The 72,089-nt window shown below is 45.9% G+C and overlaps 1 pseudogene; it reads left to right on the top strand.

The window, feature by feature from the left end:
• Positions 1 to 30,330: 30,330 nt before the first annotated feature.
• LOC123596784 lies at positions 30,331 to 70,872 on the top strand (annotated as a pseudogene).
• Positions 70,873 to 72,089: the final 1,217 nt, after the last annotated feature.

The following is a 72,089-nucleotide window of genomic DNA, read 5'->3' as shown; positions in this document are numbered from 1 at the left end:
AATGGGGAGGACAGGGAGGAGAATGTTCAGGCCATGGGGAGGGGGGACCTGGCACTGAAATCGGGTCTTGGGGGGCAGCCAAGGGCCTGCTGGGGCAGCAAGAGAAACTGAGAAGAGACACTGGGCTTCCGGAGACGGGTGCTGCCTGAGCCGGGCTGTTCTGGTACAAGGGGTGGGTGTGTGCCTCTGACCCTGACTTCTGCCGGCATTTCTGCCTTCCCTCCCCTGTGTCCAAGGCAGGCGTGGCAAGTTGTGTGTGTGTGTGTGAACACGCATGTGTGAACGAGCGTGTGTGTGTGTGTGTGCGTACACATGAGTGTGTTTGTGTGTATCTGTGCCCGTAGGGGTGAGAAGGATGTGTTGTGACTGTGCGCCCGTGTGAGTGTGTTTATGTGTCCACGTACGTGCATGTGTGAGAATAGCGTGCATTTGTATATGGGTATGGTTTCTGTGTCCGTGCACCTGTAGGTGTGAAAGCGTGGGTGTGTGTGTATCTGAGTGCGTGTGTGTAGGCACATGCACGAGCACGAGCGTGAGCAGATGTGTGTGCAAGTGGTGCATAGGAGCATGTGTGTGTGTGTGTGTGTGTGTGTGTGTGTGTGTGTATTTTTGGGTCGGCATGAGTGTGTACAGGTGAGGGTGTGTGAGTGAGTGTCGGGTGTTGGAAGGGAGGCCACGCGCGTTTGCCCGTGGAGAGTGGTTGAGAGGGTTCCGTCCCATGTGGGAGACCCTGTGGCGTGGTGCCAGGGTGAGGGGAGGGCTCGCGGTGTGGACAGATGGCGGCTGGAGCCAGGCGGAGGTGGGCCTTCGGGCAGCTGGCTTGAAGTGACGCAGGAGCCGGGAGGGTGTCCAGCCTGTGGCAGCCATATCAGAACGTTCTCCCTTCTTCCACTCCTCCCTCCTGCCAGCGGCCACCTGAATGGTATGGCTCTGGAGTCAGGCCGAGTGAGGTCCCACTACTGCCGGGTCTGGGGCCGGTCACCCACTTGTCTCAGTGTGAGCTCTCAGTGGTGAGGTGGGAACGACACCTGGCTGCAAAGTGGGGGTGATGAGGGTGAATGGGGGCAGTCGTGCCCGCTAGCGCTCGCTGGGAGCCGATGACGCGCCGGGCCCCGATCTGAGGCCTTCGCAAGTGCAAACACGTGGCTTCCTCCTACAAGCCTGGGCAGTAGGCAACTCCCTTTTAGAGAGAACACTGGGGCACAGAGAGCTTTGCTGACCTGCCTGAGAACCCACACCTTTAAAGTGGCAGAGCCCCCGTGCTGATGCCCTAAGCACTGTACGATCGGCCTCCGTGAGCCATAAGTGACTATGAGGCACCCCTCCCAGTGCTGGGCACATCGTAGACCCTCCACAGGTGTCCCCTCATCCCCTCCACTCTCTGTTCCTCCTAGGGCTTAAGGGATTAACTGAGGGAGAGAATGAGTCTTCTTCCCGTCCCCTGTGAACACTACTACACCACAGGAAGTTCCTGGATTCCTGGAATCCTGGTCACTCGGAGAATAGACTCAGATGTTGGCTCGTGTAACCACACCACTGACAACATCACAGCAACAACATATGGAGAGTGTAGAACATGGTTAGGCGTGATGCTTCGTTTGACCCACAAACGTTTACTAGGCACCTGGAAATGGAGAAGACAGTGTCGGTCTGCAAAGGGCCCATGGTCGATAAGGACAGATGAGGACGATGTCATGTGTTAGATGCAGGGAATGCAGAAGCTCAGGAGGTGCAGGAACCCCGAGAAGGCACCACCTTCCTCCAGTGAGGAAGCAGGGAGCTGTCAGGCTCCTTCGGCCCTTTGCTCACATCTCATGCCTGGAATGCCCTCTCCCACCCTACTGGAGCACCAGCCCAGACCATGGTCCCCATTCTCTCCTCTTCTGAGGAGTTCCTGCAGTCTTTGGGCCCCCCACAGTGGAACCGAGTGTCTGCTATCTTTATAATTCGGTTTTTGGTGCAAGAGACCCATCTGCACAGTTAGACTGTGTCCCCTCCAGGGTACAACCTCAATGTCACGTTCCTCAGGGACGCCCGTGCCTAGGTGGTCCCACACAAGACGGGGACACACTCATCTTTACTGATGCTTGAGTCTGGGGGTTCTTTGTTTGCAGCCCCCGGGGCTGAGCTGCTGAGGAAATCCTAAGTGCTGAGTCAGGGCCCAGCTTTGCCAAGCAGGATTGCGTTTCATTAAGTGGGGCTGAAACACAAATTCTCCGCAGCATTCATGGATCGATGTCCAAGGCGCAGCTGCCATTTATGTTTTAAAATTTGCAGTTGGGGATCATTGTGAAACTTGATTGCTCTGTCTTGGGGACGTCTTAAAGTCCAACTCCACAATAAAGCCAATCAGACTCAACCATCAAATGTCAAATAGGAGCTAATGAACCATTCACAGGCTTGGGAGAGAAATCAGGCAATCTCTTATTTCAGGATTATCCCTTCCAAATATTGAATCTGAACCGTAAGCAGAATTTGCTATAATTGCGTCCCCCTCCTTTCGGGCGTAGGGGATCATTGGCATTCACGTCATGTCTCGGCTTTCTGGAGAGAGGCTTGCCAAGCCGACCCACTGCTTTCCAGAGACACGTGCTCCTGGGGCATCATTCTGAGAGGGAGCAGGCAGGGGGTGCCGGGATTCCTCCTTGCCTTGTAGTGGAGCCTGTTGAGCTTGATGTTGGCTGGGTGTCCCGAGTATTTGCATGGCATCCTCTTCGTGGGAGAGGACATCTGCGTGGAGGGAGGGGGATCCCCTCACATAAGCCCCACTGGGAGCTTGGCTGAACTTCAGGAGGGTAGGTGGAGCCCAGGGACAATGTAACCTCTCTGGCCCCTCTGTATCTCTCTGTCAGTTGCATCAGGGTCTGCCAAGACTGGCATCATGGCCCACCGATGATGCCCCAGTACATACGCTGCTCCCTGCGACTCTCTGAACCATCTGGCTGGGTGATGTGGCTTTGCCATCACCTCTACCTGGGGCAGTGCCATGATGCAAGAGGTTATTACCCTCCTTCTCATCCTCTCAGGAATTTAGGGTAGCACAATGGTGAGTCACTCCCGATGTCAGAGATGGCTGGTCATCCATTGAAGTTCCCTTTCCCCTCCCGAACTATACAGTCATGGCTGGAAAGCAGCTGTCTAGCTGGGAACATGCCGCTAGGCTTGGTCATAAAGCTAGCTTTCATCACTGGAGTATGTTAGGAAGTGATGCGGGCCACTTGAAGTTCAAGGCTCTTGAGAGACAACATGCCGCCTCCATCCTTATTTCCCTCTTTTGCTGGTTAGTTTCAGATGATGATGGATGATGACAAAGTGGAAGGAGCCAGGGTCCTTAAATCGATACCTTCAGGATAGGGTCCATGGCAGATAGAGTACATAGAATGGTTCCACGTCTTGTCCCTGTGTGCATCTACGTCTTACTGTTATGTGAACTCATAGTTCCCCTCAAAAAGGTGAAGTATACTGGCCAAATCAGAGGAATGGGGAATCAGTAAAATGAGGCAAAAGTTCCAAGCTTAAGTCTCATGAAACCCCACATGCTTCTGTGTGTGGGCTTTCATTTCTGCCATCTGCACATGAACATTGCTGACTTGTCTGCTAGAGGAGACGAGATGAGCCTACGAAGCTTGTTGGAGATGTCACAGTCGGTAAGAAGTAGATCCAGGCCTTGGACCCAGGCAACAGAGCCCACCCACCCCATCGAATGGCCACTTGAGAGTTTGGCCCGCATGGAGTAAGCCTAGTCCCCCAGTTGTGCAGCCAAGGCCAGCCTAGACCAGCCTTCAACCAGCAATCCCTGACACCTGAATGAGCCCGGTGAGATGAGCAGAGCTATCTCGCTGAGCCCCATCTGACTCCAGATGTCTGCGCGATAGACACTGTTGTGTGCCGCTGAAGTATCGTGGTTGTTCGTTACGTGGCATTACGACGATAGGTAGCTGACACAGCAGTCTACCAACCAGGACTGAATCTGTGCTGGAACGTTCTGTCGTACATTTTGGGGTTGACTTGCAATAGCAGTTTGGCTTACCCTAATTAGAGTGCTCCACTGCTTCTGTGGCTCCCTCATTGCTTCAGGATGAAGGGTCCAGAAGAGCCTGGCCCCTGAATGCCTTCCCGGCTCCACCAAGCATGTTCCTCCCTCTTCTCCTACACACAAGTTGTATGGGCTTTCTCCCAGGTGCTCGGATGCTCCGGACAGTCTCCAACATTATGACCTTATCATACGTTTTCCCCTTGGCTTAGAACTTCTCTCCTCCTCACTTAGCATAAGTGACTCAGCTAAAATGTGCCTCCTTCTGGCAAGCTTGTCCTTATTCTCAGAGGAGGCCGGTCCCCATTAAGATGGTCCCAAATCTCTTTGTACCTCCTCATGGCACTCAGTACCTTTGCAACTCCTGCCCGGATGTGTCTTCTCCATCACGAGGCAGGAACCCTAGGTGGTGCGCTCATGGTGTGTGCCTCCCAGGGCCATGTACTGGAGAGTATGTCTTGAATAAACGGGTGACTCAAATGGCGTAGGTGACACCCTCAGACTAGGGTTACCAAGCTTTTGTAACAGACACCTCTAGCTTGCGAAACATATTAGGGACCCTCTTCTCCTCCACATATTGTCCCATTGTGTGTTTATTTCTCTCTCGCCCTTACTCCCCAGCTGAAGCTCCCCAGCGGCCGTTCAGTGGGGTGGATGGACCCTACTGTCAGCCTTCCTGGTCCCAAGGTCTGGCTCTACTCCTTACCAACTGTGACATCTCCAACAAGCTTCTTAATGCTTCCTTGCCTCAGTTTCCTCATCTATAAAACGGGGATGATGAGAGCACTCTTCTCATAGGATTGCTCTCGGGAATACATGAGCACACTTCGAAGCCTCACATTTGGTGCAAGTTATAAAAGCATTAGCTATGATTATTCAAAGCCAGGGACTGTATTTTATTCATTTTTGTATCTCTCATGCGCTGGCAGAATGCCTAACCCAGTGCTGGCAGAAATATCTCCATAAATGCCTTTTAAAAAACATCCTGGAGGTCTTAAAAAAAACGATGCTTTTTTTTTTTTTAAGAGCAGTTTTAGGTTCAAAACCCAGCTGAGAGGAAGGTGTAGAGATTCCCCACCTGCCCTCTGTGCCCACACGTGCACAGCCTCCCCTGCTATCAACACCGCTCACCACAATGGCGCAGTTTTTTAACCAAGGATGAACTCCTACTGACACATCGTAACCACCCAAAGTTCATAGTTAATCTTAGGGTTCACCCTTGGTGTTGAATATTCTATGGGTTTGGACAAACGTATAATGATATACATGCCTCATTATAACGTCACACGAAGTGCCTTCACTGCCCTCCTCCTCCTCCTTCATCGTCTTCTTCTTCCTCTCCCTCTCCTTTTTTCACACCTGTTAGGCCATGAATTCAGGCTCCTTTTCATTGCTTCTCACAAGCGTGTGTCTCTGGATGGAGAGGCTGGTGGCAGTTGAACCGTCTTATCCTGATCATTTTTCCTAGGCCTTTCGGGAATCTCACTCCATTCTTAGAGTGCTTAATACGCTCAAGATGTACTTTCGTTCTCTTGGCAAGAGTCTTGCCTTGAACTTGTCTGTTCGTAACAACGCCAGCAGCACACGCTGGGCAACGCAGACCCTTCCGGTTTTGCTGCCGTGGCCTTTACGGGCCATTCTTTTCCTTTCTGAAGAGTGTCCATTCCCTTGCTGTCTGGATATCACCTTCTTTACAGATTTGCATGGAACAAGTCCTTGTGTAGATCAAGTCCGTGTTTATCTTTTCTCTTCTTTTTTTAAAAAAAAATTTTTTAACTTTTTAAAAATTTATTTTTGAGAGAGAGTGAGTGGGGGAGGGGCAGAGAGAGGGAGACACGGAATGGGAAACGGGCTCCAGGCTCTGAGCTGTCAGCACAGAGCCTGACACGGGGCTCGAACTCACGGACCGTGAGATCATGACCTGAGCCGAAGTTGGAGGCTTAGCCGACTGAGCCACCCAGGTGCCCCAAGTCTGTGTTTTTCTAAAAGCCTACAGAACACAGAGGTGCCGTCTTTCCTCTTTTCCTTTGTGTTTGTCACTGTGGCAAATTACCAGAAGGTGGTTATTCCGACTGAGAGGTGGTAAATGCTTTTTGAGGGAGTGAATCAAAAAAAGTCATGGAAAGAGTATTGAGAGAAAAAAAAGACAAGAATGTGGACATTGAAAGAGCTATTCAACTCCGAGTCGGGCACCTGTTGCATATGTCCCATCATCCTGCCATTGCTCAAATCTGGGTTGGAAATGACAATCAGAGAAAACTGATTTCATGGTGTTTCTTTTGCACCTTATTTGGACACCAAATGGCACCTCAGCTTGGTCCCCAACTTCCTTCCCTTGTCACTTGCCACTCCTGGGGCTCCTGAAGAAATGGCACAGGAATTGGCAGTGACTGAAAGTTTTCAAGCGTCGTGGAATAGCCAAGGCGGTACATTTGAAGGGGCACCATTCATTGGCATACGTTCCCACCTGTTCATTTAAAAATCCATCATGTTGGGGGGAGCCTGGGTGGCTCAGTCAGTTAAGCCTCCGACTTCAGCTCAGGTCATGATCTCACGATTCGTGAGTTCGAGCCCCACGTCAGGCTCTGTGCTGACAGCTCGGAGCCTGGAGCCCGCTTTGGATTCTGTGTCTCCCTCTCTCTCTCTCCCCCTCCACTGCTCTCTCTGTCTCTCTCTCCCTCTCTCTAAAAAAAATAAACATTTAAAAAAATCCATCATGTTGGGGCACCTAGGTGGCTCAGTCAGTTAAGCATCCGACTCTTGATCTCAGCTCAGCTCTTCATCTCAGCGTTTTGAGTTCAAGCCCCGCATTGGGCTCCACACTGGGTTCGGAGACTACTTTAAAAAGAATCCATAGTGTTATCAGTACCTGTATCCCCCACTTGTCCCTCTTTTTCTTTATGTCACGATTCAGGAAACGACTTGGCAGCAAGTTGGGAGGTTGTGACCTTCCTGGAAACTGTCACCATCATATCAACTCTCAGAAGCCGCTGAGGGCTTAGTCTGTGCAAGAAGTTGTCTGGGGCGCCTGGGTGGCACAGTCGGTTAAGCGTCCGACTTCAGCCAGGTCACGATCTCGCGGTCCGGGAGTTCGAGCCCCGCATCGGGCTCTGGGCTGATGGCTCAGAGCCTGGAGCCTGTTTCCGATTCTGTGTCTCCCTCTCTCTCTGCCCCCCCCCCCCCCCGTTCATGCTCTGTCTCTCTCTGTCCCCAAAAAAATAAATAAATGTTGAAAAAAAAATTAAAAAAAAAAGAAGTTGTCAGTATTTTACAGTATTCAGTCATTCACTCCTCACAACATCTCTGGGACGTGGTCAGCACCACTGCAGCGATGAAGAAGCTGAGGCTCTGAGAGCCTGTGTCCCAGCTGGTACAGTTCGGAACTGGTAGAGCCAGGATCCCCGACTTGAGAACACACTATGGGACAGGTGTGGCATCTCCCGGTGGGCCACAGGTGTCATATTGAAAAGGCCTGGCGAACGCCACCCTGGAAGACCTGTGTCATGACAGCCCGTTATTTCAAAGCGTTTGTGGGGTGGCTTGTTGTGTCGGGAAGCTGCAAGGGAGGCAGGGAGGGTGTCTGATGGTTGGGGCTGGAGAAGTGGAAAGGCTGCCTGGCGAGACAGGGCTCTCTCTGCTCCCTCCCTCTCTGAGCACGGCCAAAGATGATGATGGGGAGTTTTGTGTGAGCAAAATGCTGAACTGGGTGGCCCTGAAATTTCATTTCCATTCTTTTTTTTTTTTTAATTTTTTTAAGGTTTATTCATTTTTCAGAGTCAGACAGAGCATGAGTGGGGGAGGGGCACACACACACACATACACACACACACACAGAATCTGAAACAGGCTCCAGGCTCCGAGCTGTCAGCACAGAGCCCAATGCGGGGCTTGAACTCATGAGCTGTGAGAGCATGACCTGAGCCAAAGTTGGACGCTCAACCCTCTGAGCCGCCCAGGTGCCCCTCACTTCCATTCTTAAGAGCCTGCGGGTCTATGTCTGACTTGTACCCGACTGGCCCTTGAAGCTGTGTCATTTCTGGCCCTAGGGGAGAGCCAGATCTAGAGAAGAGCCTCCTCACACGGCAGGTTCTCCCCCACTTGAAACAAGGTCCTGGGACAGGTCTGCAGTCTCCCACCAGGACAGGTGAACAAGCAAGGCCTGGGGCAGGAGAGCACGTGGTGTTAGAAATGGCCCACTCTACTCATTGGCAAGGCATCCTTTTTGGGAGGAAAGTCACTGTGGGCTGGTACCAGATCACAGTGCCAGACACTGTTGTAAGAGCTTGACAGGTATTAATAAGTTAGTTCCTACATCAACCTTATGACCCCAGTATTATTATCGTCTTTATTTTACAGATGAGAAAATGGAGGCACAGAGAAGTGTCTCCGGGCAATCTCTTAGGGAGCCCCGCACGGCTGCAGGCTCTCATCAAGGGTGTGCTTTGGTTTCAGACGAGAGAACATATTTCACGCGTTTCACAAAGCCATCCTGATGGGTCCCCTAACATCTGTGAAACCACTTCACCATAAGGTGAGTCTTTCTTTTTAATTAAAAACAAAGAGCTCTCGTCCTTCGCAAGACACCATGAAGCGAGTGAAAAGGCAAGCGACAGCCAGGGAGAAAATACTCGCAAATCCGGTATCAATAAAAGCTTTGAGTCCAGATGCCACGAGCAAGTGTCAAAGGACAACAGCAAACAAACAAATAGCCTCATTTTTATTTTTATTTAAAAAAAAAATTTTTTTTTTCAACATTTATTTATTTTTGGGACAGAGAGAGACAGAGCATGAACGGGGGAGGGGCAGAGAGAGAGGGAGACACAGAAGCGGAAACAGGCTCCAGGCTCTGAGCCATCAGCCCAGAGCTCGACGCGGGGCTCGAACTCACGGACCGCGAGATCGTGACCTGGTTGAAGTCGGACGCCCAACCGACTGCTCCACCCAGGCGCCCCTAGCCTCATTTTTAAAAAATGGGCAAAAGAGATTTCAACCCACACTTGAACCGAGAAGTCCAATGGATGTCACGTGAGCACATGACAGAATGCTCCACGTCAACTGTCATGGTTTTAATGCAAATACTACTTGACATCCACCAGAATAGCTAAAATTGTAAAGACTGACCGCACCGAGGGTTAGCAAGGATGTGGAGGCATCAGAACTCTCATACGCTGCTGGCTGGGACAGAAAGCAGTAAAACCATTTTTGGAAAACAGTGTGGCAGTTTCTTAAAAAGTTGAACGGACACCTGTCTTATGATCCCAGCCACTGCCAAGTAAACACTCCCGGGTATCCATCCAAGAGGAACGGGTGCACATATCCATGGGTCCACTTGCCCACGGACGTTCACAGAAGCCGGTGGTAACAGCCTGCCGAGGGAACGGATAAGCAACTTTTGGTAGATAAGCTATAGGAAATTACAGGAAATGCAGAGAAACCCGTATCGACGGAAAGCAGAGCAGTGGTTGTCTGGGGACCAGGGGCGAGGGGCGAAGGGGGCAGATTCCAAAGGGGCATGAGAAGATTTTAGGAGAGAAAGATATGTTCACTCTCTGGTGTGGCCGTGGTTTCACAGGTGTATACATTTAGCAAAACTTACCAAGCTGTAGGTGTTAGATAGCTTCCGTTTTTGCCTGTCAGTTATACCTCAACACAACCGTCGACAATGAGATGCTTATGTGAAGAGGGGGGTTGGAGAGCTGTTGGAGGCCCCGAGTGGTTCAACCCTGGCTCCCTCTAGCTTGTTGCTTATTAAAAAAAAAAAAAAAAAAAACCGGGGCGCCTGGGTGGCGCAGTCGGTTAAGCGTCCGACTTCAGCCAGGTCACGATCTCGCGGTTCGTGAGTTCGAGCCCCGTGTCAGGCTCTGAGCTCATGGCTCAGAGCCTGGAGCCTGTTTCCAATTCTGTGTCTCCCTCTCTCTCTGCCCCTCCCCCGTTCATGCTCTGTCTCTCTCTGTCCCAAAAATAAATAAACGTTGAAAAAAAAAATTAAAAAAAAAAACAAACCTCTTTTTAAAAATTAAATCTCCAGCACAGGCCAGGCCCTGTACTAGGCACCCCCCCTCCACTTTGTGTTCTCAGGACCTGGGAAGCAGGTGTGCAAGCAAATGCCCCCTTAAAGGGCAGGGGGTGGGGGAGAGCTTGGAGAAATCCCTTTACATCCCCCACTCGGCCCTCCACTTTACAGATATGTCGTCTTGGCCCTTCTAGAAAGCAAGTTCCGTGGAGCGGTTTCCCTAAACCTCCTTCTAGGCGATGGGGGAAGGTGAAGACCATTGTGTTTCAGCGATGCTGGCAGTCCCCGCGCCAGCCTCCCGGCTCAGAGCTAAGCCAGGGAAGGGGAGTCTCGGGGGGCCGGGCCCTGGGTGTTTTCTCCACGTGTTTGTCATCTTGCAGCGCCCCCGGGACGTGGGCGGTCTCATGCATATCACAGCCTGTCTCCTGAGCAGGCAAAACTCGACAGGCAGACAGGGCTCGGCTGAGACGATGCGTCTGTCCACGGTCTGGTGCTCTGCCCTCCCTGCACCAGCTCAAGTGAAGATTTTTAATGATGCTCAGAAATGGTTTGCAATGGAAATCACCACTGGATATCCCACCCCCAGCTTCTTGGTGTGTGTGTGTGTGTGTGTGTGTGTGTGTGATACAAACCCAGGGCAGATGCCAGAAGCCACTGGCCTCCCTCCCTCCCTCCCGGGGCAGCCGTGCAAGTCCCCTCTCCTGGCTTGCCGGTCCTTGGAAGGCCCTGCTGGACCAATGGATAAAGGCAGGCTCGGGCAGGAGGTGAGCTGTGAGAATGAGGGCAACACACAGCGAGTGCGTGCGTGAGCCCTAGAGTCCTTCCTCTGACCCTGAGCACCGCTGGCATCCCCATGGTGAGGGGCTGTGGCACTCGGGGTAGCGCTTTGAGCAACACCCTGGCCTCCACTCAATGACGCGCCAGCAGCATTTACCACCCCGCTGACCCCACCAAAGTCATGACCATCCAGACTGTCCCCGGACATTGCCAAATGTCCCCTAGGGGAGAGATCACCCTGCTTGAGAGCCACTGGACTAACCACTTGGGCCTTAGTTGCATCACCTGTGAAATGGCCACACTGGACCTCCTGGAGGGCGAGAGGTTGGACCAGACCTGTACCGTCCCGTAGGGCAGCCACGGGGCACAGGTGGCTATCGAACACTTGGGATGGGGCTAGTGGGACAGAGATGTCCTGTGTGTGTAAAACACAGGCTGCATTTGGAGGACTTAGTACGAGAAGAGTAGTTTAGAATGTCTCATTAGTTTTCATATTGCTTCCATGTTGAAAGAGTATTTTGGATATTTTGGGCTAACTAAAATATAGTATTAAAATTAGTTTTGCCGGTTCCTTTTTACTTTTTTTTAAATGTGGCTGCGAGGAAATCCAAAATGACCTGTGTGCCTCACACTCACTTCTGTCAGACAGTGTTGGTATAGAGAAGGGACGAATGTGAATCAAAGAGACGCCAGGGAGAGTACGGAGAGGACGAGCTGCTCACGAGGGAGACAAGAGCACGGGCCGGGGGTGCTCAAGGGCCAGAGGTCGGGGGTCAGGGGTCAGGGAACGCTCACCCGAGGAAGCGATGCTAGAGAGAAGCTCTGAGGGAGGAGAAGGAGGAAAAGCAGTTGGTGCAGAGGGGACAGCTCGTGCCAAAGCGCTGAGCCAGGCGGGCACCCGGCGCAGCTGAGACAGACAGCGGGCCGGCGTGGTGGAGAGTGTGGCCGACTGTGCAGGGTTTCGTGGGCCTGGGTGAGGAGCTGGTCCCCATCCCGCAAACAGTGGGAAGCTGTCAAAGGGATTTTAAACAGTGAGGTGACATGATCTGAGTTGCATTTTATTTTAGCTTTGGTTTTTATTTTTAAAAATTTTTAATGTTTCTTTTTGAGAGAGACGGAGGCAGAGTGCAAGAGGGGGAGGGGCAGAGAGAGAGGGAGACACAGAATCCGAAGCAGGCTCCAGGCTCTGAGCTGTCATCACAGAGCCCGACAGGGGGCTTGAATGCATGAACCGATAGATCATGGCCTGAGCTGAGGTTGGATGCTCAACCAACTGAGCCACCCAGGCGCCCCTATTTTATTTATTTTTTTAAGTTTGTTTACTTATTTTTGAGAGAGACAGAGACAGAGTGAGGGAGGGAGGGGCAGAGAGAGAGAGAGAGAGAGAGAGAGAGGGAGAGAGAATCCCAAGCAGGCTCCACGCTGTCAGCACAGAGCCCGATGCGGGGCTCGAACTCACAAAGCCGTGAGATCATGACTGGAGCCGAAATCAAGAGTCGGGCCTTTAACGACTGAGCCACCCAGGTGCCCCCTGGTTTGCATTTGTAAACGCACACTCTGTCCTTGCTGTTTTCTCTCCTCTCCTAAGACGTCACAGAGGGTTCTGAAATCAGACTTCTGGGTCCAAATCCAAACTCTGTTACCTGCTACCTCCATAGCCGTGAGCAAGTCACTTAAACTCCCAGGGCTTCAGATTCCACATCTGTAAAACGAGGATGATGATGATAACGCCATTTACTCCACGAGGATGTTGTGATGTTTAGATGAGTTATTACATGGGGAGCAAGTAGAACAGAGCTGGACGCGGTAACCACTTGGTGTTATTCGATACTAACTTTCTGATGGGAGAATCCTTGACTTGAGAAGTCTTGGTTTTCCTCATTCTGCGTGCAATACAAATGCGCGCTCTACGTTTCTCTTTTCTATTAAACTTCATCCTCTGCCAGAAGCAAGTCCCAGCCCAGTTAGGATTCTTGCCTTCTGTTCCACGGGGCCTGGAGAACATAAAGGAAGGAGTTGGGGGGCAGTCAAGGGACACAGGGACGAGAAGGCCACCAAACACCGGGACTCCAGGTTCTCTTCAACAGCGGGGTTCTTTATGGCTCCTCACAGCACCGCTTCCTTTTAAAGCCAGTCTGCATAAAGAGGTGCCGTCCCATCAGGAAGGAGAAGAAAAACGAATCTCCCTTGGCTCTTGCCCACAGGAGCGCCCCAAGCTGCTGGGCCAAGGCGGGGAGAAGGCACAGCTTTCACAACTAAATGCACATATTTGGAAGAGTCCTGGATGGTTAAGTGCTTTGACTGCAGTCCAAGAACTCAGCAGTTCCTCCTCAGAGGGTGACCCCTGGGAGCCAAGACCGGACTAGGATATGTTGCAAATTGCCCGAGGGTTTGCAGCAACTTTGGCAGTATGACATGTATACATAAGAACTCAAAATCTTGAAAGTCCATCTGGGTACTGAGCTGGGTAAATAAAACCAAGTACCTCTGCGTGTTAATTCAAGCAGAAGTTTCACAGCAGGGTTTAGCCACGAGCCCGACTTACCATAAGCGGACAGCTTTGGGCAACTCTCCATGGCGCATGGTCTCCTGGGAGGATAGAGTTCATGCCGTGTGCACCAGTGGCGAAAGAAGAGAGGCTCCTGTCAGCCTTGACCCAGGGAGACCTGGACGCGTCCATTCATCTTCTTGCTCCCTATACAACCGAGAGCTAAATTTGGTCCAGGCTTGCTCCGAAGTTCTGTTCGCCCTGGGGTACATCTTGGGAGCTCAATCTTTTGGGCTCCTAAGGGATTCTGGATCAACTTCCTTCTCTCTAGAGGATAGCCTGGGGTGGTATGATGTAGGATACTGGTGCGGCTCCAGGCATAGCCCTCCTGCAGGACGTTTTCCCAAGCGGAAAGGCAGGGGCTGTGAGCAAACCTCTTTGCATGCTGTGACAGAATAAGAAACAGCTTTATCTTTGTCTCTGTTCCTGTCACAGAGTTCCTAAAACCCTTGTAATTTCCCCGAGGGCTAGGGGTGGTAGGAGCATCCTTTATTCTAACATTTGGTCTTTGGCCCCGGTTCCTGACACAAGAGCTTCTAGTATCCTTGGAATCTCCTGAGTGATAAGTGTGTCTTTTTGTATGCTGATGAAATGACTGGTGGCTGGGGGGCGGGGGGCCCTAGAGAGCTCCGGAATGGGGGATGAGCACCAGAAATATCAAGCCATGGAACCTTCAGCCTCACCTCCTGACCTCCAGGGAAGGATGAGGGGCTGGAGATTGAGTTAATAATTGATTATGCCTACGTGATGAGGGCCCCATACAAATCCCTACACTATGGAGTTCAGAGAGCACCCGGGCTGGTGGACACGTGAGGTGCGGGGAAGGTGGCGTGCCTGGAGAGGGAACGGAAGCCCCGTGCCCCCTCCCTATACCTTGTCCTATGCACCTCTTCATCTGGCTGGTCATCTGTATCCACCGTAATATCCTTTATAATAAGTCAGTAAACATCAGTAACTGTTTCCCTGAATTCTGTGAGCCATGCTAGCAAATGATCAAACCTGAGGAGGGGTTCTAGAACTCTCGATTTATAGCCAGCCAATCAGAAGTACGGGTGACGGCCTGGGACTTGCAAGTGAGTCTCGAGTGGGGGACAGTCTTGTGGGACTGAGCTCCTAACCTGGCGGGGGGGGGGGGTCTGCCCTGCCCTAACTCTTGGCAGAAAAATGTCAGATTTGAGTTAAATTGTAGGATGCCCTATCTTCGTGTCCACGGAGAATGGGAGATTTGCTTAGTGTGGAGAGGCCCATGCATCTGATGTTGGAAGTGTATCTGAGGGCAGGGGAAAACAGCTTTCTTTTAATGTTCTCTCTTATCAGAGAAGAACTTTCCCCCGAGTGCCCAGCAGACTTCTCCTTGTGTCTATTGGTCAAAACTGTGTTGCCCGTGCACCCCAGACCGGTCCCTGGTGTTGGATTGCTGTGGCTGAGTTAGACCAGCCATGACCCATCCCCTGGAGCCAGCCAGGCTTTGGTGGCAAGGAAGAAGTGGAGAATAGATGTTGGTAGGAACTCTATTGTTCCATAGAGCCTTTATCCTAACAGCAGCGGGGGGCCACTGTGGGGCTTGAAGCAGCAGAACGACAAGATCCGATTTGTGTTTTTAAAAGATGCGCTGGCAGGAGAGTGGAGACTGGGTTGAAAGGAGGCAAGAACAGAAGTGGGGAGATTAGTTTCAAGCCATCCAAGCTTTTATAACAATGAATAAAGTCAGATAGGATTTTCATTCTATATGCTATAAATACTTTTTGTGAAGGCTTTACTATATTGGAAGGATAGTGCTTTGAAGAATCTCCTGATATATTTTCCCTTCTTAGCAATCTACTTAAAGCTGGGCCAGGAGACCAAGTTCATTGTCCAGGAAAGAGGAGAGAGGCTACTACCTATGACAAAGAAATCATTGCTAGCCCTAAGTTTCAGACTAAACTTTCTAAATTCATGGAAAGACAATAGTCTAGGACAAGAGTCGGCAAACTATGGCATGTGGGTCAAATCTGGTGGCTGGTTTAGTAATAAAGTTTTATTGGAACACAGCCACACTCATGTATGTACAAACTGTCTATGCCGTTCTTACACTCCACAGCGGAGTCGAGTCCTTGTCATCGGGACTGTATGGTACACAAAGCCTAAAATATTTACCATCTGGCCCTTTATGGAAATAAGTTTGTCTGCCTAGTTTAGAAAGGTAGAATTGGAGAGAGGAGGCATTTTCTCGGAACATCTAAAGCTGAATTTTTCATATCAAGATCCCACAGCTTGGAAGACTTACCACAGAGCAGGAGGGACAAGGATCTATTGTGAGGGAAGTTTGGCCACAGAGGATTGGGGGACGTTCCTCTAGAGCTGAGGCAGGCAAGGCAGGATGGGCTGTAGATGTGAATATCCTGGCTTCCCCTTCAGAGTCAGAACTCCCAAAGGCCCATGGACATAGCCTGGGGAACTTCAAGGCACCCGTTTTCATTTTCTTTCTTTCTTTTTTTAAGTTTATTTATTTTAAGAGAGAAAGAGATCGCAAGCAAGGGAAGGGCAGAGAGAGAGAGTGGAAGAGAAAGAATCCCAAGCAGGCTCTGCACTATCAGCACAGAGCCTGACATGGGGCTTGAACCCACAAAGCCATGAGATCATGACCTGAGCTGAAATCAAGAGTCTGATGCTTAACCGGCTTAGCCACCCAGGTGCCTTCCACCTTTTTTAGGCTTATTTATTTATTTTGAGAGAGACAGAGACAGAGTGAGTGGGGGTAGGGCAGAGAAGGAGGGTGAGAGAGCGAATCCCAAGCAGGCTCTGTGCTGCCAGTGCAGAGCCCGACATGGAGCTCGAATTCACGAAACTGCAAGGTCATAACCTGAGCCAAAACCAAGAGTTAGACGCTTTAACTGACTGAGCCACCTGGGCGCCCTGCAGTTTCTTTTTTAAGAAACTTTTATTATTATTATTTGAGAGAGAGAGAGAAAGAGAGAGAGAGAGAGAGAGAGAGAGAGGAGAGAGATGATGAGTGGGGGAGAGGTAGAGGGAGAGAGAGAATTTCCCAAGCAGCCTCCATGCTCAGTGTGGAACCCAACACGGGGCTCGATCCCACAACCCTGGAATCATGACCTGAGGTGAAATCAAGAGCTGGGTGCTCAACCGACTGAGCTGCCCATGCGCTTCCATCGTCACCATTTGCATTTTCATGGTCCTGCTCCAGTGTGGCTCAGGGACAGCAGAAGCAAGTGACTGGGGGAGACTCCTTGGGAAGGTGGGCCCTCGAGCAGCCTCACCTGGTCCCATACACTCTGGTCTCTGGATAACTTTGACATGTCAGGAAGGCCTTGCCCGATCCCCCTTTCTCAATCTGTGAAATTAGCACCTCCTTTATATACTTACAAAGTACTCCAGCCTCCCCCTTTCGTAACACTCATTACACCTATAACTATTCAGTATCTATTTAGCCTAGCAGACCATTGGTTCCATGAGGCGGGCACCATAACTTGTTTGTGGTTTTATCCTTTTCCTGTAACTCCGTGATATCGCTGACCGAAGTGGTGTGCAACGAACGAATGAACACATGCATGCATGCATGAATGAATAACTAGCTCAGGAGACCACTGTTTATCCCACTAGACTACTGACTAGTTTATTTTATTGTCTAGTAGCTCTTGGCAGTTTCATCACTGTGAAAGGCAGTTTCCCCATTTAAGAGAGGAGATGAGAAAACCATTAACTGAGCCTCTGCATTTGCAGGCAGCATTCAGAAACCACAGAAGGCCCTAGAGCTAAGATGCGTTCTTGAAATTTAAGCATCTACATTGACATATGCCCATTACGGGACTCTTCAGTAAGCTGTTGCTGGTATCTGCAGGGCACGAAGACTTTCCCCTGTCAGGTTTCTAAGTTGAAGATGGCCCCAAAGGGCCATCATTTAACTGACCCGATTAGCTTGAGGCATGACCACTGCACGGATGGACAGGAACAATATGCCAGAGGAGGGATCATCTGGCAGAAGGGTCCTTGGACTAAGAGAAGTGGGGTGGGGGTGTGGTCAAATAATTCAAATAATTTTGTGCTTTTATGTATATGTGTTATACTTTAAGAACAAAAATGAAAAATGAAACATGAAAAAATCATCTTGGCAAGTTTTTACCCCAATCAATAATAATAGTAAAAGACATTTGTTTCATGTATCTAGCGAGGGCTAGATACTCTTCAAGACACTTGGCACACATTTTCTTATTTAATCCTGAGGACAGCCCTATGAGATACTTACCATTGACTGAAAAGCGATGTAATGAACACTTACCCATAGCCGGCATTGCCCAGGCCCTGAGAGACAGCAGTACATGAGGGAAAGAAGTGTCCGTCCCCGCTGTCCCCATGCAACTCACATTCCAGGGGATAGGTACTATTATCAGCCCCGACCTGTAGTTTAAAAAATGGAGGTTCTGGAGGTTCTGTTTAAATCCTGTTTCTGGTAATTGATCAGGCCAGCATTCATTTCCAGAAGTCTCTGACTCCAGAACTCCTAACCACTCTGCCATGCTGCTTCCTTTGCTTTGATTCTCCCCATAGATTGTGTAGACAACTCTCGAAACTGGCCCAGGAGTTCTTCAGTACCTTGTAAGGCAGATTCTTTTCACTTATTTTTAAAGCAGAAAAGTTTCATGTCACTGAACACTGTGAGGGAGGGTGGATTGAGGTGCTCCAACATTGTTAGAAGGACACCCTTTCTAAGCAGGATAGCTGCTGTCCTTGGTGTCAACTTCCTTCGCTGGTGGGAACTCCCTATGGCAGCCCGCGGCTTGCGTGGCCCCTACGACTGGCCATCCTGAGAGAGTTGGCATACTTCTCTCCTGGGTTCTGGCAAAAATCAGGACAGTGCCCAGCTTGGGGCATGTATCTTTCGCAGAACTAATTGCTTGTAAGGCCAAGGGTATGGGTATTCTTTTTATAATTTTATTTATTCTTTGAATATGTTATATATTCAAATGGCACAAAATTCAAGATGGCAAAAAAGAAAAGGTTCCAATGGAAAGGTGCCCCTCCCACCCTGTCTTCTCAGCACCAGCTTCTCTTCCTGGACTTCCTTGTTCTTTGTGTCTGCAGGTGGAGAACATTCTAAGACAAAGCGAGTGGAGACATCACTGGGTGGCTCTGCTTAATGGATAAAGAAAGATGGCGGGCTTGTCCCAAGGTTCCTAAGACATTGCTACTAAAGTGTGATAGGATCTGGAAATATTTCCCCCATTCATACTGAGGCCATCTTCATGTGAGTCACCTTCTGTTCCATGAAGCCTGCATTCCAGAACTTCTGAGAAGCCAGGCCAGTGATTGGGAAGAGTAGTCCCCACAGGAAACAAATACACTTACTTGTTCTGGGTCAAGTGTGGGGGTCTTGTAATTTGGTTTACTGAGAGCCCACCGTGGACCTGGTGCTTAGACAAGGGTGTCGCCAGCAGGGACAAGACCCAGGAATGGAGCGACCACTCCAAAGGACTATGTTCCCTCTGCTCCTATGAGTTCTCCTCACTCTTGGTGCCTATTTCTAATAACTTTTCAAATGACTATTCAAAACACCTAATTCTCTCCTATCCAGTTCCTATGCAGGTAAAAGACATTTGAAACATTGAGCTATTGGTTTTAAGAGCACCCAGGGTAATTAGTTCTCTGAATCTTTGGTGATAGAAGACACAGATCGACTCTGGTCACTAGCAGTAAGCCCTGTTCTGGGAAGGGAGTCAGCTAGTGTGCATTGTGTAAGCTCACTGCTGGGGGTTGATTTAGTGTTACAGTCGGGCTGTTTGGCAGGACAAGATAATTATTTCTAATGTCTATTGAATTTTACTGTCTCTTCCCTCAGTTCCAAAAGGACCAAGAATATGTTAGGAATGGGTATTCTTGACCATCCTTCTGAGATCATGCCTAGTATTTTAACTCCAAGGTTTAATGAAATAAGAAATATTCAAGGTCATAGGGTTGGCATGCTGTTTTGCTTTATCTTTTATTTAAGTGAATGTTTTCCTTTGCAATGAAACGTTTTGTTACCAAAGACCATTTTGGCCCTGTTTCCGTGCCCCCATCAAACTCTCCAGACTCTTGCTAACCCAGAACCTATTTAAATAAATCATGTGCATATTGGTATTCTGTGGGAACTGGGGTTACAAGAAAAGCTGCCCATTTTCTTCTTGTATCAATCCTCTAAACACTCTCTAAATTCTTCACCCATGGCTACAAGTTATTGACAAAAGAGCGTGAGGCTTGGTGCATCGCAAGAGGGGATGACAGGTCAAACACTGATTGATTCCAGCGTTCACCAGGCAAGAACCAATGTCTCTGATCAGAATTATTCAGAGACTGGCTGGAGATCTGGGGCTCTCACAGGGTTGGCTGAAGAGTGCTAGCAGGGGATGGTAGATAAAATTCAATGTGCTTGGTAAGAACAGAAAACGAAGATGATTGAGATGTGGTCCTATTTGGGAGACCCTAGAGTCTAGGATGGGAGATGGAGGTTCATTCAGGAAATATGGCTCATGTACTATGTGCCAAGAATTGCAGAAACAGAGATAATAAGATGGGGGGGGGCTGCTTGCTCGTAGCTCATAACTAGATGGGGAGACAGACACGTGCACAGAGAACTGTGATTGCAAATAGGAAGTGAATGCCAAGTGCTCTTGGGAGAATGGATGGGGGCATGAAGGATCAGTGATAGCTTCATGAAGGAGATGACCAGAGCCTTGAAAGATGAAAAGGAATTTGTCAGGCACATGAGACAGGAAGAACATTGGGGAAGGAGTTGCTGGGAAGGAGAAGCATGGAGAAATAGTAAGTGGGAATGTTCAGAAATAACAGTGATGATGATCACTTACGTAGCACCAACATCAGGTACTGCTCTTAGATTTCAGGGATCCTGGCTCGCTTAATCCTTATGCACAGATGAGATTGGATCGTGTGCCTGTGATCGCAGAGTTGATTAGTGGTAGAGCTGGGATTCCAACCCTGGCAGGCTGGCTCTGGAGCTTGTAGTCTTCACCGCCACACTCTGTCACCGTGTGCCCTGAGCACAGGACATAGGGGTGGAGGAAAGCTGTGGAGAGAGATCAGCAGGTATGTCAGGACTGGATGGTGGACAGCGTTGTCTGCCATCTGCCGGCACGGAGGCTTTACTCTATAGCACAGAAGGATTCGGCGTAGGCGAGCTTGCGACCCGAGCTATGCTTTGGAACAAGCATCTTGGCATCTGTGATGATGAACTAGAGCAGAAGAACCTGCGAGTTGACTTAAGGCCACTGCAGGTGTTCAGGTCACACCCGGTGCCACCTGAAGGGCAGGAACCATGGCCTGAGAAGCAGGGAGCAGACTGAGAGCTATTTAAGGAGCAAAACGACCAGGATCAGAGGAACAATTGGATACAGAGGGGGAGACAGGAGTTGTCTGAGACCGAGGCTTATAGCTTGGGTGCCATTTGCAATTGCCAGCCCTGCCCTGCTTCTCTGCGCTGCTGCAATGTGGGGATTCCGTTCCTCCACCGAGATACGCTACCGTCCTTGCCCCAGGCTGTTCCAGTGTGGGCCAATCAGTCCCCTTTAGAACCACAGACACCAGGCTGCAGAAGTAACAAAGGAGCAGAGACTTGCACTCACACAGAGCAATTACAGCACAGGAGTAGCTGTGTCCTCTCCCAGGGGGTCTGAAGCTCTTCCCACTGCAGAGTCTGATGAACCCAGATCCTCTTTCCTCTGAGTCTTGGGGCCCCACATCCCCATTTCCTCCTACCCAAGAAAGCAAAAATGTAGTTGGCATCATTAAAACTTCAGCGCCCTCGAAACAGTTTACATTTTTTGGGCAACACAGGTATCTCTTCGCTGTTTTGCCTTCTCCCTCCAGACTTATTTGTTAGCCTCACCTCTGCATACTCAAGAGGCTCATTAAAGCATTTCCCAAACAGGCGAACAATCTTCTCCCAAAGATGAATTTTGCTGCCACCCCTGGAAGGCAAAAACAGCTGCAGGCATCTCTGAAAACTGCAATGTTTTTATTCCTCCCATAATATTAAATAAGACAAAAAAAAAAAAAAAAAAAAAAAAAAAAGGCCAAGCACGGAGACCATTTGATTTAACTCATGTCTTCTTGAACAAATACTTACTGAGGGGGAATTTCCACCTCTAGCCATAGAGGATCAATCCTCTTGCTAAAGACGGTGAGAAAAGCTGGACATATCAAAAAATAGTCTGTTGTCTGTTGTATTGAGAGTTCAGCCAGCTCTTGTCCAGGCTGCAGCCCAGCTTCATGGTGGCCCAGAAAAATCTCAGCTCCTGCAATGGCATTAAGATGGTCCTAGGCTGCTAGTGCCCCACCCCCACCTCCACCCCCTGGGCACCTGGCAAAAGCAGACAGAAATCTTCTCTGGTGGAAAGTATCATCATCTGAAGCCTCCTCTTATGCCTATAAACAATTTTTTCTTCCAATATAACCATCTGACGTGCAAACCCATGTACATCAGGCATATGGTGGAGTGAATACGATAATGTGACTGACGGCCATCAGGAAAAAAGACAACAGAAATACAGAAGCTCAGATGTGAAAATGATCAGACACAGATTTAAAATAGTTTTTGAGTAACGATTGTATGTGATGGGCACGGAGGGTAAAATAGGCAACACACAAAACAGAATTCCTGCCCTTCGAGTGTTTTATAGTCTCTTGGGGGAGACAGACATTCATCAAATAAATCACCCTGTGGTATATGATTGCAAACCTGGGTCCAGTTCTGAATGTACAGTGGTGTGGCCCCTGTGGGGAACAGTATGGAGGTTCCTCAAAAAAATGAAAAACAGAAATACCATGTGACCCAGCAATTCTACTTCTGGGTATGTACCAAAAATGATTGAAAGCGGGGTTTCGAAGAAATATGTCTACACCCATGTTCATAATGTCTTCGTTCACGACAACTAAAATGTGGAAGGAATCATGGGGTGCCTGGGTGGCTCAGTCGGTTAGGCATCCGTCTTCGGCTCAGGTCATGATCTCGGGGTCCGTGAGTTCGAGCCCCGCATCGGGCTCTGGGCTGACGGTTCAGAGCCTGGAGCCTGTTTCAGATTCTGTGTCTCCCTCTCTCTGTGCCCCTCCCCCGCTCACGCTCTGTCTGTCTGTCTCTCTCTCTCAAGAATAAATAAACATTCAAAGAAATTTTTAAAAATGTGGAAGGAATCCAACTGTCCGTTGACAGATGAACGAATAAGCAGAATGTGGTATAGATGCAAAGTGGAATATTATTCGGCCTTGAAAAGGAAGAAAACTAACACATGCTACAACGTGGGTAAAGCATGACGTTACGCTAAGTGAAATAAAGCAATCACAAAAAGACAAACACCGTATTATTCCACTTACGTGAGGTCCTTGGAGTCATCTACATCATAAGGACAGAAAGTAGAATGATGATTTTGCTGGGGGCTGGGGGAAGAAGGGGGAGTTATTAATAGGTATCGAGTTTCAGTTTTACAAGATGAAGTGAGTTCTGGGGATGGGTGGTGGGGCTGGCTGCACAACAGTGCGAATGGATTCAGTGCCACTGAGCTGTGCACTTGAAAATGGTTAGTAAATTTTATGTTATGTGTATTTTAACACACTACAAAGAACAAAGGAAAAAATGGACCTGATCCCACTCTTCCCTGTAGCCACCCCTTTGTGATGTGACTTTGCAGCGCTCCCAACAGGTGAAGGATTTCCCATTTGTCAAATCTGAGCTAGCACTGCATTTGAGGCAATAGTTCTTAGAGAACAAATAGAATGTGTCTGACAAATAGAATGAGGCAGACGTTCTTAGAGTTCTCTGATCATTTAAATTCCAGAAGTATTTGTGGGTTTTGTTCTGTTATCTGTGGTCTGCTGGTTTTTCTTGTTGATTTTTTTTTTAAGAGAGAGAGAGAGCAGGGGAGGAGAAGCGAGAGAAGGACAGAAAGAATCTCAAGCAGGTTCCACGATGTCAGTGCAGAGCCTGACGTGGGGTTCTGTCTCACAAACCGCAAGATCATGACCTGAGCCGAAATCAAGAGTCAGATGCTTGGCTGACTAAGCCACACAGGTGCCCACTCGTTGATTTTTTTACGCTCTTGTTTTTCAAGGATTATGTCGGCTCAGTGTCCTAAGGCATGGACAGAGATTGGCAAACTTTTTCTGTAAAGAACTGTGTAAGTATTTTAGGATTTGCAGGCCACACACTGTCTCTGTCACTCCTTTCTTTTCCCTTTCTTCCTCCTCCTCTTTCTTCTAACAGCCTTAAACATATGAAAACTGTTTTTAGCTTGTGAGTCTTACAAACAGACTGTGGCCCAGATTGGCCTGTGGGCTAGAGTTTGCTAATGTCTGGCCCAGGATGTCTTTCTCCAAAGAGTTTTGTGTTTCTTTCAAGTATTTAGGGGCATCATCAGTCTGGAACTACTTTAACTACATTTATGGCTTATTTTTTTATTGGACCACTTAGAGGATATGAATATGGGCTACAAATAGATGAGGACAATTTATTTTTTCTTTTAATCAAAGTATAATTAATGTACAGTGTTATATTAGTTTCAGATGTACGATACAGTGATTCAACAATTTTATACGTTACTCAGTGCTCATCATAAGTGTACTCTTAATCCCTCTTATCTATTTTACCCATCTCCCACCTCTCCTCTGGCAACCGCCAGTTTTTTCTCTGTATTTAAGAATCTATTTTATTGTCTTTTTTGTTGTTCATTTTGTTTCTTAAATTCCACATGTGAGTGAAATCATTTGGTATTTATCTTCCTCTGACTTCTTTCACTTAGCATTATACTTTCTAGGTCCATCCATGTTGTTGCAAACAGCAAGATCTCATTCTTTTTTATGGCCGTGTAACATTCCATTATATATATATACCACATCTTCTTTATCCATTCATTTATCAATGGGCACGTAGGCTGCTTCCATATCTTGATTTTTGTAAATAATGCTGTAATAAACATAGAGGTGCATACATTTTTTTTTTTTTGAATTCATGTTTTCATTTTCTTTGTGCAGATACCCAGTAGTGATATTACTGGATCATATGGTAATTTTATTTTTAATTTTTAAGGAACCTCCATGCTGTTTTCCACTGTGGCTGCGCCAATTTACATTCCCACTAACAGGGCACGAGGGTTCCTTTTCTCCACATCCTCACCAACACACTTTTCTGTGTGTTCTGTACAGAATGGCTAATGATCTTAGCCATTCTGACAGGTGCGAGGTGATATCTCATGGTGGTTTTGATTTGCGTTTCCCTGATGATGTGTGATGTTGAGCATCTTTTCATGTGTCTGTTGGCCATCTGTACATCTTCCTTGGAACAAAGTCTGTTCAGGTCTTCGAGGGCGGTTTATTTCAGTTCAGCCTTCCCTTGAGGAAGTAGTCCTTTGAGAGTCCTGCCATGTATATAAAAGATCTTCAGTCAGATGCCCTGCCTCAGGTATGCTTTGGTTTCTGAGTTCTTGCTCTCAAAGCTGTCAAAAGCAAAGTTCAAGTTTGCCAGGATTTGAAAATGCCTTTGCACAACAATAGTTTCTTCCCTCTTCCCTGGGTTCCTGTCTTTCCTCCGGTTTTGGCCTGATAACTCCTTTGTTTTCATGCTGGCTCTGCAATACTTCTCAAGAACTTTTTAGAAATATTTCATTCATTAAAAAAAAAAAGAAAAGGGGCGCCTGGGTGGCGCAGTCGGTTAAGCGTCCGACTTCAGCCAGGTCACGATCTCGCGGTCCAGGAGTTCGAGCCCCGCGTCAGGCTCTGGGCTGATGGCTCAGAGCCTGGAGCCTGTTTCCGATTCTGTGTCTCCCTCTCTCTCTGCCCCTCCCCCGTTCATGCTCTGTCTCTCTCTGTCCCAAAAATAAATAAACGTTGAAAAAAAAATTAAAAAAAAAAAAAAAAAAGAAAAGAAAATTTTCACTCATTACATTTGGTGCTTTGTAGCAGGCAGGACAGTCCAAATAACCTAACCTGCTATAATGGAAAGAGAAGTGTTGGATGAGAGAATTTTATTTTCTTCTAAAAATTATATCAAATAGTCTTTATGCAAAAGTGACCGGAGAGACCATTTAAATTTGTTTCATTTGGTTATATTAGTAAGTCTTAGTGGTAAACAAAACATGCTGTCATTAGGAGAGGTGTGCACAGCAAAGGAATGTGAAAAAGATCGATGTGAATTTATGACCTTAAAAAGAAATATTTTTCAAGCTCTGTTACTAAAAGTGACCCAACAGTAGCAGAAACACTGTACCATGCAGTATGGTTTTGCATAGTTGAAAGCTGCTAAGAGAGTAGGTTTTAAAAGTTCTCATCACACACACACACACACACACACACACACACACACACACGCATTTGTAGCTATGTGTGGTGATGGGTGTTAACGAGATGTATTGTGCTGACCATCTCACCATGTAGACAAATATCGAATCATCGTGCTGTACATCTGAAAGCTGACATGCTGATATATGTCTGTTATACTCAAGAAAACAAACAAATGAAATCTCAACCTAGCATCCAGATTATGATGAATGAGTATCATTTTCCACCTAAAGAAGTAGGAAAGATCTGGATGATTCTGGAAAATTGTATTATTTTCCAGAAGCAAGGATAATTTCTCATATGTTTGGGTTGAAAGGACTTAAAGAGGTTCCCATTCAACAAGTTGTGACCGTCTGAGCATAAAGAATACAAATAGTTATGACTGTAATTATTTGGAATGAATTCAGTACACAGAAGTCCACGGTTCCTAATGACACTCAAAAGAGAAAGGTTAATAGAAAATGAACAAGAAAGTTGTTGTAGGACAAAATAAGGTAATGGATGAAACCAAATATGCTTACTTTTCATTCCTTTAAATAAGCATAAGAATCTTGGGACACCTGGGTGGCTCAGTCAGTTAAGCATCTGACTTTGGCTCAGGTCATGATGTCATAGTCAGTGAGCGTGAGCCCCGCGTTGGGCTCTGTGCCGACAGCTCAGAGCCTGGAGCCTGTTTCGGATTCTGTGTCTCCCTCTCTCTCTGACCCTCCCCCGTTCGTGCTCTGTCTCTCTCTGTCTCAAAAATAAATAAACGTTAAAAAAAGTTATAAAAAAATAAGCATAAGAATCTTGATAGAGTTTCTGGTGCTTTTTAAATACATGTTGGGTTATTCAATAAAATTCCTTTGGTGTTTTAATCTATGTAGGCAAGAACGAACACAATGAAATGTGTTCACATGCAAATGAGCCAAGAATCCTGGAAAAAATCAGAAAGGTACCAAGAACAAGAAGGGATGTTTGAAATCAAAAGAACCAGGCTGATGTGGGGTCAGCCATTGTTCTGCATCAGTGGTCATTTCCAGGAGGACCGAAGTGAGTTCGAGGCTGATAAATTGGCCAAGTGTCCCCAAGAGGAGAAATGACGGCACGGACAGACTCTCATGTTTAGATGTTCTTGCTAATTATAACGAGATTCTGACAAGGCTCACTTAAAACTTCAATAATCCTAACAGAGAAGGTCAGTAGATCACAATGACAATCAATTGTCTAGGTAATTCTGAGCTTCTGAAACTTCGGGAGACATCATATCTGGGAAAGAGAGGAAAAGTCAAAAGTCTGAATTTTTTGTGAAATCAATTCCCATTGATGTAGCGAGTGAACTTTTCTTCTGAAAAAAGACCGGGCCAATGACTGGGGACTCAGGTTGGAATCTCCTGGGACTGTACAGCTGGGTCCCGTGTTTCAACCAAGAGCTGATAGGTTGACACCCCAGATTCTACAGATTGAGCTTCGCTGAGACATCATTGGTTCCTTCTTCCGAGTCTAATAAAAGATGACTGTGACCATGTGTGTTGGTGGAATGTCCCACATCGATGCTCTCCACCCGCTGCACATAGCTACTGAACACCAGTGAGAGGGCTAGTGGGAACTGAATTGTAAATTAGGTTAATTTGAATTTAAATAACCACATGTGGCTACTGGCTGCCCATATTGGGCAAAGCAGGTATAGATACTACGTGTGGTAATATTATTACAATCATGGGAGGTAACCCCGAAGAGGGGGACGTTATTAAAACTTAAATCAGTGGTATTAGTATTTTTTTTTAAATGTGTTTCAATGCAACAGTAAAAATCAGATGGTGCATGTGATAACTGGGGGGTGTTTAAGGTCTTTAGGAAAATCTGGTATGAGCGCTGCGATCTTAAATGTGTAGAAGGATCGAGTGAGTCGGTAATCAGCGTGTTCATGCTGGTGGAAACTTCATTTTGACAAATCCTTCCATTGCGATTTGTATTTTGTGCAAGTCGTGTGTGACCGAGGGGAATGCCGATGGGTTCAGTGTATTAAAAGGTGCTAAGTGTTTCGCAGAATTATAAGATCAATACGTCTGGATATTAAACAAAGTTCGGGGCGTAGTGAGTGTTCCTCTCAAAAGCTCCTGGACACATTTCTTCCTTTGGATTTTCCTATCCTGGCTCCATAAAAGTTTCTGAATACAGATGTGCTTTGCTTGAAGAAAACTCAGCATGGGGCTCTGTGACTTCCGACCCCGACCAGTTCTATGCCTGGGTCGTCAGTTTTTTCAGGAAGGTCCAGTGTGTTTAAGCAGACAGCATCCTTTGATTCCCTCTGCTTAGCCTTCCTACGTGCGTCCTGGTAGATCACCTGGCTTTGTCCACATGGAGCTCATCCTACCAGGACGTTCTGATGAAAGACTCAGCCAAGGATGCTGCCCCATCTGCTGGTCCCCACTAACAGGCTGGAGGCACACTCGGGAGCCGGGACTCTGGAGCCAGACAGATGGAAGTTTGAACCCCAGGTCTGCCACTTAAATCTGTGTGACCTACAGCTAATGATTCTGAGCTTGGCGATGATGGTAAAAATAGCTACTTCTCAATGGGTTTTGTTAGGATTAAATGACCTAGTTCATGTATAGCGCTTGGCATTACTATTGACTTCTCAATAAATATCCGAATTCTCCATACTCAGTGAATCAGCTCAGATCCCACCTCCACCCACAAGGATCCCACTTATGGTCCCTATTGTCTGAATGACCCAAAAGGATATGCCAGTTTTCACTCCGACCAAGAGCATCCGAGTTTGTCTTTTTGCAAACTGGAAACTGCAAATTTGGACTGTTGGTTAAGCTTACCGTTCCCTCTTTTTTTTTTTTTTTTTTTTTTAAATTTTTTTTTTTTCCAACGTTTATTTATTTTTGGGACAGAGAGAGACAGAGCATGAACGGGGGAGGGGCAGAGAGAGAGGGAGACACAGAATCAGAAACAGGCTCCAGGCTCTGAGCCATCAGCCCAGAGCCCGACGCGGGGCTCGAACTCACGGACCGCGAGATCGTGACCTGGCTGAAGTCGGACGCTTAACCGACTGCGCCACCCAGGCGCCCCAATTCCGTTCCCTCTTTTTAGTTAGGGAGATTATTCTCTAGTCTGTGTCTCCGTTCCTTTTTCATGTTTCTTCCTCTGTCCTCGAGCCCTAGCACTGGTCGGTGAACTCATTGTCAGAGAAAACAGAAACTGCCAGAAGAGACTTCTGCAGGCATCCCATGCTGCTGCTGCATCTGTGGCCCTGGCCTCTGCCCACCTGCCCCACCCCCCTCCTGCCCCCTGGCTGGTTCCGCGGATGGAGGGCCTGTGTGTGTCTTTGGCAATGCCTCCACTCTTCAGCTGTGATGGAGCCCAGCCTCCTCACCCATGCAAACACTCCTGGCTCCTTCCCTCCTCCCCCCGCCCCCAACGGGCATCCATTCCGTGTACCCCCTCCTTCATTCCCAGGGGCCAGCAAAACACGCAGAAATGTGTCCCTTCTCTGCTCCCTGTCGCAGCAGAGCTTCTTAAAGAGAAAGATGTTGTCTCCATTTCTTCTTCTCCTCTGAGCTCTCGAACCCTCTCGATTCAGGCTTTTGCCCTGATGGACAGTGCTGTCACCAAGGTCATCAGTGACCACCCCGTCGCCACGGCCACAGGTCAATCCTCAGTCTCGCCATCCTTGATCCTTTAGTGGTCTTTGGCACAGCTGCTCTCTCCCTTCTCCTGAAATGCTTCTCTCTCTGCCTTCCAGGACATCCTGGTCTCCCCATCTCCCACTGGGCCCCCACTCTCAGTCTCCATCTCCAGTCCCCTGCATCTCCCAGCCTCTGAATGCTGCAGGGCTCAGGCCTTGGAGCTTTTCTTTCTTCCCCTCTTGCTTGGTGGGCTCATGCAGTGCAGTTTGAAATGCCATCTGCACACCGAAAACTCCCAAGTCTTGCCCCTGGCTCAGGATTCTTTCCTGGACTCTGCCTTAGAGGTCCAGATTCCTATGAGACATTTCCAGAAGACCGGCTATTAAACATTTCAAATGTAGAATGTCCCGAGTGGACTCTTGATCTTGCCCCGGAAACCTGCTCTTTCTCCTCTGAGTGGATGCTTACTCCGGCCTTCTGGCTGCTCAGGCCAGTACCCCGGGACTGGGAGCCACGGTCGCCCCTCACTTTCTCTCACACGTCACCTCCAGTGCTTTATAAATCCTGTTGTGTCTACCTTCAAACGTACCCGGATGTGACCATGCCTCTCCGCATCCCCCGCCTGCTGATCTACCCTCACGGTCTCTCAGGCAGGTGCTTGTGCAAGCCTCATTCCACCCTTGCTCCCTAGCGCAGAGACCGGGATGAGGCCTGGTTAGCACCTCACTCAGACCTCATCATTCCTCTGTTCAGAGCCCTCCATGGCTCTATCGCATGCAGCATGAGAGCCAAAATCCTTGTGATGGCCTCGTGGCCCTACTAGGCTGGTCCCTGCTGCTCTCTGACCTCATCTGCTGGCTGTCCCCACCCCGCGCTGCTTTTGTTTGTTTGTTTTTTAATTTTGTAAATTTTTTTATTATTTATTTTCGAGAGAGACAGACAGAGAGAGACAGAGAGAGAGAGAGAGACAGAGTATGATGCTTGGACAGCTCTTCCCCTAAGTGGCGAGAGGCAGTCTCTGAAAATGGTTCGCTATTCCCTTGACCCAGAAAACCCTACACCATCATGCAAATCAAGAGGTTCAAATCTTTGTGTGCACTTTAATTTTTGTACTGCTTTTATTCATTTTTGAGAGACAGAAAGTGTGTGAGTGGGGGAGGGGCAGAGAGCGAGGGAGATAGAATCCGAAGCAGGCTCAGAGCCTAACGTGGGGCTCAAACTCACAAACCGTGAGATCATGAGCTGAGCTGAAGTCGGACGCTTAACCGACTGAGTCACCCGGGCGCCCCGTTTGTTTGTTCTTTAAGAGAATCACATGGTGGCTTTATTCTTCTTGCTACTTAAAAAAGGTGATGTGTTGATGGTTTGGGTGGTTAACATCAGACGGGGAAGACCAAGTCCACACCTTGTCCTGCATCACCTGCCACCACGGGAGTCTTCTTGGTTGTCACTTGCACCCACAGTGACAGAATAGGTCCCTGGGTAGAGGTCCTTAGAGATGTTGGGAGCAGGTTGGGATGACTCTGGAGCACACTCTGATGCTTGATAGGCGCCTCCAACACCAAGGGATGTGTCTTTATTCTGACCATTCCCCATGTTCCAGCCCAAGGGCAGCTCCGGTTTCCCTCTGTGATCACCATAAATGTGGTTGCCCCTCTTTCCTTTCTCCATGGAGAAGAGACGGAGGGCTGGCTGCCGGCCGTCTTTCTCAGGAGGGCAGATCCAGGGAAAGCATCCTTGAGCTCTCTCTGGCCTCCTTGCTGTTCTTGACCATATTGGAGATGCTCCATCATGGGGCTTGCCTCTCTGTCTCATCCCTTCAGCTCCCTTCCCTGCGCCTCTGCTCTGTCTGCATTGGCTGGCTTCCTGGCTGTTTGCTCAAAATGCCAGACTCACTCCCTCACTACCTCAGGGCCTTTGCACTTGCTATCCCGTGCAACTTGCTCCTGTACGTTGGGAGTTTTATGGTCTCAGTGAGGCTTTACCTGACCCCTGTATTTAAAATTAGAACTCTCATCTCCTGATACTTTCTGTTTTCCGTCACTGCATTGTTTATCTGTTTCTCTCAACTCCCATCCCTGTTGGAAGGTAACTCCACGAGGCTCAAGATTTTAAAACTGCTCATCTCTGTCTATTTTTAAAATAATCATTTCTAAAACCAAGGCACACAGCAGGCACTCAAAATACTCATTGAATAAATGAATGAATGAAGTTAACTGAGCTTAGTTAACTTCTGTGACAGGCAAGAATTTTTCGAACTATAATTACTTTCAATTAATTGGTCAAAACCAGAGTTTTAAAAGCTGTTTTTTTTGTGTGTTTGGTATAATTAGTGTTCTTTTTTTGACGAGACCTTGTATAATAGAAAAGGATCACATTGTCGCGAGATTAAAAAAGGCTGAAAAGAAACACTTTTAATTTTAAGTGGATGAAATAAGACTTCTTCCTCTCTTCTCCGAGTCCTGTATAGATTGCAAATTGTTTTGAGAGAAGAATCATAAAATTAACATTTCATTTGAATTCCTGAAGCCAGACACATGGCGTCACAAAAAAAAAAAAAAAGTCGTGGCTTGAGTACATTGCGAGAGATTTGGGGTTTCTCCCGGGGGGAAATGGTTTGACTGAGGTCATGTTTTCAGAAAAGACCACTGGGTGGCATGGGTCACTGAACCTCAAAGGTGGCCTGGCAGAGTTGGTGTGGAGGGGTGGGGAGGAGCGGGGAGGAAACCGGGTTTGCATCAGCACTGCTCCTTTCCAGGACAGGAACAGGCCTCTGGCGGTCTTCATGAGCACCCTTGACGTGGGCGGGGGGGGGGGGGGGTGGGGGGGAGGTAGGGGGTGGGGAAGGTTCCCTTTTCACATATGGGAAAAACAAAGTTCAAAGAGGGCCACTCCCAATGTTAGGACTCTAATAAATGGAAGAATCAGGATTCGAATGCGGGTCTGAATCTCATACTTGCTCTGGCCTTGTACAGACAAGGACACCTTGGCCCAGAGAGGAGGGAAGACTCGTCCAGGGTCCCAGGAGGTAGTGGACCCGGTGATCCCGTCCTTGCGGTCACCCTCCTCCGTGGCCTCGCAGCCATTTCGCGGAGTTTCTCTGTCTTCCGGCTTCCGAAATGGCCTTAACTTTTTATTGCTTTTCATGTCTTCGAAAGCAATAATACATCAGCATTCAAATAATACAGAAAGGTAGTCTATACAAGGTGATGGTTCTCCATAAGGTCCCCAAGCCACCACTATCAGCTTGAAATTACCCTCCATGTGTAGACACACACGGACCCACACAGACACGAGTCACACTGCAGGTATCATTTGCTAACCTGCTATTTGCCTTCGGGTCTCTTATGGGAACTTTTCCATGTCAATAAATGGTACAGTATCGTTCTAACCATGGCATAACGTTCCACTGATGAATGGACCATGTGCCATGCTCTATTTAACTCCCTCCTAATGGACATTTGGGTTGTTTCTTTGGGATACATTTCTATACGTTGCCCTCCGAAGTATGGTATCAGGTTTTTTTTAAATTTTCACCAACATGTGGACAAAGCCCATTTCCTCACTTTCTCACCAGTAATGTGTTTTAGCATCTTTTCTTTCCAGGAGGAAGAGAATCAGGAGTGGAGAATCAGGCTGGAGTCAGGAGAGTTCAGGAGCTCACGAGAGTCAGCAGGAATTCCAGAACATGACGGGCAGGGCATTTGAGAAACAGTGTGGGGACGATGGAGACACCACCGACCTGGCCCCTCATCTAGTCCCAGCAGAAGGAATTCCGGTTCTAGATTCTTTTCACATGGTAACTCACGATTGTCCTCTCTAGCGGCCTGCTGCTTGATCTAAAGACACGTTCCTCAGCAGGGCCTACAAGGCCCTCTGGTGTGGCCGCGACCCCTCCTTCCTTAATTTGCCCCATACTCCCACCACACGTTCCACATTTCTGTTTCTCAAACGGGTGCACTGGGCAGTCTTTACCACTTCCCAGTCCCATCCCAGTGCAGTTAAGGGTTCTGCTTCCCATTCTTCCCCAGGCCCCTCTGAGAGCCAGGAACACCACCCTATGCTTGGGAGATTATGTATGACCTGGATTGTTGACCAAGGGGCAGCTCCAATGACACTCAGCACAACTTTGGGGTCCAGAAGAGTGTCCTACTTCTGGATCATCATGGGTGACCGTCAGGAGCCGTCAGTGAAAGCCCCTTTCCAGAGAGTGGCCATGTGTGTGTGGCCCAGGGCTGGCCCCATGGTGGTCTTTGAGCCTTGGCTTGGCTTCCACACTGCCTTGCCATTGCCCAGGACCCACCAATACCGTCCATGGAGGACGGCTCGTGGCCCAGCTGCCCTCCCCCACTGGGTGCCCAGGGGAGATGTGGTTGATCTCTTCTCTCCCTTCTCCATTCCACAGCTGAAGCTTAAGTTCTACATCCTTTCCTTTCAAAGTCTCAAGAGAGACTCTTTTTTTTTTTTTTCTCCCAGTAAAACCCAATTCTTGCAAATAATAAATTCTGGCTTTCAAAATTACTGTTTCTGACATGGGGTTCAACCAAAAGGCTATTTTAAGAAGTTGAAAAATAGAGCATTAAATATTTATCTTTGCATTCCTGATAGAAAAATCCTAATTATCTTTGCAGCAACCAGGATGCTTCTGACTGGTTTTTGAAACTTTACAGGTAAGGAAATATGAAAAAAAAGGACAAAAGGTAATTATGGCTATATGCGCTCATGTGACAGGCAGCTTTCATCTTATTACAGGGCCTTTGCACATGCTCTGGCTTGCTTACTTCTCTCTCTCATGATGATGCTCCAAAGCTTCCTTCATATCTCAGTGCAAGGATCACCCCCTCAGGCAAGCTGACTCTGTCTATCCTCTGGTTCCATGGCCTCCTAGCACCACATACGCCCTTAACATTCATCAGAGTTACAATTTTCCATGTGTTTCACGGTGTTACGATCAAATCTATCTCACCGCTAGACTGAGCTCCAAGAGGATGAGGACCGAGTCTCTTTTCCCGTCTTGTTTGTCTCCAGTATTTCACACAATGCCTGGCTTATTCTTGATAGAAGAAAAAGAATGAGTGAATAATAACAATCACAGACCTTACCTGTGATCACAACAGCCTTGGAATCAGCCATGGCAGTAGTATTTACACCACAGAAATCAGCAGATTTCTAACGAGCCACATCTCGTTTGCTTCTCCTTACCCTCCATCTGTTACATGTTTACCAGTTCACCCCTGGGCACATCTGATTTCTGGACGTTTTCCTCCTTAATGTCTGTATCCACTTCCACACTTTTGATGCAATGTTATGTAATCTTAATATGCCCATGGTCAGTTCTTTGTCAAATTTTCTTCTAATTAGCATGCATTCTTTATTCTATGCAGGCGTGCAATGTAAAATCAACCCGAATTGAAATGTGTGATATTTGAATGACTGCTGTAATAGAACCTAAGGACTTCGCTGCAGATCATTTCGCCAAAGTGTGTTGGGATTTCAGGGAGCACAAACGCAGAAGGCAGACTTCACAGTTTTCTTTGCTAAGAAACCACAGGTGGGCTTATTTGGTGGCAGCATGATGACACAAGACAGGCAGTGAGCGGAGGGACAGGAGAGCTCCACTCGGTGTTCCATTCTACCATGTAAGGGCTGTGCAGCTCTGGGAAGTCACCTAGTCTCTCTGGTTCTTCTCCTTAAGTGAAACACGACAGGGTGGAGTTTAATGGTTCAATTGTAGGTTTCACTGAAAAAAGGTGCGGGCAAAGTTAACCACGTAGCCTCCAGGTCGAGGAGAAAAGTGGAAGGACGTGCTTAGCACAGATGGGTGGACAGGTGACACTCTGGGGGAAACCAGAGCACAGGTGTGAAAGAGGCCACTCTGCCAGGGTTCTTCTGAGTCCCTGGGGGCAGGCGGCACGGGGCGGGGCTTGGAGTGTTGGGGGCGGGGGGAACTGCTGTGTGCCAAACTCTCAGCCGGGTGCTTTGTCTCTTAACTCAGAATGTTCCTGCCCCCCCACGAGGTAGTATTATCTCCAGGATGGGAGTAGGCGAACCAGGAAGGGGGACTCCAGCTTGACGTGAGGGTGACAGTCTGGTAAGTGGGAAGTTTAAAGTGATACATCAAGATACAGGTCACAGTGAGGGGCCAGTCCCAGATGTTCATTTTCAAGGGTGATATCATCACACTGGCTCGTTGGCTCTTAATGCCCTCACCCGGGTCGGGGGTACTAAAAGGTCACACTGTAACCACTGGTGGAGAGGAGTTTTAGAACGAGCTATAGGTGTGCTGTAGGGGGCCCCCAACAGCCCCCTTATTACCCTGTTGGTAATAAAAATTGGACCAACGTTTGGTTGGTTTTATTATGATTAAAAAAAATTTTTTTTAATGTTCTTATTTATTTTTGAGAGAGACAGACAGAGTACAAGAGGGGGAGGGGCAGAGAGAGAGGGAGACACAGAATCCGAGGCAGGCTCCAGGCTCCGAGCCATCAGCACAGAGCCCGACACGGGGCTCGAACTCGTGACCTGTGAGATCACGACCTGAGCCCAAGTCGGATGCTTAACCGACTGAGCCCCCAGGTGCCTCGGTTTTGTTATGATTTTTAAATTCTCTACCACTACTGCACCTCCTCACTGACCCAGCTTTGGCGAAAGCTCCACCTCAGTATGCTGCTGTGAAATTTCCTTATGTCCAGAGAGAAGAGCTATTCAGAAACTTAATTTATGCCCCTGCAGTCTGGGGACGGTGGTGGGCTGGGGTCTGATTCCCATCTGAGAAATCTATGGGGAAGGGGGAAGGGGAGGCTGGCCAGCCGGGATGAGAGGGGCACTCAGGGCAAAGGAGTGTTTTCCTCACACCAGCTCTGGGCCCAGAACCCAAGCGGCCTCAGATGGAGTCGTGCTAGGTCCCATCTGGTTGGTCTGCTGGAGGAACAAAGACAGCAGGGTTGCTTGACCAAGAGAATGGCAGATGAGAGTCCCTCCGTGATGGGGGGGCGGGTAGGGGGCCAATCCCCGAAGAAGAAACTACAGAACCACACTCATGAAAGGAAAGGCCAACTTTAGACACCTGGCTGTCCCCAGAGAACCCAGAGGATGCACAGTGCCCACCAAATAGGAAATGTTCTGTGTCTTCAACGCCCAGCTTGGAGCCCAGCATGAGGCTTCACCTCACGACCGTGAGATCATGACCTGAACCAAAATCAAGTCAAATGCTTAACAGACTGAGCCACCCACGTGCCCCTAAAAGGGAGAACTCTTTGCCCCACTAGGTCCCAAGCATCAACAGCACAGGGCTGGCACCTGTGTTGCTCATCAAAGCATCTTCGACACCTGGCACAGCATCTGGCTTTTACCAGGGAGTCCATAAATCTCTGTTGAATGAATTGGTAAGCGTGAATAAAGCTGATTGGGCTGCGTGGCGGAAGGGTGAGTTTCTTGCGGTGAGCACAATGGAAACAGGTGGTCCCTGCGGTGGGCTTGCAGAGGGTCCTGCTTTACTTGGAAATTGGCCAGATGGCACCTACATTTCCTTTCTGCACTCTGGGTTCATGGCCTCGCTCTGGCATGGGCTACTTTTCCCATAGGGAGTTCGCACCTAAACCCAGGATAAGCCCGGGGCTTAGAAAGGGTGTGCTTTCTGCTTCTGCTGTTGCTTTTTAGCAAAAATGAAATCATTCAGCAAAGTGCCAATCTTTGTGTTTGGTGTTTACACATTTTCCCTCTTATCCTTGAAACAAACCTGACACGCAGGTATTACTTTCAATCCTTAACCTCAGAAAGGTTAAGTGATTTACCCAAGGCCATTACTCCAGCTAGTAAGTTGCCAAGGTGGGATTCAAGGGCAGGAGGATTCTTTTTAGGTGATGGGGTGTGGGTTCTGTGAGAATCTCCCCCTCCTTATTAATGAGGTGGGAAGCTTTCTCAGGCACGTGGGCCAAATGTTCAGATGGTTTGGGGAGAAATCCTATGTGGTTTTAGGATTGGAGGAGGCAGATTTTGAGAGGAAAGAGGGTAGACATTCAAAGTGCTTGGGGCCCAAGGAAAGAAAAGATACGGGAGGACTCAAGCCCTTTATCTGCCTTTGCAGGTGGGCGTTGGGGCATGCTGTTGGCCGTGGACTCGGGACGAGGAGCTAAAGCCCAGTGTGTAGCGGCCAGTGGGTTTCTCCAGGCCTGAGAACACGGATTGTCACTGGTAGTCACTAATCCCTCACTCCAAAGGGAACCACTCTGCTCCTTTCCAACCATAGAGAGCTTTGCCTGGTTTTGAAATTTCTACAAATGGGGTGGCGCGCTGTGTAGTTTTTGTGTGTACACATCTTTTGGTGCGTATATGTCCATTTTCTCTTGTGTATATCTAGAAATGGAATTATTGGGTCCTAGCGCCTGCATATGTTCAATTTTACTAGATGCCACAAAACAGGTTTCTGAAGTGAGTATACCAACTTACACATCCACGAACAGTGCATAAAGATTTATTCACATCTTTGCCAATACTTGGTAACAGTCAGCCTATCATCTCTCTCTCTCTCTCTGTCTATATATCTATCAATCTATCTATCCATCCATCCATCCATCCATTGTGTTCTGAGAGTCTTTACCATAAAGAAGGTTGGATATTGTCAAAAGTCTTTTTCTGTGTTAACTGAGATCATTGTATGGGTTTTTCCTCTTTGTTTTATTAATGTGATGGGTTACATTGATTAATTTTCTTACGTTGCGCCTCCCTTGCATTCCGGGGATAAATCCCTCTTGGTTATGGTCAATAATCCTTTCAATGCTGTCGGATTGGATTTGCTAATTTGTGTTAAGGATTTTGCATCTCTAGTCATAAGTGATACTGGTCTATAATTTCCTTTATTTCGGGGGGGATGTCTTTGGCTTTGGTATCGGGGTCATGCTGGCCTCATAGAATGAGTTAGGAAGCGTTCCCTCTTCTTTAATTTTTTGAAAGAGTTTGAGACAGATTGGTGTTAATTCTGTAAATATTTGGTGGATTTAACCAGTAGATTATTCTGGACCTGTGGTTTTCTCTGTGGGAAGTTGTCTTTTTTTTTTTTTTTTTAAATACTATTACTAATTTAATATCTTTACTTGTTACAGGGTTTTTCAGATATTTTGTTTCTTCTTGAGTCAATTTTGGTAGTTTGTGTTTTTCTAGGAATTTGCCCATTTCATCTGGGTTATCCCAAGATTTAGCTGATCCTTGTGTGCAGTGTTATGCAGCCATTTAAAATGATCCTATAGGGGCGCCTGGGTGGCTCACTCGGTTAAGTGTCTGACTTCACCTCAGGTCATGGTCTCCCAGTTTGTGAGTTCAAGCCCTGCATCCGGCTCTCTGCTAACATCCTGGAGCCTGCTTCAGAGTCTGTGTCTCCCTCTCTCTCTGCCCTCCTCTGCTTGTGCTCTGTCTCTCTCTAAAATAACTAAACATTTAAAAATTAAAAAAAAATTTAAATGGTCCTGTAAACAAGTATTAAATGATAGGGGAAAATGTTCACACTATATTGTTAAATGAAAAAGCCAGATTTAAAAATAATATTACATTCTGATTCTTCCATGTTTGTAGAAATCATATAATATATATCTATATATGTTTAGAAAAGAGCAACCTAGATGACCATGTTCAGGGAGATTAGCAAGGGGCGATGGAATTTTGGGTGTTTTTTCTTACAGGGTAATATTTATAGTTTTCTTTGGGCTTCTCTGTATTTTCTAAAATTTCTCAAATATGCCATTTTTGTAATAGGAAATAAATGATAAAAGTTATTTTTTAAAATTAATTTAAGTTCATTCATTTGGGTTAAGGTTCTGTATCTTCACTGTAACCCATGATTCCAATCAGTGTTCAGGCTGTGATCCCTCAGTAGAGCTCTAATCTGTTAGATAATTAATTGTCACCTTGGAAAGAGGTGAGTCAGGCAGCATGGTCCTAAGAGAACTGGACAGGCTGATTTGGGTTTCTTTCTTTCTTTCTTTCAAGCTTTTTCTTTTTTAAGTAATCTCTACACCCAACGTGGTTTGAACTCATGACCCCAGATCAAGAGTCACATGCTCCACCAACTGAGCCAGCCAGATTGGTTTTGAGGAGGAAGATGGAAAAGATGGTGGGGTACTGAGGAGGCAGGGCTGAGCTTGGTCCTGGTAAGGTCTAGGCAGTTAGAAACCAGGACAGTGGGCTGGAGAGGGGCAGGTGGGAGGGGTGGAAGAAGGACTATACAACTTTGTTTATAGCAAGTCCTAATATCAGTGCATGTCTGGAATTTGTGGGTCCTGCGTTTATACAATCCAGGGTGCCCTCATTCAGAAAAATGAGTCAAGGACTCAAGTGTTTTCTTAAAAGGTAAAAAAAAAAAAAAAAAAAAAAAAAAAAAACAAAAGAAATCGCAGGATGCCCCTGGGTGGCTCAGTCGGTTAAGCGTCTAACTCTTGATTTCGGCTCAAGTCATGATCTCATGGTTTGTGAGTTTGAGTCCTCTGTCAGGCTCTGTGCTGACAGCTCAGAGCCTGGAGCCTGCTTGGGATTCTGTGTCTCCCTCTCTCTCTGCCCCTCCCTAGCTCGTGCTCTGTCTCTCTCTCTCAAAAATAAATAAACATTAAAAAAGAAATCCCAACAAATTGCTGGGTCCAGGAGCGCCACAGCCCTTTCTTCTGCAAGGCCAGAAATGCCTGTATGCTGTTTCTGATTATCACCTGGCTTCCCCTCCCCTTCGGGAACCTTCTTCCACTCCCAGCACCTCCAGTCTCAGTAGCTTCATGGGAACTCTGCTTCTAATGGTCTTTTTCACTGCAAGCCTTTCCAAGCCTTGTCCTGGTTGGTTCTCACACTCCTGGGTCATACAACTACTGGACAGCAGCGACTATGAATTCTTGTAGGCTTATCTTGCCTGTGGGCTGCTCATACCTCAAGCTATTCCCTTCTCTTAAAGCGGAGGCTTTTCTTTCTTTCCTGCTCTTCCTGGAAGAAGAAGGGAAACTGAAATTAGGATTTGCAAAAGGAGATCTACGATTCTGCCCAAACAAAGGCTGTGGAAAATATGTAAATCGTATTTATTCATTCCCCCCCTCCCCCCGCCGCCGATATTATCGTGGGTGATTCGGAATTTATGGCAAGTGTCAAATCTTGATTTCTCCAGTGGGGAAATTGTAGGTCAAGGGGGTCACACAGATAGGCCTAAGATTTGTAGTTTATATTTAGGTCTAATACATAGCCGAGCATTCCAAGCGCTCAGGGAAAATGTCACTAGAAAATATATTTCCCTGGATGGTAGATTTCCGAGTATTACTGAGTATCATGTGCCATTTTGTTTTTGTTTTTAATCTGAGCAATTCAACCTGCAGAGCACACATTTATTACTTAAGCCTCAGAGCACTTCTGTGGAGAAGGTTCAGCAAACCTCTTTGCTGCACAGGTGAGAGAAAAACTGAAGCATGGTGAGGTTGCAGGGACACATCCAGCGAAGCTCAGATATCAAGCAGGCTCCTGTCGGTCTCTGCCTCTTCTCCCTTCCCTGTTCGGTTGCTCAGGAGAGAAAGAGCGAGGATGGTTGTGTGAGCAGCTCTTTGGGCCAGTTAAGGCAGGATGCCTGGAACCTTCCGCTCTTGCTGTTCTTGGCACTCTTTTAGTTGTGAGGACCAGAATCCAGTTGAGTGAGCCCAACCTGGAAAGGGGAACTTTGCCACAACACTCTAGGGGTGTCTCATGGAACTCCAGGTGGGAACGGAGCCACCTGTGGAAGATCCGTGAAGACTCCGGACGTTCTTTCCCTCCATCCCTCGCCTCGGTTTCGGTCTTCATCACTGGTGACAAACATTCTCTATCTCTTCCATTCGTGGTAGAGAACATGGCTTCTGAGTTTCAGCTCCAGGCAGAGACTGGCTCGTTGGAGTTCTCTGTGCCAGTCAGGGAGAATCTGATTGTCCCAGGGACAGGCGGTCTTCCCCGGTCCCATCCTGTGCTGTCCCACAGTCTAAATGTGACTGCCGGCAGCCTGCCCTGGGAGATCCGAAGCAGTTCCAAGAAAAAGGGGAGGGGTGGGTTGTTAACAGCTGGGCCAGTCATCCCCAAAATGCTTATTTTAGGTGGAAATTTTATGAGAGCACTGAAGGCCTCATTAAGGTCGGCCTTGGGGACATCAATCTTCACTTTAATCAAAATGGCACAGCAGCCCCTCCCTCAGAAGACTGCCCAGTCCTTATTCTGCTTTGTGAACATTCATAATGTATAAAGAGCACTGGCGGCAGCCGTGCCTTTAAGATGCTTGGACAGCTCTTCCCCTAAGTGGCGAGAGGCGGTCTCTGAAAATGGTTTGCTCGCTATTCCCTTGACCCAGAAAACCCTACACCATCATGCAAATCAAGAGGTTCAAATCTCTGTGTTCACTTTAACTTTTTTTTAATGTTTTTATTCATTTTTGAGAGACAGAGAAAGAGTGTGAGCCGGGGAAGGGCAGAGAGAGAGAGAGAGAGAGAGAGAGATAGAATCCGAAGCAGGCTCCAGGCTCTGAGTGGTCAGCAAAGAGCCCGACGTGGGGCTCAAACTCACACACTGTGAGATCATGAGCTGAGCCGAAGTTGGACACTTAACTGACTGAGCCACCAGGGTGCCCCTGTGTTCACTTTAAGAACACACGTGAAACTGCTAGGGCCATCGAGGGTATGCATATCCAAAAAGCCACCAAGTATCTGAAAGATGTCACTTTGTAGACACAGCGTGTGCCATTCCGTGTCACTGCAGTGGTGGAGTTGGTAGGTGTGGGTGTGCCCAGGCCAAACCGTGGGGCTGGACACGGGGTTGGTGGCCCAAAGAGAGCGCTGAATGTTTACTGCACGTGCTTAAACATGCAGAGAAGAATGCTGAACGTAAGGGTTTAGATGTAGATTCTCTGGTTATTGGGCACATCCAGGTGAACAAAAGCCCCCAAGCTGCGGCGCAGAACTTACAGGGCTCGTGGTCGGTTCAACCCACATGTGAGCTCTCCTGCCACGCGGAGATGGTCCTTACTAGGAAAGAACAGCTAGTTCCTAAATCAGAAGAGGAGGTTGCAGAAGAAAAAGAGATCCCAGAAGAGGCTGGAGAAACAAACACCCATAAAGTAAATGCAAATAGAAGTAAAAAAAGAAAAAAAAATGCTTAGACACCCTTTAAAGGAGGTTGTCCTGGTCTCTCAAAGTGCAAGGCGCAACTGCCTTCAATAACAGTGGCCTGGAGGGGGCTGGATAAGATTCTTTGAAAAACTTCATAAGGAAAGCAGAATTTATGTTATGACTTCTTCTAATAAATACTGCTGAGGCATGGGAACACAGTGTGGATGAGCTATCATCCCTGCCGTCGAGGAACTTAGTCTACTGGGGGTAAAACAGATGCATAAAGAGGATATTAAAATACATTGTGGCAGGTGTTAGTGGGGACACCACAGAGAGGCACCTCATCAGACTTGGGGTGAGGGGCATGACTTGGAGAGATGGGGAAGGGTGGTGGTGGTCAGGGGGCAATTTCTGGGAAGCAAGGATATCTGAGTTGAGTCTTGAAGACACAGAGGATGTCTGAGCTAGTGAGGAGGGAGATGAGAATGTCTAGAAGAGTAAGTCAGAGAAATTGGATTAATCCCACAAAAAGGCATATGCAGGTAGCTTTCAGTATAGGTAAATCCATGTCACGTGCTCAGGACATTCGCTGAGAGACACACTGTCAAGTGTACATGCACACACACACACACGCGTGCTCAGCCAAGTTGGTGAAGGATCAAGACCTTAAGAACACTGAATAGTGTTTGTGCTCTGATTATATTTTCTAATGTAACTCAAGGGAAAAAAAAATGTGGTCACTCGTCCAGCTCATTTTAAAATGGTAGATAAGGGGTGCCTGGGTGGCTCAGTCAGTTAAGCATCCGACTTCGGCTCAGGTCATGATCTCACGGTCCATGAGTTCGAGCCCCGCGTTGGGCTCTGGGCTGACGGCTCAGAGCCTGGATCCTGTTTCAGATTCTGTGTCTCCCTCTCTCTCTGACCCTCCCCCGTTCATGCTCTGTCTCTCTCTGTCTCAAAAATAAATAAACATTAAAAAAATAGATAAATGGCTAAATGGGTAAGGGGCATTAAGGAATCTACTCCTGAAATTATTGCTTCACTATATACTAATTTGGATGTAAATTAAAAAAAATAAAAAATAAAGTTAAATTATAAAAATAATAATAAAATAAATAAATAAATAAATAAATAAATAAATAAATAAAATGGTAGGTAAAATGGGCCCGATATTTTTGAAAGGATATTGTTTGATCAGTGTGATAGTTTATTTTATATGTCAACTTGGCTAGGTACCCATAATAACCAGATATTTGGTCAAATACCATTCTGGATGGGCTGTGGATGCTTTCTAGGTGAGATTAATATTGAAATCAGTAGACTTTGAGTGAAGCAGATTACCCTCCATAATGTGGGTGGGCCTTATATTATAAAATATCCAATCAGTTATAAGGAAGGCCTTATCCAATCAGTTAAAGGCCTTCAGAGAAAAAGACTGAGGTCCCCCCAGGAAGAAGCAATTTTACCTCCAGACCGCTTTCAAGCTGAAGCTGCATCATCAACTCTTCCTTTGGCCTCCAGCCTGTTGGCTTACCCTGAAGAATTTGGGCTTGCCGCTTGCCAGTCTCCAGTTCCTTAAAATCTGTCTCTATCCTATTGGTTCTGCTTCTTTTTTTTCTTTTTTTCCAACGTTTGTTTATTTTTGGGACAGAGAGAGACAGAGCATGAACGGGGGAGGGGCAGAGAGAGAGAGGGAGACACAGAATCGGAAACAGGCTCCAGGCTCTGAGCCATCAGCCCAGAGCCCGACGCGGGGCTCGAACTCACGGACCGCGAGATCGTGACCTGGCTGAAGTTGGACGCTTAACCGACTGCGCCACCCAGGCGCCCCTTGGTTCTGCTTCTTTAGAGAACTCTTGACTCCTACAGTGTGTCTACTTCATCCTGTAAGGTTTTATTTTTATCTATTTATCTTAAAGAACTCTATGCTGTCTACTGTACTATCTTATGTACAACTAAATAAAGAGGCTAGAGGGGCACCTGGGGGGCTCAGTCAGTTAAGCACTTGACTCTTGATCTCCGCTCAAGTCAGGATCTCACGGTTTCATGAGCTGGAGCCCTGCATCAGGCACTGTGCTGGCTGCACAGAGCCTGCTTGGGATTCTCTCTGTCTCTCCTTCTCTCTCTGCCCCTCCCCCACTTGTGCTGTCTCTGTCTCTCTCAAAATAAAATTACATAAAGAGGCTAGAAAGTGGGATTTTTAAAAATTATTTATTTATTTATTTATTTTAGTGAGAGAGAGCATGAATGGGGAAAAGGCAAAGACAGAGACGGGGACAGAGGATCCGAAGTGGGTTCTGTGCTGACAAACAGAGAGCCCAGTGCAGGGCTCGAACTCATGAACGGTGAGATCAGGACCAAGTCAAAATCCATTGCTCAACCAATTGATGCACCCAGGTGCCCCAGAAGTGGAATTTGATGTCAGTCGTCAATATGGGTGACCTGTAAGTGATTTAGCTCAGGGAGTCACTCTGGGGAAGTTTTCAACTGAGCTGTTCACACTGTTTGAGTGACCTCTCTTCTTGCTTCTTTTACTATCCATTCATAGGGTTTCACTTAAACACTTGCCCACATTGTCTATAAGAATGGAGGGTTTATTTTCTTTTCTTGCTCCTTCTTCCCTCTCTCCTCTTCCCTCCTATGTACAGATAATCCGTGTTAATGACATGAGCATATACAATTATATATACACACGTATTATTTTTGTCTTTATTGTTTTTATTACATAATCTCTAGATCTTGCTTCCCCCATTTAGTAAGTGGGCAGAGACGAAGCCTATGTTTTATTTGCTGCATTGTATCTCATAGCATGCATGTGACAACACTTTTTCAACCAGTTTCCAAGACAGCTTTTCACTCTGTTTTGAGGGTGTTTTTTTTTTTGCCTCCACAGTGCTGCAAAGAACATCCTTGTACATATGTCCCTGCAAGTTTTACCACCACTTAATTACTTCCAAAATATGCCCCAATTAACCTACTTTGGTAGAAAAAACAAAATGTGCTGTGATTTTTAATCAAATCCCATTTAATTAATCACCCTGAGAACAGATTGAGCTTTCAATATTTTTATTTATATTTTATTTCTCATATTTTGGTATCTCTCAATATGTTCCCCTTGTACTTAAGGAAAGATGCAGAAGCCCTCAGCACAGTGTTATTAAAAACTCAACTTTCAAGAAGTTTATTTATAATAAGTTAGATGAAAAAAATAAAATGTTCCCCCTTACCCCCCCCACCCCAGATTTGAACATAGTTTTAAGATGTGCAAATGCAAGGGTATAACTATGACATAAGAGTTGTTTCTAATTATATACATGGCATTTGATATACCATTGTCTCAGATCGTCATTTTATTTTATTGTTTTATTTTATTTTACTTTTTTTTATTAAAGTTGACATACAGAGACCTTAGTTTCAGGTGTATAGCATTCTCCAAATCTATACATTACTCAGTGTTCATCATGATAATTGTGGTCGCCGTCCATCTCCATACAGCACTATTACAATATTATTGACTATATTTTCTATGCTTTTGTCTCAGATCATCTTTTTTTAAAAAAAAAAACTTATTAACATTTATTCATTTTTTGAGAGTCAGAGAGAGACTCGGCACGAGCACGGGAGGTGCAGAGAAAGGGAGACACAGAATCGGAAGCAGGCTCCAGGCTCTGAGCTGTCAGCATGGAGCCCGATGTGGGGCTTGAACCCATGAACCGTGAGATCATGACCCGAGGTGAAGTCAGTTGCCCAACAGCCTGAGCCACCCAGGCGCCCCATGTCTCAGATCATCTTTCAGAAAGTTTTATACATAGTGTAGAACAGGCACTTGTCAGCTGTCTTCTTGTGACAGTCACAAAGATTGTAAGTAAGGATAATCTTTTAGAAAAAAGGAATTAACAGGATCTGGTGGTTACGGCGACAGAGTTCTGATTTGAGCCCAGAGCTAACAGCAAGCCACTCAGTGCTGTCAAACACTACTGTGGGGCAGCGGAAACAGCTAGGTCCCTTGGGAGAAGCAATTCATGAAAAGGTTTGAACTCCGTAACCTGGCAATCCCAGTTCTAAAATAATTCGGGATACAAAAAATACATGCTCAAATAGTTTTCTGTCATGGGTTTTTATTTCTATGAATAGGAATGGAAAGAAACGTAAATGTCCCACAGTAGGAGAAAGGTTAAATAATTGGAGAAAGATATGATGGACTATTAGACGTTATCAAGGAAGGTTGGGGAGAGCAGGAAGAAGGCATAGGGATATTAACAGGATAGCACAGGCTACAAAGTTACGTGTGCAAATTGGTCACAACTGCATTAAAACCTACGCAAGCATAAAAGGCTAGTGAGAACTAGAATAGTTGAGGATATGACGTTTTGGGGGAGGGGAGGATTTTAAGGGATACCATTTCCCAAATTTTCTAAAATTGTGTTACATTACTGCTGGACCTTGTCTTCCCAACCAATTAATCAGTATCTATAAAGAGCCCATTAAATAGTAAGACCCTCTTCGATGTGGCCTCTTCTCTACATTTAGTCATGGGGCTAATTCCGCCAGTCTTCAGGTCGTTTTCTGGGTTATTCACCCTGATGTGAGCGTTCTCCAGTTGTTTCCCTAGGACAAGGTGAGCCTAGGGTCCTCCTACTTTGCCATCTTCCTTGGAAGTCTCTTACTTCTATCTTTTTTTTTTTTTTTTTTTCAAAAAAGAGAACCAACTAAGAACATAGGTTTCTTGTAAGATTACAAATTCACCCTTATGATCCGGTGAGAATTATCTGGATTGAAGTGGCATAAATAAGGGGACAATACAGGTTTTCATAGCAACTGCGTCTTTTGAAGACAAAGAATATTTGAAAAGAGATCACACAGGAAGGATTTTGATTGTTTTGTTTAGGTTTTTCAATTTATTATGACTCAGAATTAATTCAGTCGCACAATATCACAATCTACAAATGGACAGAAGGTGGAAGAGGACAGAGTTGACCGTGATGATGAAATTATGATGAAATACAGAAAAGTATGGAAGGAAAGCGACAGCATATCCCTGTGTTCCCTGAACCCAGCTCTGGCAAGACCTAATAGACCCTTGTTGTGCTTATGACAAAAAAATAAATAAATAAAATAAAGACTGGGTTGAAGTTCCTGAGAACTTCTTCCTGATCCCATTTCCCCTTTCCTTGCCCAGAAATAATAATTTTGGTTTTATCATTCCCATGCATATTTTCATATTAATTAGTACATCCGTGTGTATCTGAATTATAGATAGCATAGTTTTCAAGTTTTAAACTTATTGTCAATATTGCTGTCCTGAGCACATCATTATGAACTTGCTTCTTCACTCAGCATCCTGTCTTAAGATTTATCCACATGGACATAGGTAGCTTTAGTTTAACTATGTGCCTGTTGTAGAGTAGTCCACTGAAGAAATTTGCTACAGTTTATTTACCCTTTCTTCTCTTTATGGACATTTCGGTTGTTTCCATTTTATGCTTTCATTGCAATGCTGCAGTGAACATTCTTTTTTTTTAATTGGGTTGATAATAATAATAATAATAATAATAATAATAATAATAATTACTGGTGCAGCCACTCTGAAAAACAATATGGAAGTTCCTCAAAAAATTAAAAATAGAACTACCCTACAACCCAGCAATTACACTCCTAGGTATTTACCCAAGGGATACAGGTACGCTGTTTCGAAGGGGCACATGCACCCCAATGTTTGTAGCAGTGCTATTGACCATAGCCAAAGTATGGAAAGAGCCCAAATGTCCAACGATGGATGAATGGATAAAGAGGATGTGGTGTGTATATACAATGGACTATTACTTGGCAATCAAAAAGAATGAAATCTTGCCATTTGCAACTACATAGATGGAACTGGAGGGTATTATGCTAAGCGAAATTAGCCAGTCAGAGAAAGACAAATATCATAAGACTTCACTCACATGAGGACTTCAAGATACAAAACAGATGCACATAAGGGAAGGGAAGCAAAAAGAATATAAAAACAGGGAGGGGGATTAAACAGAAGAGACTCTTAAATATGGAGAACAGAGGGTTACCGGAGGGGTTGTGGGAGGGGGGATGGGCTAAATGGGGAAGGGGCACTAAGGAATCTACTCCTGAAATCATTGTTGCACTATATGCTAACTGACTTGGATGTAAATGAAACAAAAATAAATTTAAAAATAATGATAACAAAAAAATAATAATAGTTATTATTGTAATTCCAGCATAGTTAACATACAGCGTTATATTAAGTTTCAGGTGTACAACATAGTGATTCAACAATTCCACACATGACTCAGTGCTCATCCTAAGTGCACTCTTTTTTTTTTTTTTTTTTAATTTTTTTTTTCAACGTTTATTTATTTTTGGGACAGAGAGAGACAGAGCATGAACGGGGGAGGGGCAGAGAGAGAGGGAGACACAGAATCGGAAACAGGCTCCAGGCTCTGAGCCATCAGCCCAGAGCCCGACGCGGGGCTCGAACTCACGGACCGCGAGATCGTGACCTGGCTGAAGTCGGACGCTTAACCGACTGCGCCACCCAGGCGCCCCCTAAGAGCACTCTTAATCCCCAACCCCGATTTCACCCATCCCCCACACCTCCCTCCTGTCTGGTAACTGTTTGTTCTCCACAGTTAAGAGTCTGTTTTTGGTTTGTCTCTTTCTTTGTTTGTTTTGTTTCTTAAATTCCACATATGTGTGAAATCATATGGCGTTTGTCTTCCTGTAACTGACTTATCTTGCTTAGCATTACACTCTCTAGATCCATCCGTGTTGTTGCAAATGGCAAGGTTTCATTCTGAGTAATACTCCGTCATATGCATGTATGTCTCTCTCTCTCTCTCTCTCTCACACACATCTTCTTTATCCACAGTGAACATCCTTGTCCGCTTACACACATGTGTGAGTCGCTTTGCTCTGCATACCTAAGGGTATAACTACTGACTTCCAGAGTAGCCTCTACAAGATAAGGTCAGATTATTCTCCAAAGTGGTTGTACCAACTCATGCTTCCGTAAAGAGTCTGTGGGAGTTCTTGTGGCTGTAGGTAGTCGCTGGTACTTGGTGGGTTTTTTTTTAATTGAAATACAGCTGACATACAATGTTATATTCATTTCACGTGGACAACATAGGAATTTGACAATTCTGTGCGTTACTCCATGCTCACCACGGTCAATGTGGTCCCCATCTGTCACCAAACAACATTATTACAGTGTTATTGACGGCATTCTCTATGCTGTACTTTTCATTTCTGTGACTTATTTATATTATAATTGGAAGTTTGTACCTCTTAATTCCCTTCACCAATTTTACCCAATAAAAATTTTAATTTTGACAATCTGATGTCGTAAAATGTTACATAATCTGCAACTTTCTGATTCTGGTGTGCTCATATATGTCTTCATTGATTATAGTCCACTCCAGTTTGCTCTTCTATGAATTTTCTGTTAGGTTTTCTTTTTCTCACTTTCTCACTGTACTGTTTGTCATTCTGTTATCAAACCGTAGACGTTCTGTATGAATTTTGGACACTAATCCTTTGTCAATTATATGCATCACAAATATTTCCTCTCATTTTGCATCATTAACTTCGTTCATGATAACTTTTGTTGGACATAACAAGTTAATTTTAATGACAAATGTATCAGGCTTTTACATGATGTTTGGTCCTTTTGCTTCTCATTTAAGAAATCTTTTTTTTTAAGTATTTCTTCACAGCCTTAAATGTATTCTATGTATATTTTTTAATGTTACAGTTTTAATTTTAATAGTAAGTCTTTACTGGGATTTATCTGATCTAATGTGAGTTAGCGATTACACTTTAATTTTTTCTTTTGGATGTGTCACAGCATAAGTTATTAAACAACTCATCCTCTCTGCTTTGATTACAATGCTGTCTCTGTCATAGGAGGCTTTCATATGTGTGGTAGTTCTGTGCCTACACTCTGTCCCACTCCACTGATGTCGTTGTCCATTCCTGAGCCAATTCCACATTGTCTTAGTTGTTTTGGCTTCCGATAAAGCTAGCTTTCTTGTGGGCAAGATTCCCAACCTCCTTTTTCAGAATTATCTCAGATATTTAGGTCTTTTTAGTCTTCCAAATGAATTTCAGGATCGATTTTGTTTTTCTGTTGGGATTCTGATTGGCGTTGCATTCAATATCAGAATGTTTTAGAGAGAATTGCCATCTTCAGGATGTCAAGCCTTCCTCATCCTTAAACATGCTATGCCTCTCCGTTTCTTTTCATCTTCCTTTATATCTTTTACAATGTTTCATACTATTCTTTAGAAGGCTGTGAACATCTTTCAGTAGATTCATTCCTAGGTGATTGATGGTTTCGTTGCTATTTTGAACGATAACTTTTGTCGATTACATTTTCGAATTGATCGTTACTGGTATTTAGGAAAATTATTAATGTTTGTTATTCTTGGGTTATGAACTTTGCTGACCTCTCTTATGACTCTAAAAGTTTATCTGTAGACTCTCCTATATTTTCTGCACTGATACTACATCAGCTGCAGTTTGTTATACTGAACCTTTCAAACTCATATACCTCTGATTCCTTTCTCCCCTAGTGGGAACTGACTTTGGTCTCCAGTACAATGTAGAATAGAAGTTGTTCATAGGAACATTCTTGCTTGTGCCAACTTTTATGCTTCTGTGGTGGCACTATTGTATACATCATTTACTTCAGGTTGGAAAGAAAGTGTAACTGCTACTTGTTGGAGACACAACTGTACGTATTTATAAGATCTGTGTTTTGTAAACTGGAGGCCACAATACCTCCTTGGGTTGCGAAATCAGTGTAGTTGGTTCCAACTCACATTTTTTTAACAGGTGAAATAGAATGGAATGAAACAAATTATATCAGGATGCATCACTTCTATTAAAGGTGAATATTGTTTGTAGAATTATCTATCATCTATCTATCTGTGTAGGTGTGCACTTGTGTGCATTGGTATACTAGGTTTTGCTATAAAATATATTTCTTAAAGGGGCCACATTAAAAAAAACATTTGGAAAATTCTATATTATATCATAGTTATAAATTTTGTTCTTCAGATTTATCACAGTCTTATGAATTTTTTGCCTGAGTGATCTGTGTTTGATAGAAGTGTTTCAGAAATTTTGGACTCTGATTATGGATTTGTCCATTTCCTTGCAATTCTGTCTATTTTGTTATATATATTTGGAAACTATGTTTTAGAGGCATATAAATTCACAATTTTTCTATCTTCCTAGTAGATTATTATTGTTATGTAATGCCCTCCTTAATTCCCATGAACTTTTTGCAGTAAATTAACATCCTTGCCCTAGCTTTACTTGGAGATGGACATATATAAGGTTTTCCATTTCTTTACTTTCAGTCCATTCAATCCAATATATGCATTTTGTCATAAATGCATTTAGTACAATTTCATGTGCTGTGATTTCCTATGTACTTTAACTTATTTTGTGTTTTCTCTTTATTAGCATTTTCATTGTGTCCCTCCTCACCCCCTCTCCAGTCCTTTTTGACTATTAGGCTGCAAATTTTTAAATACTTCTTTTATTTTTTCCTCTGTTGATTGTTAATCCCTTCTTTTAATTTTCCTAAAATTTTAACATATGCAATTTGAATAAAAGATATTCTAACAAACACATTGTTCTTTAGCGTTTCTATCCTTTTTAAATTTTTTTTAAATTTTTTTATTTTTGAGACAGAGAGAGACAGAGCATGAACGGGGCAGGGTCAGAGAGAGGGAGACACAGAATCTGAAACAGGCTCCAGGCTCCGAGCTGTCAGCACAGAGCCCGACGCAGGGCTCGAACTCACGGACCGCGAGATCATGACCTGAGCCGAAGTTGGCCGCCCAACCGACTGAGCCACCCAGGCGCCCCTAGCATTTCTATCCTTCTAAACATAGCATATGCGCAATCAATATTTAATTAAGCATAAAAACATAATTTGTGAATTTTTTCTCACCATTATTTCATTGTTTATTCTATCCCTGACCTCTGCTGTAGTTTCACATTTCTTAGGGTAGTTCTATTTTTAGTTTTTTGAGGAACCTCCACACTGTTTTCCGGAGTGGCTGCAAGAGTTTGCATTCCCACCAACAGTGCGAAAGGGTTCCCGTTTCTCCACATCCTCACCAGCATCTATAGTCTCCTGATTTGTTCATTTTAGCCACTCTGACCAGTGTGAGGTGGTATCTCAGTGTGGTTTTGATTTGTATTTCCCTCATGAGGAGTGACGTTGAGCATCTTTTCATGTGCCTGTTGGCCATCTAGATGTCTTCTTTAGAGAAGTGTCTATTCATGTTTTCTGCCCATTTCTTCACTGGATTATTTGTGTTTCGGGTGTGGAGTTTGGTGAGTTCTTTATAGATTTTAGATACTAGCTCTTTATCTGATAGGTCATTTGCAAATATCTTTTCCAATTCTGTCGGTTGCCTTTTAGTTTTGTTGATTGTTTCCCTTGCAGTGAAGAAGCTTTTTATGTCGATGAGGTCCCAATAGTTCATTTTTGCTTTTAATTCCCTTGCCTTTGGTGATGTGTCAAGTAAGAAATTGCTGTGGCTGAGGTCAAAGAGGTTGTTGCCTGCTTTCTCCTCTAGGGTTTTGGTGGTTTCCTGTCTCACATTCAGGTCCTTCATCCATTTTGAGTTTATTTTTGTGAATGGTGTAAGAAAGTGGTCTAGTTTCATTCTTCTGCATGTTGCTGTCCAGTTCTCCCAGCACTATTTGTTAAAGATGCTTTCTTTTTTCCATTGGATACTCTTTCCTGCTTTGTCAAAGATTAGTTGGCCGTACATTTGTGGGTCCAATTCTGGGTTCTCTATTCTATTCCATTGGTCTATGTATCTGTTTTGGTGCCAATACCATGCTGTCTTGATGATTACAGCTTTGTGACAGAGGCTAAAGTCTGGGATTGTGATGCCTCCTGCTTCGGCTTTCTTCTTCAATATTACTTTGGCTATTCGGGGTCTTTTGTGGTTCTTTTTACTGAAATGCATCCTTTACTAAGTGTGTAAATGTGGGGCTGTATGTGGGAGGACTCATTTAGTCCGTGTGTTTTGAAGTGTCTTTTTTTGTCCCCACTCTTAAATAATAATTTAGCTGCATATAAAATTTTAGGCTGACAGCTATTTTCCTTTAGCACATTAAGGATGTTACTACATTGTCTTGTGGCCACAATTGTTGCTGAAAATAAATCATTGTCAACCTATCAGTTTCTTCTGGGTCTTTTTTTTTTTTTTTCTGTATTTTCTCTCTGATAGCTTTTAGGGGCTTCTCCTTATCACCAGTGATCTGAACTTTCACTCTCATGTGTCATGCTCTGTCCACACAAAGAGTGGTCTTTCCATCAAAGGACACATGTCTTTTGCAATTATGAAAGTTATAAGATTTAATCTCTTCAAATATTACTTTTCCCTCATTCTCTCCATCCTCTTCTTTTGGAACATCTTCCAGATATAGGTTGGAGTCTCTCAAGTTATCTTCCATGTCTGTTAATTACTGTTTTAAAAATTATTGGGGCGCCTGGGTGGCTCTGTTGGTTAGGCGTCCAAATTTGGCTCAGGTTGTGGTCTCACAGTTCATAAGTCTGAGCTCCTCCTCGGGCTCTGGGCTGACAGCTCAGAGCCTGGAGCCTGCTTCAGATTCTGTGTCTCCCTCTCTCCCGGTTCCTCCCCCGCTCATTTTCTGTCTCTGTCTCTCTCTGTCTGTCTAAAACATAAATAAACATTAAAAAAATTATCTTGATGTCACTCAGGACTAAGCTCTGTGTGTGTGTCTCACAACTATTTCCCAATTCAGTGCTCTCTGGATCTAATCTAGAGCTTATCTTGCCTTTGTATTTTGGTAACCATATTCTTTTAGTTCCACAGATATATATTTGTGTTTTCTTAAAACCCACTTGTTTTTATTTTGATTATGTCTCTTTTTTGTGTTTCAAATTTCTTACTCATTATTAATGGATGTATTACCTTGGTTTGTGCCTTTGAACATTATAGACTTATTTAGACTTATTTTAAAATTTTCATAAGACTGTTTCATAAAATTAACTTTATCTCTAGGCATTTCATGTTTCAATGAATAATTTCGATGGTTCTGTAGGCTGTCTTCTTTGGTATTAGATTTCTTCATTTGTTATGACAGCCACATTTTGAGTGTGTGTGTGTGTGAGAGAGAGAGAGAGAGAGAGAGAGAGCGGGGGGAGAGAGAGTTTCTCTCATCCTGTTTGTCTAGCCGCTTTGGGATTTGCAGTTGCCTCCATGTGACCCTCCTCCATGTACCCAGCAGAGCACCAGGTGGAATTTGCTCCACAGTGATGTTGGGGCTAACACAGATCCAGTCATGGTCACGGGGCAGCAGGTGCCTGGCTCAATTCCTAGCCAGGAAGTTGTATCTACAGCCTGCTTTTCTAAGCCAAGAATCTCCTGTAAAACTGTAGTCTCAGGAAGTGAATTGATAATTGCTTTTTCTTAACAGGCTTCTTCCTATAGAAGGAGGAGCCCAATCCAGCCCCTGGATTCAAGCAGTGAGCCTAGCTCGGATCCACTTTTGAGCATGAAGCTCTGTTAGTCCCCATTACATGCTAGAACCCAAAATTCGAGCTGCCACTTTGTGCTTGCAGACTCGGAACATAACAGACTCATGGCTTCAAACCCTCTCACCACTTTATAATTTATTGCCAGCTCTGGTCAATGGAGATGTTTATCTTTTTTCCTGCTATTATATTTTATAAATCATTGCAATGTATTTGGAGCAAAGGGTGGATCAAAGCATTCATCCTTGGTGGTTCATCTTGACTGGAAGTCCAATCTACGTTGTCAAGTTTTTCTTTTTGTTCGAAAATCCATTTAATTTCAGTTGCTGAAAGTTACGCATTATAGCCATATAACTACATACTGAAGATAATATTTTTATTAAATGATTTTACTTGTATTTCTTATAAACAATTTCCAAAATTTATAAGCATTTTTATTGTTTTGATGAAAATAAAGCAACTTAAAAGTCTGTTGGCTTTGCTGGGGATTTTTGTGCTCTTCATGTAAATGTGGCATCACCCCCCAGCAAAAACAACACAAAAATTCTATGATTCAACTGTAGAACTGGGTGGAAAAAGTGCACAATTGATGTGTTGATAGAAGTCCGCCTGCTGTGGTGGGGAAGAGTATTGGGAATCCCTGGGAATTCCTCAGTCTTGGCTTTAAGTCCCAGTGCCACTGATTACTAGTTGTGTGACTCTGGGAAGGTTACACAGCCTTTTAAGCCTCATTTTCCTCAACTTCGATGTGTTGGCAATAGCAGAAACAAATAGGATTGCTTGAGGATCGAAAGACGTAATGCCTATGATGTGGTTACATCTGGCACATAGTAAGTGTCCAATAAATGTTAAGCATGATCATCATCATGATTAAATCATGAGTATATGTGTCAGTTAGCTTTGGTAGATAAAACAACCAAATCATGAGGTTAGGAAATAGCTGGAAAGTTCATCTGAAAAAAAAAAATAATAGCAAAATAAACTTAACTCTTTTATTATGCATCACGTATGGTCCAAACAATGAAAACCACATCAGTCTCCACCACAGAACAATAAAGTTGTATCAAACCACAGCAATGAAGAAAATTTGGCTAAACTGAGTTTTCCAGACTAGTAATTTTAATCAAATTTGCCCCAGCCTCCAGTGGTCAAAATATCACCCTCAAATTTTCCATAGCTATGAATCAAAACCTTGCCAGGAGAGAATCTGCCTTTCTCACCACTAAAAAGTTAGCATCTTGACATTTTTCTACTCTTCTGTTTTTATCAGTAGTTTCTATTAATGAAATCACAGTTCATTTCTTCCCTCCTGAGTTAAAAAAAAAATCCTAACAAACTGAAGGATGATCTCAGTCTGAAAGAACAGTTCAACTTTGTGATGATGCAATGCCTATAAATATTGTCCTATTAGACAAGGGCTCAGTGGCTTAAGTGGCCTAGTTAAACAATTAAAGCTAACCTGCTTGGTCCCTTGGGCTCACAAAACCAAGAACTTAGGGACTCAATACAATCCCAGGGGACTCAACTTTAAAGGCACCTTATTTAACTTGCTTTTAAAAATAGCGCATGGTGCGTGCGTGTGTTTAACTTGGCAGACACACTGACTAGGGGGGTCGGTCTGTCTGCCTGGTTTAACATCCGCACAACACCTTTCTTTAATGGATGTGGGGCAGAAGGGTGCTAAAACGAGGTATTGATGCATGTGCGAAAGCTTGTCACTTGTTCACAGAGTAATGAGACAACCGTAGGGGGAAGGAGAGGTCAAAAGCAGGATCTCTGCTAAAGAGAGAAAAAGGACTGTGTCTCCAGGGCTGAATTCACACCATATTTGGAACAAGCGTCAATATTGGAACACATGACCCCTCTTTCTTTGGGAGCTGGAGAGGAAACTTGACATGCTGGGATCTCAAAGACACATTCAAAGGCTTGTGGGTTCACCTTTAACACCAGCCAGCATGGTTACCGGTTCACTATTGCTTATGTCTTCAAGGTGAACTCCATGGAAGAGTAGATATATTTATATTGGAGGCTGAAGAGCTCTCCCTGTCCTGCCCTGAGGTGTAGAAGGACTCTGCCAAGTGGGAGCCTGGAATTATCCACTTTCTGGTCTTATTATTGCCAAGGAAGAACGTCAAGAGAAAATAGAGACACAGAGTATTTTTTTTCTCACAAATACCTGTTGGCCATTTGTATGTCTTTTTTGGAGAAATGTCTATCCAAGTCCTTAGCCCATTTTAAAAATCAAGTTATTGGGGCGCCTGGGTGGCGCAGTCGGTTAAGCGTCCGACTTCAGCCAGGTCACGATCTCGCGGTCCGTGAGTTCGAGCCCCGCGTCAGGCTCTGGGCTGATGGCTCGGAGCCTGGAGCCTGTTTCTGATTCTGTGTCTCCCTCTCTCTCTGCCCCTCCCCCGTTCATGCTCTGTCTCTCTCTGTCCCAAAAATAAATAAATGTTGAAAAAAAAAATAAAAATCAAGTTATTCGTTGTTTTTGCTACCTAGTTGTAGGAGTTCTCTATATATTTTGGAAATTAATCCCTTATCAGATAGATGATTTTTAAATATTTTCTTTCCTTCTGTAAGGTACTTTTTCACTCTTTTGATTATTTCTTTTATGAAAAAAAATGTACATGACTCATCGTCAGGGAAATGTAAATCAAAACCACAATGAGATATCACCTCACACATGTCAGGATGGTTAGTACACTAAAAAAAAAAAAAAAAACAACAACAAGTGTTGGTGAGGATGTTGAGAAATTGGTACCCTTGTGTACCACTGGTGGGATTGTAAGATGGTGTGGCTGCTATGGGAAACAGTATGCAGTTTCCTCAAAAAATTAAAAGTGGACATTTCATATGATTCAGCAATACCACTTCTGGATATTTATCCAAAAAAAAAAATCAGAATCTAAGAGATAACCACACTCCCATGTTCATTGCAGCACTGTTCATAATAGCCAAGATGTGGAAAGAACCTAAAATGTGCATGGACAGGTAAATGGGTGAAGAAAATGTGATGTGATACACACACGCGCGCACACACACACACACACACACACACACACACACGCATACAATGGAATACCATTCAGCCTTTAAAAAACAGGAAATTCTGTCATATGTAACAACATGGATAAACTTTGAGGGCATTATGCTAAGTGAAATGAACCAGTCACAGAAAGACACGTACTGCATGATTCCACTTACATGAGGGATCTAAAATAGTCAAATTCATTCACTCGGAGAATTATAGAGTGGAGTGGGGTTGCAAGGTCTGGGTAGAGGAGGGGGGTATGGGGAGTTATAAATCAATGAACATAAAGTTTCAGTTAAGCACGATGAATAAGGCCTAGAGACCTGCTGTAGACATTGTACCCATAGTCAGCAATACTGATTGTGCACATAAAAACTTGTTAGCAGGCTAAAGCCTTATGTTAAATGTTCCTAACATACTACATTAAAATGAAATGAAAAAGAGAAAATTGAGAAAGCAGCCAAGGAGAGAACCTTGGAGAATGACGGAAGTTTGTAAATGTGCAAACTGAATCTTTCTGTGGTCTGGCATTCCCAATCTTGATGTCTTTGCTCAGACTCTTATCTTATGTTTGGATTCCCTTCTGCCATCTGTGTCTGAACTCTTCCAATGCCTCAAATGGAAGTAATCCTTCTCAATATGATGTCTGTTCCTGTTTATTGGCATTGATCACTCTTTCATGTCATAGTTCTTTGTACACACACACACACACACACACACACATATATATATGTTTCATGGTCTGGGTTTTCTGGTGACCAAGAATCTCAGCTTCATGGTATTGTGGTCCGAATACTCACTGAGCTTCCAGAAGGAGGAGGAGGAGGAGGAGGAGTTGGAGGAAGAGGAGGGGGGAGAAGGAAGACGAGGGGAAAGGGGAGGGGAATGAGATAATGAGGAGGAAGATGAAGAAGATCATCATGATGGCAGCATATCTGAGTGGAACAAATATAACTTTGCAAGGCAGACTGTCCTTGGTTTGAACTTAACCCTGCCATTTGCTAATTGTGCAGCAATTGGCAAGTTCCTCAACATAGAAGAGCAAAGTTATTTTGAGAATTAAATAAATTAACCTACAGTTGTATGTGCTCTCTTCTAGAGCACCACAACAGATGCTCCAGAAATAGTAAATTTGTTTTTCTTCTCTGTCTTCCCCCTACCCAGTCCATGATGGTTCCTAGCTTTAAAGAGATTCCATCTTCAATGTACTAGTTGGGAATCTTTCAGTTGCAAGTGACAGAAACCCAGCTTAAGTAATGTAAAAACGAACATTTGCTCATGTAATTGCAAAGGCAAAGCAAGGCTTGATCCAGGGCTAGTGTCGTGATTGGAACCTGGTTTTTCTCTCTTCGCTTCTTAGCTCTGCTTCCTCTGTGATCATTCACTTCTCAGGCAGGCTCTTTACCTTATGGCAGATGGCCACCAAAGCTTCAGTTTATGTCCTTAGCAACATCAGAGGAAGGAAAGCACCTTTTTTCCTAGCTGCCCTAGCCAAGGTCTGAGAATTTCATCCAAGTGGTTTTTACTGGCCTGGCTTATATCACATGCCCATCCCTGACCCAACACTGTGGTTTGGGAAATGTGACACACTGAGTGATGGCATTGAGTCTCATATTTTCTCATAACTGAGGGAGAGAATAGCCCTGCCTAATCCACATGTACCAAGAGAAGGGAAGAGATGGTTCCTTAAGGAAAATCTGGGGCTGTGACCAGAAGAAGGTGACTAAGTGACAGGTAGGAAAAACCTCACCATGACTTACATGAAGCTAGATGTGCCTAGGGAAAACTCCTCCTCTGCTTGGTGGAATTTCTAAAAACTCTGTACAGACATACAGACGCCTTTACACTTCAGTGATCTTGGGTTTCCTTACCACTTTCCCGGTGCTATAGAGTGTGTGTGTGTGTTTGTGTGTGTGTGTGTATGGTTCTAGTGAGCTAAGTGACATCTTGGGAATATGGTGGTTCTCTCAGAGTCCTGGAAGGAAAGGACACATTCAAAGGGGTTGGACGCAAGGCATATTTATATAGATGTGGGCAGAGTTAGCCAACAGCAGGTAGTGAAGCTCCCAGGGTCTAGCCTGGTGTAGCACAGAGATGGAAGCGGATTACCAGAGTCCAGTGGGAGCTGGGTTTGCAGAAGAAGGTGACCGCAGAGGAGTTGTGGCCTAGGAGGAGCACAGTCACTCTCCGGAGCCATGGCAAACAGGGAGGGAGCAGGGAAGTGAATACTCCAACCTCCCTCTACTCCCACACTCTATTCCCAGGCTGTTGCCTCGCATTGGCCAAACCCGAGCAGAAGCCAGACAGCAAGGGAGCCCAGGTGAGAGCGTGCACAGAGCAGGGCAGAGAAGCGCAAAGCACAGACAGTAGCCAGCAAGGTCCTACTGTTCTGCAAGTGTTACTCTCTGGGAGGAAGGCACGGTGTGTTAGCCACTTGGCCCGAGATCAGTGCGGTTGGGGGAAGGGGAGTGTTTAGTCGGCGTCTGGCTAAATTCTGATTTATTCTCTTTGCTTTTGGAAATGTAATAATCTCTCCATCAAAGCTCCATCTATCTGCCAAAATGGTGCATGTCCTTTTGTACAAATGAAAGAATTACTGCTATTATACAAACACTGAAAGGGGAACACATTTGCATGCAAAGGCGAAGAAAGAAAAATCCTATTTGCAATAAAATTAATTATACCAGTGTGGCGAAGAGACACATGAGTATCCATTTAACACTTGGACAGGAGCAGAACCAACTTTCCTTGCCAACCCTGATGAAATAATGGAAGCCCCAAAGAAAAGGCCTAGATAGAATAAATAGGAATTGGGAATTTCTGGCCATTTTAAGACTCCCCCCACCCCAACAGAAACAAAAGATTGAAATGAAGGGGTTTTTTTTTGCAAATATTAACCATGAATATTAATGTTCTATGGCTGATGCCTGAACCCGAGTTCCTCGTTAAAACGGCCTTTTGATGGAGGAACGTCAGCACTCAGGGTTTGCACCTCGTGTCGTGGAGAATGTCCTTTGCATCTGAAACCAGAAGGAAGGTAGATGCAGGAGGTTTGGAACCTGTCAGGGGTTTCTTACACTATTGTATTGGATCATTGGGAAAGAGGAACTTTGAAAAGAAAAAGCAAAGGAATCACCTTTTTTCTGGAGAAGGGAAAGCTGAACTGTCAACCAAGGGACATTCAGTTGATAAAATGCTCCCTTACTGGAAGCCTGGGTGGCTCAGTGGGTTAAGCGTCCAACTCTTGATTTTGGCTCAGGTCATGACCTCACAGTTTGTAGGTTTGAGCCCCACATTGGGGTTTGTGCTGATGGCATGGAGCCTGCTTGGGATTCTCAGTCTCCTTCTCTCTTTGCCCCTCCCCCACTTGCTTGCTCTCTCTCAAAATAAATAAACATTAAAAAAAAAATGCTCCCTTACCTCCCAGGCTCTTCATGTCATATAGATGCTGGCATTTTGCTTGTTGGTCTGCCTCAACCAGATTGAGAGCTTCTAGGGCACAAGGACAGTCTACCTAGGTCTTATTCATCCCAGGTTTCCAATGTTTGGTACAGACTAGGCGTTCCATAAATGTTGAATTGAGACATTTATTAATGAATGAACCACAGAATTTTACTTGGGGCTCCATGTAGCCTCAGAAATCACCAACTTCAGTGGCTCTGAAAGAATAAGTGTACTCGGGGTGAGGGGTTGGGGGGGCTAAGGAAGAGGAGATATATATGGGAGAGACTGTTTTGAAAAACAGGGCCCCCAGATCCACCTGTCATTATAGCCTCCACCTGGGTATCAGGACCCAGCGAGTGTGAACATTTATTTTGAAAAGCTCCATTAGGTGACTCCTAGCCCAACCTGGCTGAGAACCACTGGCCTAACATCTACCCACCCAGCCACCCCTCCAACCCTTCCTGTTTCCAGGACTCAGCTCAGCACTCGACACAGAACAGGTGTTAGTTCCTGAGCAAGCCAATGTCACAGGGGAGACTATTCAGAAGTAGCAATAATTTGCCCGAGGTCGCCTACAGTCAACTTTGGGTGGTCCAGGCACTCAACGCCAAGACTCATCACAGAAAAAATGTTGACTGTGGTTTTTCAACACCTTCCCCACTGCTCCCCAAATTTGATTAAAGTTGAAAGCTCTCAAGTGTGAAAGAGGATATATGTCAGGACTTTCGGGAGAAATGGGATGCCACTAAACAGTGGGACCAGCCCTCAGAGGACGAGAGGGATTCCCTTGCTAGATCCTCTACTTGAAGTGTTCAAATGAGATGGACGCTCACTTTACCAGCTTGATTAAGATTAGATGCAGCCTTTGTGGAGGCAAAGCGTGGACTAGAAGCTGTTTAATAGCATGAACCACACACCTGCGTCACCTTCAATGGGAAATTACATTGCTACCACGTAACTTGGAATAGGTGAGCGATAACGAGCGCACCATTGAATACTGGCTCTGTCACCTACTAGCTGTGTGACCTTGGGTAAGTTACCTAACCTTTCTGTGCTTCTGCCTTGTCATCTGTAAAAAGGGGTTATAATGGCACTTCCTGGGGTTGTTTGTTGGGATGAAATGAGCTAATGTATGTAAAACTCTCCGAACAGTGTTTGGCATGCGGTAGGTGCTGATCCAAGTGGGAGCTGTCATTAGTATTACTATTGTGGATGGCATACCCCACGGGAGATGGGGCTGATGTTAACTTTTGTTGCTTGTCTACAAGGCTCTGCATAATTTAATAGATGAAGTAAAGACTGACGGTTGAGGTTGTCTTCACTGTATGACACTGAATCAGATGGAGCCTCTTTGTGAGAGAGGATACTTTGTTTTCTTAGGCACGGTGGTGATATAAATGGTTTCCTTTGCATTTCCCGAATCCCAGAATCTTAAGTAGTGGTAAAGGGCCCGTGGTTCATCTCAGCCTGAATTGACAGGAAACTGACTTGCCCAAGGTTGCACAACTAGCGTGGCCTGGTCTTCTAATTTCTAGACCGTGCTCTTTCTGTCCGTCACCATAGTTACAATAACTCAGCGCATGGAAATGCAGTTTGTTTTCACATCTGTAACGTTTAAAGTGAAACGCACGCATACACACACACACACACACACACACACACACACACATCAAGGTGCAGACAGCACTTCGAGTTTGCAAGGAGCCGTCAGCACTGAATTGGAATGCACCATGTTCTCTGTTTTAAGGGAGGCGATGAGGCCACATCAATGTACCGGGGTCTTTAGTTATAAGTCACAGAAATAAGCTCTCACTTGAACGCTCAAGGAATGCATTGGAAGGATAGCAGGTAGCTTGAGGATTGAAGGAGACTGGCAAATCAGGCTCAGAAGATAACCAGAACGAGAGGCCAGGCAGCGACTACCACAGCCGGGGGTCACCCCTCAGGGTCAGTGTAGTGAAGATGCTGTCGGGTGCAGCTGCCCCTGGACACCAAGGCCAGAGCCCCTACTCCAGCCACTGCTGCTTCCAGTGGACGCTCACCCTGGGGCTCAACTGTCATCAGTTGTCTCTTACCTCCTCTGTCTTTGCATCACGCTCTGTGATTCAAAGCCCCAGAAGGAGGACTCTGCTAGCTGAGCTAGATATCTGAGATCTGGTGTGGTCGGCAGGTGGGGGTGCGGGGCCAGAGGGAGAGTCTCTGGCCTTCCCATGCTGGGCACTGGGAGGAAGGTCGCTCCCTACAACCAAGATTTACAAAGAAGGAAACCCCCTACTTGGAATTCTTCCCAATGAGAAGGTGATAGAATGCTGAGTAATCACAAACGAATGAATAAACACAATAGAAAATCCATGACATAAAAAAAAAAATTCCAGGAAAAGTATATGGCCCAGATGCCTGCCCTCCTCCCTCTCTGGAGTCAGCATACTCCACTTGCCCTGTTCTCTCCCAGCTCTTCTTTACCCCCATCGCTTCCCCATGCCTAACAAAAGAGATGCTCCAAGGAGGAAGTTCAAGGTCAAATGATTCTCCTGCAGCTCCGCTTACCTCGGTCACCACCAGATTCACCCTGGAACGCTTGAGTGTCTTCTGCCTCCCGTTAATATAAAATCCAACTGCCTGACTAATTTTTTTTATTGTGATAAAATTCACATAACATAAAAGTCACCATTTTAGCTATTTTTAAAGTACACAATTCAGTGGCATTGGGTACATTCACAGTGTTGTACAACCATCACCACTATCTAGTTCCAGAGCATTTTCATCACCCCAAAAGGAAGCCTCATGCTCATTAAACAGTCATATCTCATCCTGCTTCCCCTGAGCCCCTAGAAACCATTAGTCTGCGTTCTGTCTCTATCGATTGGCTTATTCTGGAAATTTCATATAAATGGAATCATATGCTAGGTAACCACCTTCCTATTAATTTTCTGCCTGCCCCTGCTACAGGTTCTCTAAGATCTGTCTCCTCCCTACCTCTGAAACCTCATCTCAGCACATGACAGGGAACCAGCACTGGCTATTCAACCCTTCCCCCATAGAAGGGAGAGGGAGGAAACATCAGAAAGATAATGAGAATCCCCTGGAGAGACAGAAAATGGTTGGGCATCTCTGTATGATTAACAACGACACAGAACAGAAGAGGGCTGGGTAGGAGATGGGGGGTAGGCCAGAGGAAAGCTGTTTAGTTGAGTAGTATTCTTTCTCTTTTGGGGGCCGTTCACTGCCCACCCCTTTAACTCTTTAAGGCAGAGAAACAGCAGGGCCACATCAGTGCTGGCCGGGATGGTGACATATAGCAGGGCAGCAATGGACTAGATGGGGCAGGGAGGGATTCAGGGCGGGTTCAAACCATCCTACCCATCTCTGAGTGTCCCTTCTTCCCTCCAGTGAAGGGCAAAAAGAGAGGCTGGATGGCCAGTGGGGTGGAGTGGCCCGATTCTTTGTTAATGCTGCCGGATCCATTCTCCACCCTTCTCTGCTTTATTCCTTCCCTGGGTGGCTGAACCCTCTGGATGGCATCATGTGGACTTGCTGGAGGGTTTTCTGTTCGGGTTGGTCGATGATAGGCACTTCCAGACTAGAGAATGGGAGGACGGTAAGGGCCCAAGGTGCTTTTTCCCTTCTGGCTCTGCTCTTAAGCCATTCCCCAGGCAGGACCTCTGCCTGACTACAGCTCCTATGAGGCAGCCTCTCCTTCACGCTCCCCTCTCGTGTTGCCTCTGCTTGGTCTTCATTCTTAGGGGTGGTAATGGTTTCCTGCTGTTGTTGGTGTCTGGGTGCCTCCCCCTCTCCCAATAGTCCTTTCATCGAAGTCTTCACTTGAGCCACACGGGGTGAGCTCTGTTTCCTGCTGCGACCTGACTGATCTAGTGTCCATTTCCTCCCCCAGCTCCTGAAGAATAGGAACGTTGTCTTAGTCACCTCTGCATGCAAAGGTTATCTGGCCATAAAATGTTAAATGAATCAATCAAAGCTGCGCTGAAACCTGTCTTTTCCCATGAATTTTGCAAAGTCAGAACAAAGAGCAAGCATAATCAGCAGCATGTTCTTAACTTCTATTTCCAGGAAAGCAACTTGCGTTCTTTCCACATTGCCCCTTCCTGAGGTTCCCAGTGCCTTCAGGTATGGCCTTGGTGTCCCATTGCAGTATTGGACAGGGACCCAGGCAATGCTTTGACAAATTAGGATGCTGATTACAATTGCTTGTCCAAATGCATTATTTTAAAAGGGCTACATATCCCATGTGTGAAACCTTTCTACATAATTGCCAGCGCAGTGTATCAAACAATTTGTTCAACCCTTCAGGCTTCTAAGGTGCTTAATCTCATTTATTAAGTGACTCTCCTCCACTAAATAACCATCCTGGTCTCCTTCCTCTAGGCCTTGTTGCTACGGATAGACAAATCTGTGCTCTGGATTTGCTGGCTAATATATCATCACTTCCCATTGATTGAAGGTGATCAGTGCTGGGAATGCAGACATGGGGGGAGGCTGGCAAGTTAGATGCATGATCCAGAGGTCAGATGTGGGGGGAGAGAGAAGGTGCAGGGGCGTTCTCAGGTCTAAGAGTTCAGGTAGAAGAGGTCAGAATCTGAACCATGGGTCTAAAGCCATGGGCACCACGGTAAGAAGACAGTCGGAAAGCAGGGCCCCTTATATGCTTCCTTCCCAGACCACCCCTCCTTCCCTCCCTCACTATTTTCAGAGTGTAGAAACAAGCGGCTGAAATGTGTGTGGGGGGGCGGGGGAGGGAGGGTAGAGATCTGGGTAACTCCTGGTATAGGCTAAAGCTTGAGGATTTCTGTTTGTATTTCTAGTTTCAGCTGTCTTTTGTTGGGTTATACTGGAGAGTCTTATTTTCCTTAGTGCTTACTAGTAAATGATAATGCACTTACATCTTTTTGAGTATATTTGCCCTTCAGAGACTTAGAGGATGTGAAAGCTGGCAGAATTCTTAAAGACTCTTCATATTATCTTTATTTTACTAATGGGAAAATAGAGTCCCAGAGAGATTGTTAAGTGTTTTTGTTAGGACTACTCATGTTAACAGACAGAAAACTAAACTCTAACAATGAAGGGAAGGTTATATTTCCATATAACTGGAAAGTATGGGACAATAGTTTCAGGTATGGCTTGATCCAGCAGCTCACTGCTCAACAATGTAACTGAGGTTTCTGTTTATTTTCTATTTTCCCATTCTGCCTTCCTCAGGATTCATCCACTGCCTGGCAGTCTAGCCTTTATCCTTGTGGTCACATGTGGCTGTATTAATTCTGGGCCTTATATTATTGATAGGAGCTACAGCATAGACAGCAATCTTCTTTTTGTCAGGAGTCCTCGAAAATGTCTTCTCAAATCTCATTGTCTGGACTGGGCTTCATGTCTTCCTTTGAACTAATTTCTGTAACTAAAGAGATGGGATAGAATGATTGCTTTAGGACTATTAGGCCTAACTCCTGGAGTTTGGAGTCAGGTTAAGTAAGACCGTTTGGGTTAGAGTGGAGAAAAACTGCTTTTCCAAAGGAATTTTGTGGTTCTGATGGTGGTATAATGAAGGAATGGGTACTGGGGAGGCTGACTGCAAATATCCAAGGACAGGGACTCAGCCAAAGTCAAGCAGATGGTTGTGGCCAAGGTGGGACTAGAATCCACCTAATCGTCTTCAACATTTGCCATAGATGGTTACATAATGCCACTTGAGGTAGCGTGTGTTTCACAACAGACATCCAAATGAAACTATGCATTTGCTTGTTACATTGTTTATTCTTCAGCTATGATCACAAGTAAGTACAAAAACACACCTTGCCACTTAGGAACCATATGAGTACAATTGTCTGAGTTACTTAGTTTCGCATCTCATTAAGGCATGAAGACTTTCTGGAGAAATTGAGTGGATTTTTGAGATCAGAGTCAAATCATTTAAGTAAGTGCCTTTTAGTCTTACTGAGGGTTTAGCTGTCTTCTGGAACTTTTCTTTTTGAATTGGAATACAGTTATGGGACAACGTGTATGAGATGCTTTAGGCCTGAATTTTTTCTTCTCATCCTTCTGGGGAAAATGCTTGTTAATGTCCCTCAATGACATCTCTTTTTCTTAGTCAGGAATTATAGAGGCAAAGAAGAAGAAAGGAAGGGTTGTGAGCACCTGCCATGGGCCAGGCACTGTGTTAAGCCCTAAAGATAAAGAAAGGAAGGCTAAGCCTTTGAGGAACTCCAGGTTTAGTGGGAGAGGCAGATAATTAAATGGATAAGTAAGATACCACGACAGTAAGTGCAAATGGTAGGTAGAAGGGCAGGGTGCTTTAAGAACACAGAAAAAGGCAGCGAGTTCAGAGCAGGGAGAGCCAGGAAAAGTTTTCTGGAGGAGAACTCAGCAAAGGATGAAGCTAGCTGGGTAAACAGGGAAGGGTATTCTACACAGACGGGCCTCGTGAACGCAGAGGCATGAAATCTTACAGTGTGTGGACATGAATCTCCAAGCAATTTAGAAGGGCAGAAATGCAAGGGCGAGGCAGAGAGTGGGGAGCAAAGATGTGGGAGAGGCAGGCCAGGGCTGGGTCACAGAGCTTGAAGGCTCTCCCGTGGGCGATGGGATGCTGCTAACCACTTGTCAGTAGGTAAAGACACGGTTTGTGTTTTAGGCATATTTCTGTATCCATTAGGTGCCATGGTTGCAGGCAACTCTGGTTAATTTCCAAAGAAGGAATGGATACTTTGGAGAGAGGTAGAATCGTCCAGAAAACCGAAGGAAGAACGCAGCACCCAGGCTCTGAAGGGAACTCCCAGCACAGAGATAGCAGGAATTGACTGGGGGTCTCCTTGGTTGGGAACAATCAGGTCCAACCACTTTCATTGTTTATGTGGCTCTGCCTGGGATCCACATACCAGATGAAGACTGTCCTATTGCCTCAGCTTGAGGGCACACCTAGCCTGGGTTGGGTAAGCTCAGCATCTTGGTTGACAGTCTCACCAAGCCTGTATCTAATGGGAAAGGGTGGGTTCCCAAAGCAAGATCAGGGTGTTGCTATCATAAGAAAGAGGAATGCCAGCTATGTAAGCTAAAGCAATGGGTGTTCACTTCCACAGCTCTTTGGAAGCTAGATTTGAAGACAACAAAAGATGGGGGGGGGGACGGAATTAGAAGGCATAAGATGATGGGGGGTGTGGGTCAGGGCTGTGGTAGTACCTACCAATAGAGAAGGACTGTGGGATTTAGGAACACTTAGGGGATAAAAATTGGTGGTTGACTCTAGAAGAGGGAAGAGGGAAAAATCAAGGATAACTCCCAGGTCCTAGTATGCAGCAATAGATATCTCTACTGGAGAGAAAGGAGAGAGTGGGGGCAGGGAAGATGACAAGTTGCTTAGGACCCACTGAGTTTGAGAAACCTGTGAACATCAGGTGGAGGTTAGAATTTGAAGCAGTAACTGAACTCATAGACACGGATAACAGAACCTAGAAAGGATTTTGGAAACAGCCACAGAAAAAGCTGGCCAAGGAAAAAGTCAAGACAGAAAGAATGGAGAGGAGGAAGAGAACCAGGAACTCTCAGGCTCACAGAAACCTTCAGGATTCCAGGAGAGAGCAGATTTCAGCTCTGGTACCGGTAGAAGCCACATTCTAGGGAACTAGTGTATAAATGGGAGATGAGGAAGTTCTGGTAAAAACATGTATGCCACCTTTGCAAGAATCTTGGGTGTGAAGGTCTGGGAACCTGCAAGGTAGCTAGCTCTAAGGCGTACAGCCTCAAGGGAGCTGCGTGTTTTCTTTTTGTTTCTGTTAGATGCATTGATTTTTTTTTTTAAATGAGAACAATTCACATGTCATACCTTTCACTCCTTTAAAGTATATTATCCAGTGGTTTTTAGTATATTCACAAAGTTGTGTCATCATCACTCCTATCTAGTTCGAGAACATTTTCATCACCCCCAAAAGAAACCTCATGCCCATTAGCAGTCACTCCCCATTTCTCCTTTTCCATGGTTCCCTGGCAACCATTCATCTACTTTCTGTAGATTTGTGTATTCCAGACATTTCGTATAAACAAACTCACATGACATGTGGCCATTTGTGTCAGACTTTCTTCACTTAGTTTTCAATGTTTCTCCATATTATAGCATGTATGTGTACTTCATTCATTTTTATGGCCCAGTAATATTCCATTGTATGGATAAACCATAATTTACCCTTTCATCAGATGATGGACCCTCCGATTGTTTCCACTTATGGCTATTAATGAATAGGCTACGAACATCTGTGTGCAAGTTTTTGTGTAGATGTTTCCAATTTCCTTGAGTATATACTTAGGAGTGGAATTGCAGGGTCTCAGTGTATTCTTGCTGGGAGAGACTTGATCTTTTTTTTTTTTTTTTTTAATGTTTTTTAAATGTCTTATTTATTTTTGAGACAGAGAGAGACAGAGCATGAACAGGGGAGGGGCGGAGAGAGAGGGAGACACAGAATCCGAAGCAGACTCCAGGCTCCAAGCCGTCAGCACAGAGCCTGACGCGGGGCTCGAACTCACAGACCGCGAGATCATGAACTGAGCCAAAGTCAGACGCTTAACCCACTGAGCCACCCAGGCACCCCTGGGAGAGACTTGATCTTGTTTGCAGGCTGAAGGTACTGGAACCAGCACAGAGGGGAGAGTATGGACAGGGGGTGGGGGAGGAGGAAGAGGTAGGTGCTGGAGAAGGGCCACTTACTTCAGCCTCACTCACTTTTTCTGCTGGCACAACCCTAATGCCCTAACCTCATTTCTCAACTACTAGACCCTCTGCACACACATCACTCTTGCTGGATAAAGCACCCCTGGGACCCGTCGCAGATGCGTCCAGGCTGGTGGCTCGTTTTCTGTTGCAGTTCACAATTTTGGGGTCTCCTCTGGTTAGAGCCTGGCCTATTCTGGTTTGTTTTTTCTCCCGTAGATCCGTTCACAGGTGAATAAGGACCATCCACCATGTAGTCTGAGTTTGATTCCTGGTTCCTCAGGGCCATCCAGGGCTCCCAGACATCCCGGATGAGGAAGGACGCCCGGTACCCACCGCTGGGGACCGAGAACGCCAGCACTCAGCTTTCTGCGTTGCCCTTCGCAGCCACCGCGCACGCGCCGCTCCCTGCCAGGGAGGAGGCGGGGAGTGGGCGGGGCGGATATCTCTCAGACCAATCGGAAGCGAGCGCCCCCGCCCGCCGGGCTGGTGGACCGAGCTTGACCCCGGCGGTGGGCGGAGTAGGCAGGGCCAGCCGCGCGGCCGCGGAGGGGGCGGGGCCCAGGGCTGGAGGCGGGGCCTGGGGCTGTCAGTCCCGCGCCCGCCGCTGCCGCCGCCGCCGCCGCCGCCGCCGCCGCCGCCGCAGCCGCCGCCGCGGTTCCTTACATGCCGTGGCCCGCTGGCTGCCAGCGCTGCCGCCCGCCGCCCCGGCATCCCGAGCCGCCTCCCGCCTTGCCGGCCCGGCGCGCAGGTAAGACCGGCCGCGCTACCGAGCCCTCGCGCCCCCTCCTCGGCATCGGTCTGCCGCTCGGGCGCCCCCTCCGGGCTGTGTCAGCGCCGCGGCTCCCCTGGCCTCCCGGGGGCGGTCCCGGGGGGCGGGACGAAAGGCCTCCCCAACCCCCTACAACCCCCGGGCGCCGCGCCTGCCGCGGGGTCCCCGGGCCGCGCATCTGCAGCCCAGCGTGGGGCCGGTGCCGAGCCCCCCCCCCCTCCCCGGCTGATTACACAATCGCAGGGGCTGGGGGCGGGGGTCTCCTCCCGAGGCCCGGCTCCACACCTGTCCCCGCGACGCGCTCCCGGGCAGAGGGCAGGGACCCAGCGCGACAGCGGGGGCCCGGAAAGTTTCACTTTGTGGTCGGGGTTTGTTGACATCTCAGAGATGCGGGGAGATGGAGGCTGAGCCTCAAGGATGCGCCTGGCGCGCAGCCTTCCCTTTGCCCCGGGGTGGCCCTCGTCCAGGTTTCCCTTCCAGAAGTACTGCCTGAGAGCCCTGCCCCGGGGCTGGAGGCTGCTGCAGGGCACACGGGTCGGTCAGCCTTGTGTTAGCGAACCCTGGCCCCAGGATTGCAGCAGCTGAGGACAGCTCAGCCTCCCGCTCGGCTCTTCCCCCTTTCCTAATTTAGTATTGACATTTAGACCAGGTAGGCGAATTTACTTAGCGTTTCCCTGACAGTTTATATTTGTGAAGTGCTTTGCCATCCCTGATTAGTTAATTAACAAGGTGGGAAAGCAAAATAGATCCTGAAATCCATGGCTAATGCCTTGAGTCTAGCAACTCTTTAAGAGCCACTGAGAGCTTTAGGCTGTTTGCGATGAGATGCTTTGGGCCAAGGTGCTGCCGGGAGAGCTATTCAGTGTCTTCTGGTTGCCTGGGAAGGTTTGGGTAATAATGGCAAGGCTTTCTCTGCCTCTCCCTGCTTACACTGTTTATTCAGAGTCGCCAATCTCATGTTGAGTTATTTGATCTCCTTCACTTAAGCAAAGGAGGTTTTAGAAGTATTGCTGAGGAAGTAGCTAAGGAAAACAAACAAACAAACAAACAAACAAACAAACAAACCAACCTGAGATTCAGATTAAGTTTGGATACTTGTCTGCTTTCCCAGGATACCCCTCCTGTGCAGAAAACCTTGGCTCTTCCTGTTCTTTCCCCATCTTCCCGTAGGACTGTATCCAACTGGGTTGGCGTTACTGG

Source organism: Leopardus geoffroyi, chromosome C1 (genome assembly GCF_018350155.1).
Source record: "Leopardus geoffroyi isolate Oge1 chromosome C1, O.geoffroyi_Oge1_pat1.0, whole genome shotgun sequence".
In the NCBI taxonomy this organism is placed as follows: domain Eukaryota; kingdom Metazoa; phylum Chordata; class Mammalia; order Carnivora; family Felidae; genus Leopardus; species Leopardus geoffroyi.
This window is presented reverse-complemented; position numbering and strand designations above follow the sequence as displayed.